At 48.9% G+C, this 72,089-nt stretch overlaps 1 protein-coding gene and 1 pseudogene across 2 annotated transcripts; both read right to left on the bottom strand.

Moving 5' to 3' along the window:
* Window positions 1–29,427: 29,427 nt before the first annotated feature.
* KHSRP (KH-type splicing regulatory protein) lies at window positions 29,428–67,861 on the bottom strand. Of its 2 annotated transcripts, none has more exons than XM_063931054.1 (20): window positions 67,600–67,861; window positions 55,150–55,243; window positions 54,975–55,013; window positions 54,792–54,828; window positions 54,654–54,706; window positions 54,488–54,559; window positions 53,180–53,237; window positions 50,751–50,922; window positions 50,548–50,646; window positions 48,417–48,575; window positions 48,238–48,340; window positions 46,926–47,026; window positions 46,700–46,841; window positions 46,435–46,595; window positions 45,809–45,918; window positions 45,047–45,147; window positions 32,488–32,691; window positions 32,325–32,396; window positions 32,042–32,238; window positions 29,428–30,054 (listed from the first exon to the last, which is right to left on the bottom strand). In XM_063931054.1, exons 1-20 carry the CDS (start codon window positions 67,708–67,710, stop codon window positions 30,046–30,048), a joined length of 2,094 nt encoding a protein of 697 aa, XP_063787124.1. In that variant the 5' UTR covers window positions 67,711–67,861; the 3' UTR covers window positions 29,428–30,045. The 2 variants fall into 2 exon arrangements, with proteins under 2 accessions (XP_063787124.1, XP_063787125.1); XM_063931055.1 differs by having other exon boundaries at window positions 67,636–67,858.
* LOC134938713 (U5 spliceosomal RNA) lies at window positions 38,147–38,254 on the bottom strand (annotated as a pseudogene).
* Window positions 67,862–72,089: the final 4,228 nt, after the last annotated feature.

Here is a 72,089-nt window from a genome sequence, read left to right as displayed (position 1 = left end):
AACAAGGTGCGCATCATACCAGCTCACGCCATAAACATGCCATTCAACTGAACACATGCCAACGGACATGAACTAAATTCATCAACAAGCTGAAGAAACCAAAACACAACCTGTGTGTAACCAGAAATAAACTGCAGATACAGTACGCACTAGGACGGGCGCCCAACATCCTCTACAGACTTATAGAAAAGGATTTACCGGTAGGTATTAAAATCCTGTTTTCTATGACGTCCTTGAGGCTGTTGGGGACACCAAAAGAACCATGTGATTATACCAAAGCTCTATAACGGGCAGATGACTCTGCAGCACCGATTGACCCAACTTTAGGTCTTCATCGGCCAAGGTATCAAACTTGTAAAACTTAGCAAACGTGTTTGACCCCGACCAAGTAGCAGCTCGGCAAAGTTGTAATGCCGAGACACCCCGGGCAGCCACCCAGGATGAGCCCACCTTCCTAGTGGAATGGGCTTTTACCGTTTAAGGTAACGGCAAACTTGCCGTGGAATGAGCCTGCTGAATCGTGTGACATATCCAGCGGGCAATGGTCTGCTTGGAAGCAGGATACCCAAGTTTATTAGGAGCATATAGCACAAACAGAGACTCTGTTTTTCTAACTAGAGCCGTTCTGGCAACGTAAATTTTCAAAGCTCTGACGACATCCAGAGACTTTTCCTCAGCCAAAGTGCCAGTAGCCACTGGCACCTCAATAGGTTGGTTAATATGAAAAGAGGATACCACCTTTGGCAGAAATTGTTGCCGAGTTTTCAATTCTGCCCTATCTTCATGGAAGATCAAATAAGGGCTCTTGTGAGACAAGGCCGCCAATTCAGACACCCGCCTTGCGGATGCCAATGCTAACAAAATGACAACCTTCCAAGTGAGGAATTTCAACTCCACTTTAAAGGTTCAAACCAATGTGATTTTAGGAATGTCAAAACCACATTAAAGGTCCCAAGGTGCCACAAAAGGAGGTTGGATGTGCAGGACCCCTTTTACAAAGGTCTGCACCTCAGGAAGTGAGGTCAATTGTTTCTGAAAGAAAATTGACAAAGCAGAAATCTGCACTTTTATGGAGCTTAATTGGACTCGCACCAGGAAACATATTTCCTCCAAATACGGTGATAGTATTTCGACGTCACACCCTTCCTAGCAAGGATAAGAGAGGGGGATGGACTTCATCGGGAATACCCTTACGGGCTAAAATCTGGCGTTCAAACGCCATGCCGTCAAACGTAGCCGCTATAAGTCTTGATAGACGAACGGCCCTTGCCGCAGCAGATCCTCGCGAAGAGGAAGAGGCCATGGATCTTCGACTAACAACTCCTGAAGATCCGGGTAACAAATTCTCCTTGGCCAGTCCGGAACTACAAGGAGCGCTGGAATCTGATTTTCTTAGGATTCTCAGAACCTTTGGAATGAGAGGAAGCGGAGGGAAAACGTACACCGACGGATACACCCAAGGTGACGTCAGCGCATCCACTGCGGCCGCCTGAGGGTCCCTGGACCGGGAACAACACTTTAGTAGTTTTTTGTTGTGGCGGGACGCCATCATGTCTATGTGGGGAACCCCCCTTAGATTCGTTAGTAGGGAGAAGACCTCCTGATGGAGGCTCCACTCTCCTGGATGTAGATCTTTTCTGCAGAGGAAGTCTGCTTCCCAGTTGTCCACTCCCGGAAGGAAAATTGCCGACAGAGCGCTTACCCGAGTCTCTGCCCAGCGAAGAATCTTTGTGGCTTTTGCCATTGCTGTTCTGCTCTTTGTGCCGCCTTGGCGGTTTATGTACGTTACTGCTGTCACATTGTCCGATTAGATCAGGACAGGCCAGTTTCGAAGAAGATGCTCCGCTTGTAGAAGGCCGTTGTAAATGGCCCTCAACTCCAGCACGTTTATGTTAAGAGTTTCCTGACTTGACCATCTTCCTTGGAAGGTCACCCCTTGTGTGACTGCTCCCCAACCCCGGAGACTTGCATCCGTGGTCACTAGGATCAAGTCTTGGATCCCGAATCTGCATCCTTCTAAGAGGTGAGAGCTGTGTAGCCACCACAGGAGTGATATTCTGGTGTTGGGGGATAGAACTATCCTCCGGTGCATATGAAGGTGGGATCCGGACCACTTGTCCAACAGGTCCCACTGAAACACTCTGGCATGGAACCTCCCGAATTGGAGGGCCTCGTATGCCGCCACCATCTTCCCCAGCAATCGAATGCATTGATGAATGGAGACAGTTGGTGGTTTCAGAATGAGTTTTACCAAACTCTGAATTTCCAGTGCTTTCTCCGGAGGGAGGAACACTCTCAGCTGGACAGTGTCCAGAATCATACCCAAAAATGCCAACCGGGTTGTTGGAATTAAGTGGGATTTCGGCAGGTTCAAGAGCCAGCCGTGCTGTTGTAGAAGCGACAGAGACAGTGCAATGTCCTGTACCAGTCCTTGGACCTCGCCTTTATCAGGAGATCGTCCAAGTACGGGATAATTGTAACTCCTCTTTTTCTGAGAACCATAATTTCTACCATGACTTTTGTGAAAATCCTCGGAGCCGTGGCCCGGCCAAACGGCAACGTCTGAAATTGGTAATGAGTATCCTGGATTGCAAACCGGATATAACTCTGATGATGGGGATAAATGGGAACATGAAGGTAGGCATCCTTTATGTCCAAAGACACCATGAATGCCCCCTCCTCCAGGCTGGAGATCACCACTCGGAGAGACTCCATCTTGAATTTGAAATTTATTCAGGAAAAAATTTAGATATTTTAGGTTGAGGATTGGTCGTACAGAGCCATCCGGCTTTGGCACTACAAATAGGCTTGAATAAAACCCTTCCCCTTGTTGCGCCCGGGGGACCAGGATCACAACCTGATTTTGACATAATTTTTGTATCGCTCCACAGACTAGAGCTCTGTCTGGAAGCGAAACTGGTAAGGGTGATTTGAAAAAATGGGGGAGGGGGGGGGGGGGGGTGAACGTCTTGAAATTCCAGTTTGTATCCTTGGGTCACAATTTGTAACACCCAACTGTCCAGGTCCGAACGAACCCAAACCTGACTGAAAAGCCTTAGACATGCCCCCACCGGTGCGGTCTCCTGTAGGGGAGACCCGGCGTCATGTGGTGAATTTGGCGGAAGCCAGGGAGGACTTCTGCTCTTGTGAACTCGAGGAAGCGGGAGTTCTCTTGCCCCTTCCTCTACCTCTGGTAGCGAGGAAGAAGTTACCTCTGCCTTTTCTATATTTGTTGGGCCGAAAAGACTGTATTTGATAGTGCAGTTTCTTCTGTTGCGCAGGAGCATTAGGTAAATAGTAAGATTTCAAACCTACCGATAAATATTCTTCTCCTAGTCCGTAGAGGATGCTGGGGACTCCGTAAGGACCATGGGGAATAGACAGGCTCCGCAGGAGACATGGGCACTAAAAAGAACTTTAGACATGGGTGTGCACTGGCTCCTCCCTCTATGCCCCTCCTCCAGACGTCAGTTAGAGAAACTGTGCCCAGAGGAGATGGACAGTACGAGGAAAGGATTTTTGTTAATCTAAGGGCAAGATTCATACCAGCCCACACCATCCACACCGTATAACCAGGAATATACGAACCAGTTAACCATATGAAACAAAACAGCATCAGCCTGAGACTGATCAAAACTGTAACATAACCCTTATGTAAGCAAAAACTATATACAAGTCTTGCAGATGTAGTCCACACTGGGACGGGCGCCCAGCATCCTCTATGGACTAGGAGAAAGATTTACCGGTAGGTTTAAAATCTTATTTTCTCTTACGTCTTAGAGGATGCTGGGGACTCCGTAAGGACCATGGGGTTTATACCAAAGCTCCCAATCGGGCGGGAGAGTGCGGATGACTCTGCAGCACAGATTGAGCAAACATGAGGTCCTCATCAGCCAGGGTATCAAACCTGTAGAAATTTGCAAAGGTGTTTGAACCCGACCAAGTAGCAGCTCGGCACAGCTGTAATGCCGAGACCCCTCGGGCAGCCGCCCAAGAAGAGCCCACCTTCCTAGTGGAATGGGCCTTTACAGAATTTGGTAACGGCAATGCAGTTGTAGAATGGGCCTGCTGAATCGTGTTACAGATCCAGCGAGCAATAGTCTGCTTCGAAGCAGGAGCGCCAACCTTGTCGGCTGCGTAAAAGACAAACAGTGCCTCTGTTTTCCTGACCCGAGCCGTTCTGGCCACATAAATTTTCAAAGCCCTGACCACATCAAGGGACTCTGAGTCCTCCAAGGCCCATGTAGCCACAGGCACCACAATAGGTTAGTTCATATGAAAAGATGGAAAATCAGATAGGGGCTTTTGTGAGATAAAGCCGCCAACTCCGACACTCGCCTAGCCGATGCCAAGGCCAACAACATGACCACTTTCCAAGTGAGATACTTTAAGTCCACCGTTTTAAGTGGTTCAAACCAGTGAGACTTAAGGAACCGCAACACCACGTTAAGGTCCCAGGGTGCCACTGGAGGTACAAAAGGAGGCTGGATATGCAGCACTCCCTTCACAAAAGTCTGTACTTCTGGGAGAGAAGCCAATTCCTTTTGAAGAAAATGGATAGGGCCGAAATCTGAACCTTAAGGGAGCCTAATTTTAGGCCCAAATTCACTCCAGTCTGTAGGAAGTGAAGGAAACGGCCCACATGGAATTCTTCCGGAGGAGCATTCCTGGACTCACACCAAGAAACATACTTCCGCCATATGCGGTGATAATGTTTTGCTGTCACGTCCTTCCTAGCCTTTATCAGAATAGGAATGATCTCATCCGGAATGCCCTTTTCCGCTATGATCCGGCGTTCAACCGCCATGCCGTCAAACGCAGCCGCGGTAAGTCTTGGAACAGACAGGGCCCCTGTTGTAACAGGTTCTTTCTGAGAGGAAGAGGCCACGGATCTTCTGTGAGCATTTCCTGCAGATCCGGATACCAGGCCAATCTGGAACAATGAGAATTGTCTGTACTCCTCTTATGATTCTCAATACCTTGGAGATGAGAGGAAGAGGAGGAAACACACAGACCGACTGGAACACCCACGGTGTCACCAGGGCATCCACTGCCACCGCCTGAGGGTCCCTTGACCTGGCGCAATATCTCTGTAGTTTCTTGTTGAGGCGTGACGCCATCATGTCTATCTGAGGCAGTCCCCACTGACTTCCAATCTCCACGAAGATTTCCTGATGAAGTCCCCACTCTCCTGGATGTAGATCGTGTCTGCTGAGGAAGTCTGCTTCCCAGTTGTCCACTCCCAGAATGAAAACTGCTGTCAGAGCGCTTACATGATTTTCCGCCCAGCGAAGCATCCTGGTGGCTTCTGCCATTGCCACTCTGCTCTTTGTTCCGCCTTGGCGGTTTACATGAGCCACTGCGGTGATGTTGTCTGACTGAATCAGAACCGGTAGGTCGCGAAGCAGATTCTCCGCTTGACGAAGGGCGTTGTATATGGCCTTCAACTCCAGGACATTGATGTGAAGACAAGCCTCCTGGCTTGACCAGAGACCTTGGAAGTTTCTTCCCTGTGTGACTGCTCCCCAACCTCGGAGGCTCGCGTCCGTGGTTACCAGAACCCAGTCCTGAATGCCGAACCTGCGACCCTCTAGAAGGTGAGCACTCTACAGCCACCACAGGGGAGATATTCTGGTCCTGGGGGACAGGGTGATCATCTGATGAATCTGTAGATGTGACCCGGACCACTTGTCCAGAAGGTCCCATTGGAAAGTCCTCGCATGGAACCTTCCGAAAGGAATGGCCTCGTAAGACGCCACCATCTTTCCCAGAACTCGAATGCAGTGATGCACTGACACCTTTTTTGGCTTCAATAGATCCCTGACCAGATTCATTCTTGGGCCTTTTCTATCGGAAGATAAACCCTTTTCTGGTCCGTATCCAGAATCATGCCTAAGAAAGGCAAACGAGTTGCTGGAACCAACTTTGACTTCGGGGTATTGAGAATCCAGCCGTGCAGTTGCAACACCTTCAGGGAAAGTGATACGCTGTTCAGCAACTGCTCACGTGATATCGCTTTTATTAGGAGATCGTCCAAGTACGGGATAATTGTGGCAACCCGCATGCGCACCATAATTTCCGCCATTACTTTGGTGAAAATCCTCGGGGCCGTGGAAATCCCAAACGGCAACGTCTGAAATTGGTAATGACAATCCTGTACCGCAAAGCTCAGGAACGCCTGATGAGGTGGATATATGGGAACATGAAGGTATGCATCCTTTATGTCCAGGGACACTATATAATCCCCCCCTTCCAGGCTGGCGATGACCGCTCTGAGCGATTTCATCTTGAACTTGAACCTTTTTAAGTATAGGTTTAAGGATTTTAAATTTAAAATGGCTCTGACCGAACAGTCAGGTTTCGGGACTACAAACAGGGTTGAGTAATACCCCATCCCCTGCTGAAGCAGGGGAACTTTGACCACCACTTGTTGAGACACAATTTTTGAATTGCATTTAAAACTATCTCCCTCTCTGGGGGAGAAGCTGGAATGGCCGATTTGAAAAAGCGGCGAGGAGGCACCTCTTCGAATTTCAGCTTGTAACTGTCACACATCGCAGGCAGCGGCGGCCGCGCTTGTCTCTGCGTGTGACTTGGATTACCTGGCGCCTCTCTCCCCCGGCGGTCTCCGGGTTCCGGCGTCGGGTCGGTGTGTCTCCTCTCCGGCTTCCCGGAGCGAGGGCGCCGCCATCATGAGTGTGGTCATGGAGGCGGAGCAGGACTGACGTCACCTGTCCGCTCCGCCAATCAGGCAAGGGCGGGAGATTCAAAGCCAGACGCCGGGCAGAGACCCGGCGCCTGAGTATCATCGATTCTGCCGTCAGAAGCTGTGATCTCCAGAGCTCCCACGTTCCTGCGGTCTCCGTGCCTGCATCCCCGTGCCTCCAAGCACCTCCGTGCCTCCAAGCACCTCCGTGCCTCCAAGCACCTCCGTGCCTCCAAGCGCCCACGCGCCCCCACGTACCTTCGTGCCTCCAATACCTGTGCCTCCAGCACCTCAGTGCCTCCAGCACCTCTGTGCCTCAGCACTCAGCATCGCTGTTCCTCCGGCACCTCCGTGCCTCCAGCACCTCAGTGCCTCCAGTACCTCTGTGCCTCAGCATTCAGTATCTTTACAAGTCTTGTCTTTCAGGAGACCTTCAAGTATTCCTCCGTGCCTCTTGCCTGCCGTCTTAATCCTGCATGAGGAAGACCTACATCCGGCCATCTCTACTGCGACCCAGTAGCGGTTCCTCTTCCCGGTCACCGGAAGAAGCCCCGAGTTCACAACACTCCCAAACCAGGTCAGTGATAGTAACCCTGGGAAACAATTTCTATTGCCCAGGGATCCACCTGTGAGTGAACCCAGATGTGGCTGAAAAGTCGAAGACGTGCCCCCACTGGGGCGGACTCCCTCAGCGGAGCACCAGCGTCATGCGGTGGATTTTGTAGAGGCCGGGGAGGACTTCTGCTCCTGGGAACTAGCTGTGGTTGGCAGCTTTTTCCCCCTGCCCTTACCTCTGGCAAGAAAGGACGATCCCCGTACTCTTGGGTTTATGCGACCGAAAGGACTGCCTCTGATAATGTGGCGTTTTCTTAGGCTGTGAGGAAACATAAGGTAAAAAAGCCGATTTACCTGCCGTAGCTGTGGAAACTAGGGGGGTAATTCCAAGTTGATCGCAGCAGGATTTTTGTTAGCAATTGGGCAAAACCATGTGCACTGCAGGGGAGGCAGATATAACATGTGCAGAGAGAGTTAGATTTGGGTGTGGTGTGTTCAATCTGCAATCTAATTTGCAGTGTAAAAATAAAGCAGCCAGTATTTACCCTGCACAGAAACAAAATAACCCACCCAAATCTTACTCTCTCTACACATGTTATATCTGCCTCCCCTGCAGTGCACATGGTTTTGCCCAATTGCTAGGTTCGAGAGACCTTCCCCAAACAATTCCTCACCCTTGTAAGGTAAAACCTCCATATGCCTCTTCGAGTCGGCATCACCCGTCCATTGTCGGGTCCATAGGACTCGTATAGCCGAAATCGCCATAGCGTTGACTCTGGAACCCAGTAGGCCAATGTCTTTCTGAGCATCTCTCATATATAGGACAGCATCTTTAATATGACCCAGGGTCAATAAAATGGTTTCCTTATCCAGTGTATCTATATCCGCAGATAAGGTATCCGTCCACGCTGCTACAGCGCTACAAACCCAAGCCGACGCTATAGCCGGTCTGAGTAAGGTACCAGAATGTGTGCAAATTGACTTCAAGGTAGTCTCCTGCTTGCGATCAGCAGGATCCTTGAGGGTTGCCGTATCTTGAGATGGCAGCGCTACCTTTTTGGATAAGCGTGTCAATGCTTTGTCCACCCTTGGGGAGGATTCCCACCGTATCTTGTCCTTAGCCGGGAAAGGGTACGCCATAAGAATCCTTTTGGGAATCTGCACTTTTTTGTCTGGAGATTCCCAAGCCTTTTCAAATAACTCGTTCAGCTCATGAGATGGGGGAATAATCATATGCTGCCAGTTTTGGCTGCAACTTTGCATCATTGTAGTCGACACTGGAGTCAGAATCCGTGTCTACTATTTGGGATAGTGGGCGCTTTTGAGACCCAGAAGGCCCCTGCGACATAGTGACAGGCAGGTTTTGACTCCCTGTACACTCCCTGGACTCCGCTTTGTCCAACCTTTTGTGCGATAAATTCACATTTGCATTTAAAACATTCCACACATCCAGTCAGGTGTCGGCGTTGCAGACGGAGACACCACACTCATTTGCTCCACCTCCTCCCTAGAAGAGCCTTCCGCTTCAGACATGCCGACACACGCGTACCGACACACCACACTCAGGGAATTCTCTTATCTGGAGACAGTTCCCCCACAAGGCCCTTTGGAGAGGGAGAGTATGCCAGCACACACCCAGCGCCAATGACCCAGGGAAAAGTTACCCAGATAGCGCTTTTAATACATATATAACACTGCGCCAAATTATGTGCCCCCCTCCTTCTTTCAAACCCTCTGTCACCGTGTTAAGCAGGGGAGAGTTCAGACTCCCTCTGGAGCTAATGTTGTCCAGTAGCCTAAGAAGCAGAGCCTAGCATTTAAGTAGGCCTGCTTCTCTCCCCTCATTCCCTCGATGCAGGGAGCCTGTTGCCAGCAGGCTCCCTGAAAATAAAAAACCTAACAAAATTTCTTTCAGGAAACTCAGGAGCTCCCTGTAATGCACCCAGTCTCCTGTGGGCACAGGATCAAACTGAGGTCTGGAGGAGGGGCATAGAGGGAGGAGCCAGTGCACACCCATGTCTAAAGTTCTTTTTAGTGCCCATGTCTCCTGCAGAGCCCGTCTATTCCCCATGGTCCTTACGGAGTCCCCAGCATCCTCTAGGACGTAAGAGAAAAGTAGACTTACCCGCAGTGGCCGCTGATACTAAATCAGTAAGGCCGTCACCAAACAGTTCCCCACCCTTAAAGGGAAGGGACTCCATGTTTTTCTTGGAATCCGCGTCAGCATTCCATTGATGAGCCCATAGTGCACGCCTAGCCGCACGCTGACGCAATAAGCAGTCTAAGCTGCGTTCCCGTGGTAGTAAATATAGCTTTTAAAGTAGCCTCCTGCTTACGATCAGCCGGCTCCTTAAGAGTCGTTGACTGAGCTGCAGGGAGCGCTACCTGTTTTGACAAGCGTGCTAGGGCTTTGTCTACTGTGGGTGGTGTTTCCCACTTATCCCTATCAGCTGCAGGAAAGAAGTATGCCACCTTGATCCTATTAGGGATGAGAAATTTCTTATCAGGTGTATTCCAAATGCCATCAAAAGGTCATTTAGTTCAAAACAAGGAGGAAAAGAAACAGAGCGTCTCTTTTCCTTGTAAATAAGGACCCTCGTTTCTGGTGTAAAGGGGTCCTCATCAATATGTAATATGTCTTTGACAGCTACAATCATATATTGAATACTCTTAGCCAATTTAGGATCTAATCTAGAATCAGCATAATCGGCACCGGTATCAGGAGTCCGTGTCGGTATCCGTCATCTAATTGGTCAACACCACGTTTCAGTGACCCTTGTAATAAAGCATCATCTACTGATTTCTTCCAAATCTGCAGTTGAGAGTCGGATTCAGTAAACTTTTGATTTAACAGTGTAACATTAGCATTTAAAGCAGTTAACCAATCAGCCGTCGGCGGTGCAGACAGGATCCCCAAAACATTTGGTGTCCAATAAATTATCCCCGAGAGGAAAATTCTGCCTCAGACATGTCTCCCTAACAGCACCCAAAGAAAAGCCTGTGAGGGAACAAAAGGAAAGGAGCCAGCTCACACCCCAGCGCCAAAGTGCAGGTCTAAAAACACCCTCAAGTGTCAGCTGCAGAGCTATATATCTGTATAGAAATAATCTGCCCCCCCCCCTCGTTTTTATAGCCCCTGGTACTTGTCTGCTGTGAGGAAGGAACAGCGCTGCTGCTTGGAGGAGGAAATGGCGCCAAGTGAGCCTGGAGGAAGAAGCCCCGCCCCCAACATGGCGTGCTTCTTCCCATTTTTTTTTTTTACATGTTTATCCTGGCAGGGTTTGCGGGCAGTGCCAGGGCACTTTACAGATATGCCAGCCTTATTTATGAGGTATTTTTAGCTCCCCAGGGCATATAGAGGTACCGCGCAGCATGATTTGCTCAGTGCGTGCCAGGCTCCCGGACTGTACACACCGCTGGGTGTAGGGCGCGCCCCCCCCCCCTACACCCAGCGGTGTGTACAGTCCGGGAGCCTGGCACGCACTGAGCAAATCATGCTGCGAGGTACCTCTATATGCCGTCTTTGTTTAAGAGATGTCTTTTCCTCGGGTGGTCTTCAGTATGCCGACTGACGGCATCCCGACACTTATTCTCCCTCGTGGGGGTCCACGACCCCCCTGGAGGGAGAATAAAATAGCGGCCACCGTGCCCGTAGCGTGGCGAGCCCGCAAGGGGCTCATTTGCGCTCGCCACACTGTCGGTAAGCCGGCGGTCAGGCTCCCGGCGCCGGTATGCTGGTCGCCGGGAGCCCGACCGCCGGCATATCGTAGTGAACCCCTTTTCCTCACATACTCACCTGTCATCTGACTTGAAGAGGGGGGGGGCGGCAAGCTGTGGGATCGAGCATCCAGGAGAGCCCGGCGTTCATTTCCCCTCAGGAGCTGAAGGCATCCTGTCAGCAGCAGCAGAGCCCTGAAACTCATTAGAAGTGGGTCTAGACTGCTCTCCCCTCTTTCCCACGAAGCAGGGAGTCTGTTGCCAGCAGATCTCCCCAAAATAAAAAACCTAACATTAAGTATTTTCAGAGAAACTGTAAAAGCTCCCCCGAGTGCCTCCATCTCGCAGGGCACATTTTCTAAACTGAGTCTGGGGAGGGATATAGAGGAAGGAGCCAGGTCACGCCCCCTTTGAAAGTCTTAAAGTGCCCATGTCTCCTGCGGATCCATCTATATCCCACGGTTCTTTTGGTGTCCCCAACATCCTCAAGGACATCATAGAAAATAAGATTTTACTTACCGGTAAATCTATTTCTCGTAGTCCGTAGTGGATGCTGGGGACTCCGTAAGGACCATGGGGATAGACGGGCTCCGCAGGAGACATGGGCACTTTAAGAAGAATTTAAGTTCTGGTGTGCACTGGCTCCTCCCTCTATGCCCCTCCTCCAGACCTCAGAGAAACTGAGCCCTGAAGAGCTGACCGTACAAGGAAAGGATTTCGGTAATCCAGGGCAAGATTCATACCAGCCACACCAATCACACCGTATAACCTGTGATAACAACCAGTTAACAGTATGACAAATAACAGAGCATCAGGTCAAACCCTGATGCAACCATAACTTAACCCTTATTGAAGCAATAACTATATACAAGTATTGCAGAAGAAGTCTGAACTTGGAACGGGCGCCCAGCATCCACTACGGACTACGAGAAATAGATTTACCGGTAAGTAAAATCTTATTTTCTCTAACGTCCTAGTGGATGCTGGGGACTCCGTAAGGACCATGGGGATTATACCAAAGCTCCCAAACGGGCGGGAGAGTGCGGATGACTCTGCAGCACCGATTGAGCTAACACAAGGTCCTCCTCAGCCAGGGTATCAAACTTGTAGAACTTTGCAAAAGTGTTTGAACCTGACCAAGTAGCCGCTCGGCAAAGCTGTAATGCCGAGACCCCTCGGGCAGCCGCCCAAGAAGAGCCCACCTTCCTAGTGGAATGGGCCTTAACTGATTTTGGCAGCGGCAATCCAGACGCAAAATGAGCCTGCTGAATAGTCTTACAGATCCAGCAAGCAATAGTTTGCTTTGAAGCAGGAGCACCAAGCTTGTTGGAAGCATACAGGATAAGCATACATAAACCTTCAAAGCCTTGACCACATCAAGTAACTCGGAATCCTCCAAGTCAGTAGTAACCACAGGCACCACAATAGGTTGGTTTATATGAAAGAATGAAACCACTTTCAGCAGAAATTGTGGACGGGTCCGCAATTCTGTTCTATCCGCATGGAAAACCAGATAGGGGCTTTTATGTGACAAAGCCGCCAACTCTGACACACGCCTAGCCGAAGCCAAGGCGAATAGCATGACCACCTTCCACGTGAGATATTTCAACTCCACCGTTTTGAGTGGTTCAAACCAGTGGGATTACAGGAAACTCAACACCACGTTAAGATCCCAAGGTGCCACTGGAGGCACAAAAGGGGGCTGAATATGCAGCACTCCCTTTACAAACGTCTGAACTTCAGGTAGAGAAGCCAACTCTTTTTGAAAACAAATGGATAGGGCCGAAATCTGGACCTTAATGGAACCCAATTTTAGGCCCAAATTCACTCCGGACTGTAGGAAGTGAAGGAAACGGCCCAGCTGGAATTCCTCCGTAGGAGCATTCCTGGCCTCACACCAAGCAACATATTTTCGCCATATACGGTGATAATGTTGAGCTGTCACATCCTTCCTAGCCTTTATCAGCGTAGGAATGACCTCATCCGGAATGCCTTTCTCTGCTAGGATCCGGCGTTCAACCGCCATGCCGTCAAACGCAGCCGCGGTAAGTCTTGGAACAGACAGGGCCCCTGTTGCAACAAGTCCTGTCTTAGAGGCAGAGGCTACGGGTCCTCTGTGAGCATTTCTTGCAGATCTGGATACCAAGTCCTTCGTGGCCAATCTGGAACAATGAGTATTGTTCTCACTCCTCTTTTTCCTATTATCCTCAGCACCTTGGGTATGAGAGGAAAAGGAGGAAATACATAGACCGACTGGAACACCCACGGTGTCACCAGGGCGTCTACAGCTATCGCCTGAGGGTCTCTTGACCTGGCGCAATACCTCTGTAGCTTTTTGTTGAGGCGGGATGCCATCATGTCCACCTGTGGCAGTTCCCACCGACTTGTAATCTGTGCGAAGACTTCCTGATGAAGTCCCCACTCTCCCGGGTGGAGGTCGTGTCTGCTGAGGAAGTCTGCTTCCCAGTTGTCCACTCCCGGGATGAACACTGCTGACAGTGCGCTTACGTGATTCTCCGCCCAGCGAAGAATTCTGGTGGCTTCCGCCATCGCCACTCTGCTCCTTGTGCCGCCTTGGCGGTTTACATGAGCCACTGCGATGATGTTGTCTAACTGAATCAGAACCGGTTGGTCGCGAAGCAGGGTCTCCGCTTGACGTAGGGCGTTGTATTTGGCCCTTAGTTCCAGGATGTTGATGTGAAGGCAAGTCTCTTGACTTGACCACAGACCTTGGAAATTTCTTCCCTGTGTGACTGCACCACAACCTCGGAGGCTTGCGTCCGTGGTCACCAGGACCCAGTCCTGAATGCCGAATCTGTGGCCCTCGAGAAGGTGAGCGCCCTGCAGCCACCACAGGAGTGACACCCTGGCCCTGGGGGATAGGGTGATTAACCGATGCATCTGAAGATGTGATCCGGACCACTTGTCCAGTAAGTCCCATTGAAAAGTCCTCGCATGGAACCTGCCGAAGGGAATGGCCTCGTATGATGCCACCATCTTTCCCAGGACACGAGTGCAGTGATGCACTGACACCTGTTTTGGTTTTAATAGGTTCCTGACCAGTGTCATGAGTTCCTGAGCTTTCTCCATCGGGAGATAAACCCTTTTCTGGTCTGTGTCTAGAATCATGCCCAGGAAAGGCAGACGAGTCGTAGGAACCAACTACGACTTTGGAATATTTAGAATCCAGCCGTGTTGCCGTAACACTTCCAGAGAAAATGCTACGCTGATTAGCAACTGCTCTCTTGATCTCGCTTTTATGAGATCGTCCAAGCATGGGATAATTGTGACTCCTTGCTTCCGCAGGAGTACCATCATTTCCGCCATTACCTTGGTAAATATTCTCGGTGCCGTGGAGAGACCAAACGGCAACGTCTGAAATTGGTAATGACAATCCTGTACCACAAATCTGAGGTACGCCTGATGAGGTGGATAAATGGGGACATGAAGGTATGCATCCTTTATGTCCAGAGACACCATAAAATCCCCCCCTTCTAGGCTTGCGATGACCGCTCTCAGCGATTCCATCTTGAACCTTTTCAGGTATATGTTCAGGGATTTTAAATTCAATATGGGTCTGACCGAACCGTCCGGTTTCGGGACTACAAACATGGTCGAATAATAACCCCTTCCTTGTTGAAGGAGGGGATCCTTGACCACCACCTGTTGAAGATACAATTTGTGAATTGCAGTTAACACTATTTCCCTCTCGTGGGGGGAAGCTGGCAGGGCCGATTTGAGGTATCGGTGAGGGGGCATCTCCTCGAATTCCAGCTTGTATCCCTGAGACACAATATTTATTGCCCAGGGATCCAACTGGGAGTGAACCCACTTGTGGCTGAAATTTCGAAGACATGCCCCCACCGAGCCTAGCTCCGCCTGTGGAGCCCCAGCGTCATGCGGTGGATTTTGTAGAGGCCGGGGAGGACTTCTGTTTCTGGGAACTAGCTGTGTTGTGCAGCTTCTTTCCTCTGCCCCTGCCTCTGGCAAGAAAGGACGCACCTCGGACTTTCTTGTTTTTCTGTGATCGAAAGGACTGCATTTGATAATACGGTGCTCTCTTAGGCTGAGAGGAAACATATGGCAAAAAATTTGACTTTCCAGCAGTAGCTGTGGAGACCAGGTCCGAGAGACCCTCCCCAAACAATTCCTCACCCTTGTAAGGTAAAACCTCCATATGCCTTTTTGAGTCGGCATCACCTGTCCATTGCCGAGTCCACAGGACCCTTCTGGCAGAAAGTGACATAGCATTTATTCTAGAACCCAGCAGACTAATGTCTCTTTAAGCATCTCTCATATATAGGACAGCGTCTTTAATATGCCCCAAGGTCAACAATATAGTATCCTTGTCTAAGGTATCAATTTCCTCAGAAATTGTATCCGTCCATGCTGCTCCAGCACTACACACCCAGGCCGACGCGATCGCCAGCCTCAGTAAGGTACCGGAATGTGTATAAATGGACTTCAGGGTAACCTCCTGTTTGCGATCCGCAGCATCTTTGAGGATAACCGTATCCTGTGACGGCAGGGCTACCTTCTTGGATAAGCGTGTTAAAGCTTTGTCCACCTTAGGGGAGGATTCCCAGCGTAACCTGTCTGTTGGCGGGAAAGGATATGCCATAAGAATCCTTTTGAAAATCTGCAGTTTTTTTTATCTGGAGATTCCCAAGCCTTTTCACGTAACTCATTTAGCTCGTGTGAGGGGGGAAAGGTTACCTCCGGCTTCTTTTCCCCATACATATGTACCCTCTTGTCAGGAACTGGGATTTCCTCTGTGATGTGCAACACATCCTTAATTGCTATAATCATATAACGGATGGATTTAGCCAATTTTGGCTATAACTTTGCTTCATCGCAATCGACACTGGAGTCAGAAACCATGTCGGTATCTGTGTCAACAATTTGGGATAGTGGGCGCTTCTGAGTCCCTGACGGCCTCTGCGACATAGGATCAGGCACGGGTTGGGACCCTGACTGTCCTGAGGCTTCAGCTTTTTCTAACCTTTTATGCAAGGAATTAACATTATCATTTAAAACCTTCCACATATCCATCCAATCAGGTGTCGGCGCCGTCGGCAGAAACACCACATTCATTTGCTCCCGCTCTGCTTCCACATAGCCTTCCTCATCAGACAAGTCAACACAAGCGTACAGACACCACACACACAGGGAATGCCCTTTTTAAAGACAGTTCCCCCACAAGGCCCTTAGGAGAGACAGAGAGAGAGTATGCCAGCAGACACCCCAGCGCTATAAACCCAGGAATAACACAGTAACCTAATGTTAACCCAGTAGCTGCTGTTTATATATTGTTTTTTGCACCTAATTATGTGCCCCCCCTCTCTTTTTACCCTCTTCTACCGTGTATCTGCAGGGGAGAGCCTGGGGAGCTTCCTCTCAGCGGAGCTGTGGAGAAAAAATGGCGCTGGTGAGTGCTGAGGAAGAAGCTCCGCCCCCTCGGCGGCAGGCTTCTGTCCCGCTTAAATATGCAATTTTTGGCGGAGGCTCATACATATATACAGTGCCCAGCTGTATATATGTTTAACTTTTGCCAAAAGAGGTCCCAAATGCTGCCCAGGGCGCTGCACCCTGCACCCTTACAGTGACCGGAGTATGTGAGGTGTGTGGGAGCAATGGCGCACAGCTGCAGTGCTGTGCGTTACCTCAGTGAAGGACGGAGTCTTCTGCCGCCTGTGAAGTCTTCTTTGCTTCTCATACTCACCCAGCTTCTGTCTTCCGGCTCTGCGAGGGGGACGGCGGCGCAGCTCTGGGATCGGACGGCGAGGGTGAGATCCTGCGTACGATCCCTCTGGAGCTAATGGTGTCCAGTAGCCTAAGAAGCAGGACTTAGCTTCAGAGAGTAGGGCTGCTTCTCTCCCCTCAGTCCCACTATGCAGGGAGTCTGTTGTCAGCAGAGCTCCCTGAAGATAAAAAAACCTAACAAAATACTTTCTCTCAGCAAACTCAGGAGAGCTCACTGAAAAGCACCCAGCTCGTCTGGGCACAGTATCAAACTGAGGTCTGGAGGAGGAGCATAGAGGGAGGAGCCAGTGCACACCAGAACCTAAATTCTTTCTTAAAGTGCCCATGTCTCCTGTGGAGCCAGTCTATCCCCATGGTCCTTACGGAGTCCCCAGCATCCACTAGGACGTTAGAGAAAAGGATTTACCGGTAGCTATTAAAGTCCTATTTTTTTCTCCATGTACTGAGAATTGGACATATTGTACTTTGAGAAAGATGGACCTCTAGTGAGATGCAGGGAAGGAGCACTTCTAATCTGACCCCCTGCAAGTAAAAATAGGATTTTGGTACTTACCAGGTAAATCCTTTTCTTTGAATCCATAGGGGGCACTGGAGTACTCTTGGGATATGGATTGGGCGTAGCCGGGAATGGCACATTTAAATATTTAAATTAGCAACTGGTTACCCCCTCCATACTCCCATAGAGACTTCAGTATTTTTACTGAGCTGAACAGGAGCGATAGAGAGGATGAACCATAGAGAATTACATATAACATTATATGAACCCTAGAGAATTACATCTAACATTATAATATAATGGTCAACACTAAAGTTGACACAACGTAACGGATATCTATTATGGTGTCATCTGATAGTTATCACCCTAACATCGTGACCATTGGCGATACTGTGTTACCTTAAGATTAGAGATGAGCGGATTCGGTTTTACTCGGTTCTCAAAACCGAATCTTATTGGCTATCCAAAACACGTGACATCCGTGAGCCAATAAGATTCGTTTTTGAGAACCGAGTAAAACCGAATCCGCTCATCTCTACTTAAGATCCCCTGAACTTACCACAAACAGGTAAAACTGCTCTGGGTGGGCGTCCAGTGCCCCCTATGGATTAAAAAAAAAAAAAAAAAAAAAGATTTACCTGGTAAGTACCAAAATCCTATTCTTTTTCATCCACTAGGGGTCACTGGAGTACTCTTGGGACGTACCAAAGCTTCCCCCATGGGCGGGAGAGCTGTTTAGCACCTGTAACACTATACGGCCAAAGCTAGATTGCCGATGTCGTAAACGTATCCAACTTGGAAAAGTGCACCAAAAAGCGTACTGATGGTCATGCACAGATGACCATGTCGCAGCTCGTTTAAGATGCATCGTAGACGCTCCATGACCTGCTGCCCCTGACATTCCCAAAGAATGTCGTAGGCGGTTGTAGCCTGACCATGACGTTCCTAAGAACGTGTGAAATGGTCTGACCCTGATGTAGGCGGCTGTAGTCTGCCTATGACGTTACGAAGAACTTAGCCTATGATGAAGCCAAATCTGACGTATCGCATAAGGTCTGCTTGGAAGCTGGCCAAGCCATCTTACTACATAATAGAGACCAAACCATGCGTCTGTTTTACGTACACTTGAGGTTTGGCCTACATCAACGCGTATTGCGCGTACCACATCTAAAGTAACTGAAATTCCTGAACCGTCTGGTAACACAGGAACTACGATTGATTTAGTGATGTGTAACATCTTTGGTCAGAACAACGGAATTCGTACGAAGTTCGGCTCTATGATGATAAAACACCAGATACGGTGGGTTGGATGACAAAGCACCCAATGTTAAAAACACGTCTTGCTGATGCCATGGCTAAGACAACCTGTTTTCCAAATGACTTATCCTCCACTTGATGCAAGGGTTCAAAATATGAACATTGTACCAAATCTAACTCAAAGGCCGTCCTCTGAAGACACCTTGCAGGAAGGTGTGTACAATCGGCAAAAGAGCGAAACGCCTTTAAAGGTAATTGACAAAGCAAAGACCTGCACTTTGGCTTTTAGTCCTCCACCTAACCCAGTCTGTAAAAAAATATTAAAAACAAAAATACTGTTAACCTGAAAGATTATGTCGGAACTTTCCGAGCTTCACACCAAGCTATATAGACACGCTACTGAGCTGCCGTAACTGGCTTCTTAGCCCGTAACATGGTTGGTAGAACAAATTACAGAACGTTCTCTCTGCTGAAGAGGACGGTTATAAGAACTACCCCATCAAACGCAGCCACGTTAAATCGGGGTAAAAGAACAAACCTTGTTGTAACAGGTATTCACGTGGTGGAAGTGGTCAAAGCTCGACTGCAAGTAGGTTGCGGAGATCCGAGAACCATGCTCTTCCAGGCAAATGCGGCACCACTAGTCTGACCCTCGTGGACTCTTGTGTGGTCTGCTTTAGCAACCGTGGAAACAGCAGAAACGGTGGAAACAGATGCACAAAACTGTACGGCCACACCATTGTGAGAGCATCCACTGCCACAGCCTCTGGAGCTCTTGTTGTGGCCACAAACTGGAATGTTTGATGACTGTTGGCGACATGCCATTAGATCCCTGGGTAATTCCACTGCTGGACCATCATCTGGAACGCTTGAAAAGCCAAATCCCAGTAGCCTGGATGAACATTTTGACAGCCAGGTAAGCTGCCTTCCAGTTGTCCCTCCAGAACAAACACTGGCGACAATATCACCTGGTGACGGTTGACCCAATTGAGGATTCGAGCCACCTCCCGCATGGCCATGCAACCTCGAATTTCTCCTTGTCTGAGATCGGAGCATATGCACCGCTTGGTGCAGTGCGTTCGAAATTGGCCTGAGTACTAGGTCAGTTAATTGACAGCAATCTTCCGTGATCTGACCAGAGACTCTGAAGTTGTCCAGTTTGGACCACAGGTCCCCCAACCTTTGAGACTCGCGTCCGTTGCAAGAATTATCCAATTGCAGACGCCGAACTTACTCCGTGCGGTGAGATTGTGTACTTGTAGCCACCAGGGTAGTGATACTCTGGCCCTTGGAGACAACTGCACTTCCTGATGAATGTGTATGCGACCGCCGTCGCGTTGTCTGACTGCACTTGGCAGTAGATGCGTGCAATGACATCCAGGTGAAAATGACCTGAGTGACTCCTGCGAACTGGAGTGCGTGGAAAACTGCCACTCTCCTTCAAAAAGTGGAATGGCACAAATGCACCGAGTCAGTCCGTGCAATTGCGTACTAACCGTACATAACGAACACTTTGTGTTATGTTTAGTCAGGGAAAACCGTGTATCCCGGAATCATTCCTATGCAAAAATCCTTGTGATGGAATGAGGGTTAATCTCCTGAGGTTGACAATTCAACCGCGCTAACCAACGCCATTGTACGTTAGTAAGGCACGTTGCAAGAATAAGCATTGAGACGGAGCTCTGAGAAGAACTATCATAACAGCCTTTACTTGTGACTACCCGAGGCGCCGATAAGAAGTCAAACTGTAGCGTTTGAAAGCAAGAAAGTTTTTACAGCAAACCATAAGTAGGCCTGATTCGTCTAAATACGAGATCCATCGTAATCCGGTACTACTGCGGATCCAACCTGTAGTCACCGACTGCAAGTATTCCATGACTCCTCTCTAGCAAACGACGCACTGTCTGCAGGGTCAGTATCGGACTGACAGTCATCCATTTTTAGAACTACCCCAAACCGAAATATAACCGCGACTTGGGTGTACTACTGAGACTACTAGAGCCTGTGTCCTCTGCAGGACTGCCGACTTGTCTTGCCAATGGCAATAAAGGGAAACTGTTGACTGGATTTTACCAATCTGTGAATCCAACTCTGCGGATCCACCCAACTGTGGATGTCCACAGCTGACGATTGGAGAAGCTGGAACCCCATTATGGCACTGTCTTGTCAGTGACCTAGGTGTAAAAGCCACTGAAAACCTGGTTAGAGAGATCTGGAAGTAGGTGGCAGTACCATAACCGTAGTCCACCACATCTTCTGTGTATGGCTGCTCCTGTAGCAGGGCGCCGAATGAACGGAGGCGTAAAGACAATATCCTGAGTAGTTCCCTTCAGGAATTGCGTATACAATGATAGGAAAACAGATTATCCTCTGCTAAAAGCAAGTGTCTAAGACAGGACCAAACCCCTAGCCGGCGCAAGGTAAAGCCTCTATTCTCGTTTGAAATCCGACTCCGCCTGTTAAAAACGTAGCCAAAGTGAACGTCGTGCCACAACTAGTGAAGCTGAAAAGCGAGTAAAAAAAAACGGCCGACGTCCACAGAAGCTGTAATCAGCGATAAGTGTAAGGTGTTCTTCTTTGTAGGGCAACGTGAACCTGAGTGCCATGCCACTACAGTCTTGTTAACCCAAACTCCCCCCCCCCCGCCCCCCCAAAGCAAAGCGCAACCACACCCCTACTGCTGTATACTGTAAGGTATGCTCCGACGGGTAATAAAATGTCGTAGGCTGAAACTGACAAGGGATAACCGTTTGAGAACCTGACGTACTCTGGCCTATTGGGCTGGCGGTGAATTGACCACAACTAATCTAGCTGAAACAGTCAATTTATCAGACAAATAAGCACACTATGTCCCCTCAGGCAGTACATGCGCCCGCATTCCTCCAAAGAGGATCGGCAAAGGTCCACCCGTGCCCGAATTTGTCCGACATACAGTTTGACCAACTTTGCAGCGAAGCTGCTTGTTTGACTTTGCATTAGACTGACTGATTATGTACACCGAGCAGCAAGTACAGAAGGAGAGACCCGTACCGGGACTTAGTACCACGTAAGTAAAGTGTGTATAAATCTGCATCACAGTGCACGTATGCTTGTACAAAACAATTAAAATTCCTAACACCTCGGCTCCTCCAGAGGCTGAGTGTAGTAGGGCAGCAACTGCCTGGGAAGAACCAGGAAGTAATGTTTAAAATGGTGTCCAGCCATGTGCTTGCTTATTGCAAGAATAGTAAAGTTATCTGATACACCACACTCGATATACACATACATGTACAGTATATCACACAAACAGACCTCTGAAAATATATATTTCTCTTACGTTCTAGAGGATGCTGGGAACTCCGTAAGGACCATGGGGTATAGACGGGCTCCGCAGGAGATAGGGCACCTAAAAAGAACTTTGACTATGGGTGTGCACTGGCTCCTCCCTCTATGCCCCTCCTCCAGACCTCAGTTAGATCTTGTGCCCAGAGGAGAATGGGTGCACTGCAGAGAGCTCTCCAGAGTTTTCTGTTAAAGAAGAATTTTGTTAGGTTTTTTATTTTCAGGGAGTCCTGTTGGCAACAGGCTCCCTGCATCGTGGGACCAAGGAGAGAGAAGCAGAGCTGGCTTGTGAAGTTGGGCACTGCTTCTAAGGCTACTGGACACCATTAGCTCCAGAGGGAGTCGGAACACAGGTCTCACCTGGGGTTCGTCGCGGAGCCGCGCTGCCGTCCTCCTCACAGAGAAGCCGGATAGAGAAGGCAGAAGACATCAGATCTTCATGAAGTTCTGGCACCATTGCTCCCAGTCACACACACACAGAGCAGCACTGAAGGGTGCAGGGCGCATGGGGGGGCGCCCAGCGCAGCAATAAACCTCACATTTGGGCAATACAGTTTGATTAGGCTGCGGAGGCAGTAAATCTATGTTCCCCCGCCATTGTTATTGAAAAATCACTGGGACCAAAGCCCGCCGTCGGGTGGGCAGGGCTTGATCCTCAGCACTAACCAGCGCCATTTTCTCCACAGAAGCTGCATGAGGAAAACGCTGGCTCCCTGGTCTCTCCCCTGCTGAACTTCACAGGCTGGAAAAAAGAGGAGGGGGGCACATTAGCGACGCAGTGAGTGGGAATTGGCATATTATACATAGAAAAGCGCTATCTGGACATATTTTTCCAGTGTTTTTAAGCGCTGGTGTGTGCTGGCATACTCTCTCCGTCTCGCCTTAGGGCCTGGTTGGGTTTTTGTCCCCCTATAGGTTAATCCCTCTGTGTGTGGGGTGTCGGTACGTGTGTGTCGACATGTCTGAGGAGGAAGGCTTCTCCAAGGAGGAGGTGGAGCAAATGAGTGGCGTGTCCCCGTCGGTTGTGCAGACTCCAGATTGGATGGACTTGTGGCATATGTTGAATGCAATTGTGACATCTTTACATAAAGGGCTTGATAAGGCTGAATTAGGGGGGACATCAGGGGGTCAATCCTCGGATTGGACCGACTCACAGGGCCCGTCGGGGTCTCAAAAGCGTCCCTTAACACAAGACACTACCACCGACACAGATTCTGATTCCAGTGTCAACTATGACGAAGTAAAATTGCACCCTAGGGTGACTAAAACCATTCAGTATGATTGTGGCAATAAGGGATGTGTTGCATATTGTGGATGAACCCTCGGTCTCCGACACAAGGGTACACATGTTTAAGGAAAAGAAATAGATTATTAACTTTCCCACATCTCATGAATTAAATGAATTCTTTTGAAAAGCTTGGGAAACTCCGGATAAGAGACCGCAGATCCCCAAAAGAATTTATATGACATACCCCTTCCCTAAGCAGGACAGGGAGATTTGGAAATCACCCCCCACTGTGGACAAGGCCCTGACGCGCTTGTCCAAGAAAGTGGCGCTACCGTCTCCTGACACAGCGGCCCTTAAGGACCCTGCAGATCACAGGCAAGCAACTACCTTAAAGGGTATTTATTCTCACACGGGTGCTGTGCTAAGACCGACAATTGCGTCTGCATGGGTGTGTAGCACAATTGCAGCTTGGACAGATGAGCTGACAGATCAATTTGATGATAAGGATACTATATTCCTAACTCTAGCCCATATTAAAGACAGTCTTATTTATGAGGGATGCTCAAAGGGACATTGGATTGCTAGCTTCTAGGGCCAATGCCATGTCTATCTCAGCAAGAAGATCTTTGGACTCGCCAATGGACGGGTGATGCAGATTCCAAAAAACATATGGAAGTACTACCCTATAAGGGTGATGTATTGTTTGGGGATGGGCTGACGGACCTGGTTTCCACAGCTACAGCAGGTAAATCTAATTTTTTACCATATATTCCCCAACAGCAAAAGAAAGTAACACCCTATCAGATGCAGTCCTTTCGGTCACACAAGTCCAAAAGAGGTCAGGGATCCTCTTTCCTTGCCAGAGGTAAGGGCAGAGGCAAGAGAGCACCTGCTTCAGCAGGTGCCCAGGAACAAAAGTCCTCCCCGGTTGCTCCAAAACCCACAGCATGACGCTGGGGCTCCCCTGAGGGAGTCCGCACCGGTGGGGGCACGTCTTCGACTTTTCAGTCAGGCCTGGGTCAGTTCGGACCTGAACCCCCGGGTGTTGGAAATAGTTTCCCAGGATTACAAATTGGAATTCGAGGAGGTGCCCCCGCGCCGATTTTTCAAATCGGCCCTACCAGCTTCCACATCGGAAAGGGATATAGTGTTAGCTGCAATTCAAACGCTGTGTATACAGCAAGTGATAATCAAGGTTCCCCTGCACCAGCAGGGAAGAGGTTACTACTCAACCCTATTTGTGGTCCCGAAACCGGACGGTTCGGTCAGACCTATTTTAAATCGGAAATCCCTAAACCTGTACATAAAAAGATTCAAATTCAATATGGAATCTCTCAGAGCGATAATAGCCAACATGGAGGAGGGGGAGTTTATGGTGTCTCTGGACATAAAGGATGCGTACCTTCATGTCCCCATATATGCCCCCCATAAGGAATACCCGAGATTCGCTGTACAGGATTGCCATTACCAATTTCAGACGTTGCCGTTTGGACTCTCCACGGCCATGAGGATTTTCACCAAGATAATGGCGGAAATGATGGTGGTCCTGCGCAAGCAGGGTGTCACAATTATCCCATACTTGGACGATCTCCTGATAAAAGCGAGATCAAGGGAGAAATTGCTGAGCAGTGTGGCGCTCTCTCTGAGAGTGCTCCAGCAACACGGTTGGATTCTAAATCTACCGAAGTCACAGTTGATTCCGACAACTCGACTACCGTTCCTAGGTATGATACTGGATACGGAACAAATGAAGGTCTTCCTCCCAATAGAGAAAGCCCAAGACATCCAGAACATGGTCAGAGACCTGCTAAAACCAAAAAGGGTGTCAGTTCACCAATGCACTCGAGTTCTGGGGAAAATGGTGGCGGCCTACGAGGCCATTCCCTTCGGAAGGTTCCATGCAAGGACTTTTCAATGGGACCTTCTGGACAAGTGTTCCGGGTCCCACCTGCACTTACATCGGAAAATAACTGTCCCCAGGGACCAGAGTGTCCCTCCTGTGGTGGTTGCAAAGTGCTCACCTCCTGGAGGGTCGCAGGTTCGGAATTCAGGATTGGATCCTGGTTACCACGGACGCGAGCCTCCGAGGTTGGGGAGCGGTCACACAGAAAATAAATACATTTTCAGGGTCTTTGGTCAGACCAGGAGTCCTGTCTACACATCAATGTGTTGGAACTCAGGGCCATTTACAACAGCCTTCGACAAGCGGAGAGTTTTCTTCGAAACGTACCGGTTCTGATTCAATCAGACAATGTCACAGCAGTGGCTCATGTGAACCGCCAAGGCGGGACAAGACGCAGTCGCGATGGCAGAAGCCACAAGGATCCTTCGCTGGGCGGAAAATCATGTAAGCGCTCTGTCGGCTGTCTTAATTCCGGGAGTGGACAACTGGGAAGCAGACTTCCTCAGCAGACACGATCTCCATCCAGGAGAGTGGTGACTTCATCAAGAAGTCTTTGCAGATGTAACACGTCTTTGGGGAACTCCTCAAATAGACATGATGGCGTCACGCCTCAACAAAAAACTTTGGAGGTATTGCGCCAGGTCTCGGGACCCTCAAGCAGTAGCAGTAGACGCTCTGGTAACACCGTGGGTGTTCAAATCGGGCTACGTGTTTCCTCCTCTTCCTCTCATCACAAAAGTGTTGAGGATCATAAGACGAAGAGGAGTACGGACGATACTTGTTGTCCCAGACTGGCCTCGAAGGGCCTGGTACTCTGATCTACAAGAGATGCTCACAGGAGATCCCTGGCCTCTTCCTCTGAGGGAAGACCTGTTGCAGCAGGGGCCCTGTGTATTTCAAGACTTACCGCAGTTACGTTTGACGGCATGGCGGTTGAACACCGAATAATAGCGAAAAAGGGGATTCCAGAAGAGGTCATCCCTACTTTAATAAAGGCTAGGAAGGAGGCGACGATAAAACATTATCACCGTATCTGGCGAAAGTATGTGTCTTGGTGTGAGACCAAGAATGCACCTACGGAAGATTTTCATCTGGGTCGTCTTCTCCACTTTCTACAGACAGGAGTGGATATGGGCCTGAAATTAGGCTCTGTTAAGGTACAGATTTCGGCCCTCTCGATTTTCTTTCAGAAGGAATTGGCTTCTCTTCCAGAAGTCCAGATGTTTGTAAAGGGAGTGCTGCACATCCAGCCCCCTTTTGTGCCTCCAGTGGCACCATGGGACCTGAACGTGGTGTTGCAGTTCCTAAAATCACACTGGTTTGAACCACTTAACAAGGCTGAGTTGAAATTTCTTACCTGGAAGGTGGTCATGTTGTTAGCCTTAGCATCAGCAAGGCAAGTGTCAGAATTGGCGGCTTTGTCACACAAGAGCCCCTACTTGATTTTTCATGTGGATCGAGCTGAATTGATGACACGTCCGCAATTTATGCCTAAAGTGGTTTCTTCGTTCCATATGAATCAACCTATTGTGGTGCCTGTGGCTACAAGTGACCTGGAGGATTCCAGATCCCTGGACGTATTCAGGGCCTTAAAAATTTATGTAGCCAGGACAGCTAGAATTAGGAAAACAGAGGCTCTGTTTGTCCTGTATGCAGCCAATAAGATTGGCGCTCCTGCTTCGAAGCAGACTATTGCTCGCTGGATCTGTAATACAATTCAGCAGGCTCACTCTACGGTTGGATTGCCGGTACCAAATTCGGTTAAGGCCCATTCCACTAGGAAGGTGGGCTCTTCCTGGGCGGCTGCCCGAGGCGTCTCAGCTTTACAACTTTGCAGAGCGGCGACTTGGTCGGGGTAAAACACTTGCTAAATTCTACAAGTTTGATACCCTGGCTGATGAGGACCTAGCGTTTGCTCAGTCGGTGCTGCAGTCATACGCACTCTCCCACCCGATTGGATGCTTTGGTATAAACCCCATGGTCCTTACGGAGTCCCCAGCATCCTCTAGGACGTAAGAAAATAAGATTTTAAACCTGCCGGTAAATCTATTTCCCATAGTCCGTAGAGGATGCTGGGCGCCCGTCCCAGTGCGGAAACTCTGCAAGACTTGTATATAGTTGTTGCTTACATAAGGGTTATGTTACAGTTGACATTGGTCTTGGACCGTTACTGTTGTTTTGTTCACACTGTTAACTGGTTATGTATGTTCCAGGTTACATGGTATGACTGGTGTGGGCTGGTATGAATCTTGCCCTTGGATTGCTAAATCCTGCCTTGTATTGTCCATCTCCTCTGGGCACAGTTCTCCAACTGATGTCTGGAGGAGGGGCATAGAGGGAGGAGCCAGTGCACACCCATAGTCAAAGTTCTTTTTAGGTGCCCTATCTCCTGCGGAGCCAGTCTATACCCCATGGTTCTTACGGAGTCCCCAGCATCCTCTACGGACTAGGAGAAATAGATTTACCGGTAGGTTTAAAATCTTATTATTCATATATGTACCCACATACACACTACCAGATAGAGAGAGATATAGATAGGATATATTTATAATTGTGGCTCCCTCACAGGCTTAATAGCCTGAGCCGTTTGCTGCCTAAATGCAGCTTAGTTACTGGGGCCTCCCTGCGGGCATTCCTCCCCCCCTTCCTCCTGCAGCGTTGGACCACGACAGCTATGAGAGCTGTCCGTGGTCATCGCAGACTTACCCCCTCCCTGCTGCCTCCCCTTGAGCTCCGTGTATGGAGTGGACAGGAGCCGGGGAGCGGCGGGACTGGAGCGGCTGGTGGCCGGAGTGGATCTGCCGGAGTTTGGGGAGCTGAGTAATGAGCGGGCCGCGGCAGTAGCTATCCGCGGTCAACTCGTCCGCTCTCCCTCCCGAGCTGCTGTGAATCCGGAAGTGAGGACGGCATCGGAGATGCGGGGAGCAGCGAGCGTCCCTGCGGTAGTGTCGGGGATTGCCCGCTGGCTCCCCCTGCAAGTGCCCAGCGGTACTGGCTCTCCCCTCCCGTGATATTACCACAGTGCTGGCGGCTGTGACCGGAGAGCTCAGTGCGTATCTGGTCACTTGCCCACTACCTCCCTGCTATCCAATAAAGAAAGGAGGCTCTACTTTGGTTGTGGGGAGAGTGTGGCAGGCAGCACAGTTATAAACACATTAATAAATAGTCACTTATAATAAATAAATGAGTGAGCGGCTGCCTACCGCTCAATACCTGCACCACCCGTGGAGGTACTGACGGGGCTTCTTTGCTAAGCACCGTCCTGCTTCCATGTGTCGGAGGCTGCAGTCAGCTTTTTGAAAAAATAAAAATTCTGCAGGTAGTCCGCACGTGGCTGAGGGGGTGCTCTTTTTAGAGAGGACCGACACGCCAGTAGCTGCGTATAGCAGCTTCCACTATCCTGGACCCACCCTTTTTTGGAAGTATGGAGGGGGTAACCAGTTGCTAATTTAAATATTTAAATGTGCCATTCCCGGCTACGCCCAGTCCATATCCCAAGAGTACTCCAGTGACCCCTAGTGGATGAAAAAGAAAATGTGTAAGTCTTTTTCTGAAGTTACACAAGCTGCCATTCACACATGTATACCAATCATAATATAACTAAAATCTCTGTAGTCATCCGCAGATCCACTCTGTCAGTCCCTCCATTGGTTACCAGTTTTCTACTGTATTCCATACAAAAAAAAAAAAACTAAAAAAAAAAAAAAAAAAAAAAAAAAAAAACAAACATTTTACTAACCCACAAGGCTATTAACCCAGCTGCACCAACATACATCTCTTTACTCAGCTCAAATTTTCTCCCAATCCGACCTCTGCACAAGATCCACATCTCTCATCCACACATTACTTGCTCCCACTCAACTTTACAGGACTTTATCCAGGCTGCATGCACTCTGTTGAATGCCCTCCCACACACAATAAGACTCACCTCTTGTCTCCAAACCTTGAAGCGTTCCCTGAAAAATCACCTCTTCAGACAAGCCTATCAAATTCCAGGCCCACCCACGTAACCATCAATTCCTCCCTACCTAATTATATCCCCTCTGTACAGTTCACACAACCTCATTGCCCGTTCTCCTAAACCTTCCATCGCCATCCATGAAAACTACATACTCTCCTCCCCACTTCTACCTGGTGTCTGGCTTTTATTTTGCATCCTGAAACACAAGCGTTTCTGCCCCTCCCCAGGTAAACCCCATCAGTCATCACCATTATCTCTGGGCTCCAGCACAGCAGGATGCTGCAATGCCACACATGTACAGTATACAGTATGCAAAACAAGACTACTTTGTTTTCTTTCACAGATTTATTGCGACTCCCTAAAGTGTTCCAAACACAGCATAGATTTCATCACAAGAAACGTATAACAGGCATCTCGCACAGGAAAAAAAATAGAAACAGCGGACCAGACGTTCAGAACCAGAACAAGAGGACGAAAGAGAGAGAAGGAAGACAATGAAGGAACAGAGGAGAGAAAGTAGTCGGGAGAGTTTTGTCATTGTTTATTGTGAAGTTAAAAACAGGCAATAAAAAGTAAAAACTCAGCGTACATTTTCCATGTCTCTGAACAGACAAAACACATCACGACCCCCCCCTCCTGAGTGCGGGGAGGGACCGACGCACTTCACAAGACCCCAGCTGCGGATGTGGGAACCGGCAAACAGCGTAGGGGTGTCACCAGGGAATGTTCGACCAACTAAAAGCACAGGGACACGAGGCAGGGGGGTAATCTCTTTACATTTTAAAAAATAAAAATAAAATAAATTACTCACAGGTTGTTCCAGTGAATAAAACAGTGTTTGTTTTACTGGTGGGAGGTGAAACGTAGTGGACGGGAGGCCCTCAGATTAGTCCTAATTTCTACACCTGCCCTTCATTGAATAGATTCCATGGGCAAGAGGAAACTTTATGTTTTGTAAATAAGAAGCTGGGATAGGACGAGGGGACAAAAAGGGAGAAAGTCCTAAAAATAAAAAAAAATAAAAATGTAAAAATAAAAATACAACTAGGGGACTTTACAAACGGCTTCTCCCCCTCACTGAGGTCAGCAACAGAGGCTTCCGGCTCCGGACTGGTAATGAGCGTCAGGAAACAAACATTCATTGGGCCTAAAAGGGAACACATTACAGCATTAGCACAGGTTAGAGCACAGCAGAGACACAAGGGGTTTAGTCAGATCACAGCACAGGATGAAGGCACTAAGCAGGTTTTATTTCCGTTATGACAGCCCAGATGGTGTTACTCATTACCCATGCCACTTCAAGGCTTCCCCAAAGAAACAAAGGACATATGCCCTTACAGATATGACCTACACTGTGGCCCAAGTCGTGCTAAACAGCCTATCTTTTGGTGCGCCTGGTCCCATGCAACTCAGCTGCATGAGCGTCTCACTCACAGGTGTCACTGCAAATAGCCACGAAGTGGGAGAGCTGCTGCTGGAACGCCAGCAACAGCACTACAAAACATCCCCCTGCAGCATTTGTACATCTGTGTGCAATGGAGTCTGAAACTATGTAAAATGTGCTTTGATATGGAAGCCTAGCTTTTCCTTACACAGAGTTCCACTGTGCTTCATATGAAACTTTGTACATGTTACAATACCAATTCCTGTGCAGTTAGTCACAGCCTAGCGTCTCCGGTACACTGAGCGGCTTTTTGCTGTGTCGCGACTAAAACGGTACACTATACATCTCAGCCATTCTGGGTGTCTTGTGATGTATGGCTCAAAGACACTCCGTGTGCATGACAACTCATTTTAAGTCCATAATTGGGCACTGATCAAGTTGAGAATATAATAGGTGAAACTTTAAATCTAAGACACTTGTCTGTTCCCCACACCTGCAAGGAGCACATCTGTTCTATTTAAACAAGACCCACAGGAGAGGAGAGGAGAGGGAGAGAGAGAGAAGCAAGAACATGACATGCCAGAACCCAGTGTCCCACAACAGATTCAGGAGATTTAACTTAAGTACTAAACTTTCATTAAACTCCCGTTAGAGGGTCACTGGAACAAACGCTGACGACTTATAAAAGCCGCTTCCAAGAGGGGGCACCTCCATAACTGGCATCCCTACCTGCAAACACCTGAAACATGTACAATCAGGTGAACATATGAACAGACTGCCTCTGGCTCACCCCTACACAGCTGCTCAGTTGTAGCTCTGTGCTGCCTAGGAGACTCCATCAATTTTCACTCTGCTCTGTCCCACCCTAAGCCTGACTAATGGTGGCAGTAATCCACCTACATATGGACTGCTTGCTAAAAAAAACCAACCCCTTTTCTGACCATCAAGGGATCAGCTACCCTGCAATCAACACCTTAACGCAATTACAAGGAGCCCTAACCATTAAGAATGTCCAAAAGCAGATCTATAATATCCTGGAACTGGGATACCAGTAATGCCATTGAATCCTACACGTCTCAGTGAGGCTGCTGTAAAGAATTCAAAGATTCCATATTGACCTCAAAAGCAAAGTAGACGGGCTCCCACTACTGGAGGTTCTAACTGGAACTGTGGTCAGTCATGCTGACTGCCTTTAAGGCATCTTGGAAGGACAAGAAGCTGTACAAGCCAGTGGGCTCTCCTGCTAACCCCTAGGTAGGATGTAGGATTGACAAGAACCATATGACCTCTTGCACAAAAGTCCCAAAAAAAACTGGCTGCCATGGGTCCAAGAGTATTAACTGGCATGAACAAACAGCGTCCCACCTGCAGAGGTACCACTATGGAACCGCCAGCCCCATCCCCTACACTTAGCCATACCAAGCAGCACTTCACTGAAGCACGTTATGAGCCAAAGCAAGATCCATATAAAAAAACAAAGCTAAACATAAAAACGGAACCAAACACTATTGCTGCGGGAGCACCGAAACTAAACTATCATAGGAGAAATGCAGAGAGATTAAGGGCTCACACTCCGCCAGCACCCACTATAGCCTGAAGGTGTAGGGAGAAATCCTTAGTGCATATAAGCAATCAGTAGAAGATTTGAGATTGCAGATGGCATCTATTAAGATAAATACTGACTAGCGCCACCTAGAGTCCAAAGACATAGGGACAGACTCACGTTTCAGGACTAACACAGGGGACTCACCTGTGGCCCCGGCTGTGCCGGAGGGGGCTGTGCAGGTGGAACTCCTGGGGTCTGTCCGTAGTATGCTGCTTGTTGTCTGTAATACTCCGCCCATGCTGCACTATAGTCCGGCTGCGCTGTGGGCGGTACAGTTGCTGCTGCTGCCGCCGTGGCGGCGACAGCTGCTGCAGGTGCGCCTGGAACTGCTGCCACTTGGGCTGGAATAAAGTGATGCAAAAGGTCAGGTATGAGCCTCCACATCCATCCAGGAAATCAGACACCACTCACAGCACAAGCTCTGTACCTTGTTTCTTGTAATATTCTTCCCATGCCTTTGTATAGTCTGGTTGTCCTGATGGCTGAGGCGTCTGCTGACCTGTAGGGGGGAGACCGCATGACTGTCAGAGGGAAGACTGCACAAGAGGTCACAACCAAGAAGAACACCCAGGTCATCGTTCACCACTTACCCATCTTCTTGTAGTATTCCTCCCATGCCTTGGTGTAGTCGGGCTGGTTGGCAGGTGGAACCTGCTGCTCTTGGGGCTGTCCTTGAGGTGGTGGTACAGGGACAGCAGGAGGCTGCCCAGGGACAGGAGCAGGCGGCTGTTGGTAATAGTGTGAGTAATAAGCAGCCCAGGCAGCGCTGGGATCTGTGGGGGCTGGAGGTTTTGCTGGAAGGATGACAGAAGGTTCATTTAAGTTACTTACAAAAAAAAAATAAGAATTTACTTACCGATAATTCTATTTCTCATAGTCCGTAGTGGATGCTGGGACTCCGTCAGGACCATGGGGAATAGCGGGCTCCGCAGGAGACAGGGCACATCTAAAAAAGCTTTTAGGTCACATGGTGCGTACTGGCTCCTCCCCCTATGACCCTCCTCCAAGCCTCAGTTAGGTACTGTGCCCGGACGAGCGTACACAATAAGGAAGGATCTTGAATCCCGGGTAAGACTCATACCAGCCACACCAATCACACCGTACAACTTGTGATCTGAACCCAGTTAACAGCATGATAACACAAACGAAGTAGCCTCTGAACAGATGGCTCACAACAACAGTAATAACCCGATTTTTGTAACAATAACTATGTACAAGCATTGCAGACAATCCGCACTTGGGATGGGCGCCCAGCATCCACTACGGACTATGAGAAATAGAATTATCGGTAAGTAAATTCTTATTTTCTCTAACGTCCTAGTGGATGCTGGGACTCCGTCAGGACCATGGGGATTATACCAAAGCTCCCAAACGGGCGGGAGAGTGCGGATGACTCTGCAGCACCGAATGAGAGAACTCCAGGTCCTCTTTAGCCAGAGTATCAAATTTGTAAAATTTTACAAACTTGTTCTCCCCTGACCACGTAGCTGCTCGGCAAAGTTGTAATGCCGAGACTCCTCGGGCAGCCGCCCAGGATGAGCCCACTTTCCTTGTGGAATGGGCCTTTACAGATTTAGGCTGTGGCAGGCCTGCCACAGAATGTGCAAGTTGGATTGTACTACATATCCAACGTGCAATCGTCTGTTTAGACGCAGGAGCACCCAACTTGTTGGGTGCATACAATGTAAACAACGAGTCAGATTTTCTGACTCCAGCTGTCCTTGAAATATATATTTTTAATGCTCTGACAACGTCCAGTAACTTGGAGTCCTCCAAGTCGCTAGTAGCCGCAGGCACCACAATAGGCTGGTTCAAGTGAAATGCCGAAACCACCTTAGGGAGAAATTGAGGACGTGTCCTCAATTCTGCCCTGTCCGAATGGAATATCAGATATGGGCTTTTGTATGACAAAGCTGCCAACTCCGAAACTCTCCTGGCTGAAGCCAGGGCCAACAGCATGGTTACCTTCCATGTAAGGTATTTTAAATCTACCGATTTTAAAGGCTCAAACCAATGAGATTTGAGAAAATTTAGAACCACGTTCAAATCCCACGGTGCCACTGGAGGCACTATTGGGGGTTGTATATGTAGTACACCTTTGACAAAAGTTTGTACTTCAGGCACTGACGCCAATTCCTTCTGGAAGAAAATTGATAAGGCCGAAATTTGAACTTTAATGGACCCCAATTTGAGGCCCATAGACAATCCTGCTTGCAGGAAATGTAAGAATCGACCCAATTGAAATTCTTCCGTTGGAGCCTTCTTGGCCTCACACCACGCAACATATTTTCTCCAAATGCGGTGATAATGTTGTGCGGTCACTTCTTTCCTGGCTTTAATTAAAGTAGGAATAACTTCCTCAGGAATGCCCTTCTCTTTTAGAATCCGGCGTTCAACCGCCATGCCGTCAAACGCAGCCGCGGTAAGTCTTGGAACATACAAGGTCCCTGCTGAAGCAGATCCCTTCTTAGAGGTAGAGGCCACGGATCCTCCGTGAGCATCTCTTGAAGTTCCGGATACCAAGTTCTTCTTGGCCAGTCCGGAGCTACCAGTATTGTTCTTACTCCTCTTTTCCGTATAATTCTCAGTACCTTTGGTATGAGAGGCAGAGGAGGGAACACATACACTGACTGGTACACCCACGGTGTTACCAGAGCGTCCACAGCTATTGCCTGAGGGTCTCTTGACCTGGCGCAATACCTGTCCAATTTTTTGTTGAGGCGAGACGCCATCATGTCCACCTTTGGTTTTTCCCAACGGTTCACAATCATGTGGAAAACTTCTGGATGAAGTCCCCACTCTCCCGGGTGAAGGTCGTGTCTGCTGAGGAAATCTGCTTCCCAGTTGTCCACTCCCGGGATGAACACTGCTGACAGTGCTACGACATGATTCTCCGCCCAGCGCAGAATCCTTGCAGCTTCTGCCATTGCACTCCTGCTTCTCGTGCCGCCTTGTCGGTTTACGTGGGCGACTGCCGTGATGTTGTCGGACTGGATCAACACCGGCTGACCCTGAAGCAGCGATTTTGCCAGGCTTAGAGCATTGTAGATCGCTCTTAGCTCCAGTATATTTATGTGAAGAGACGTCTCCAGGTTTGACCACACGCCCTGGAAGTTTCTTCCCTTTGTGACTGCTCCCCAACCTCGTAGGCTGGCATCCGTAGTCACCAGGACCCAGTCCTGTATGCCGAATCTGCGGCCCACTAACAGATGGGCAGTCTGCAACCACCACAGGAGAGACAACCTTGTTCTCGGTGACAGTGTTATCCGCTGATGCATGTGCAGATGCGATCCGGACCATTTGTCCAGCAGATCCCACTGAAATGTTCGTGCATGGAATCTGCCGAATGGAATCGCTTCGTACGAAGCCACCATCTTTCCCAGGACTCTTGTGCATTGATGTACTGACACAGTTCCTGGTTTTAGGAGGTTCTTGACAAGTTCGGATAACTCCCTTGCTTTCTCTTCCGGGAGAAATACCTTTTTCTGAACCGTGTCCAGAATCATGCCCAGGAACAGCAGATGTGTTGTCGGGGTCAATTGAGATTTTGGAAGATTTAGAATCCACCCGTGTTGCTGAAGCACTACTTGTGTTAGCGCTACACCGACTTCCAGCTGTTCTCTGGACTTTGCCCTTATCAGGAGATCGTCCAAGTAAGGGATAATTAATACGCCTTTTCTTCGTAGAAGAACCATCATTTCGGTCATTACCTTGGTAAAGACCCGAGGGGCCGTGGACAACCCAAACGGCAGCGTTTGAAACTGATAATGACAGTCTTGTATCACGAACCTGAGATACCCTTGGTGTGAGGGGTAAATCGGGACATGTAGATAAGCATCTTTTATGTCCAAGGACACCATGAAGTCTCCTTCTTCCAGATTCGCCATCACTGCTCTGAGTGACTCCATCTTGAACTTGAATTTCTTTATGTACAGGTTCAAGGATTTCAGATTTAGAATAGGCCTTACCGAACCGTCCGGTTTCGGTACCACAATTAGTGTGGAATAATAGGATTTTGGTACTTACCAGGTAAATCCTTTTCTTTGAATCCATAGGGGGCACTGGAGTACTCTTGGGATATGGACGGGCGTAGCCGAACAAAGGCACTGAATATTTAAATTTAGGACTCTCCCCCCCTCCATATCCCCAAGTACCTCAGTGTACTTTGCCAGTGTTTTTTACTGAGCGAACAGGATATAGAGAGATTGACAATGGAGAATCCCTATAACAGACAACCACAAAGTTGACCTGTAACCTTATTGTCAACTAAACAGTTGACACCTTAACCGATAGAACTTTATAATTTGAGCCAATCGGTGAAAATGTGTTACCATAAGCTCCTTTGAGCTTAACACCACCTTATTGTCAACTAAACAGTTGACACCTTAACCGATAGAACTTTATAATTTGAGCCAATCGGTGAAAATGTGTTACCATAAGCTTCTTTGAGCTTAATACCACACAAGTAAAATTTGTTCAGTAAGCTCCCTTGAGCTTAAAACAACCCAGGTAAAACTGCTCTGGGTGGGCGTCCAGTGCCCCCTATGGATTCAAAGAAAAGGATTTACCTGGTAAGTACCAAAATCCTATTTTCTTTATCATCCACTAGGGGTCACTGGAGTACTCTTGGGACGTACCAAAGCTTCCCTCGTGGGCGGGAGAGCTGTTTGATACTTGTAACAGTAGGCAGCCAAAGCTATATGCTGACGGCGCCACCATTCATAACGTGTAAAAGTGCACAAACGTGGTGCACTGAAGGCTATGTAGCCGCGTCGTAGACGCTCCACGACCCGCTGGGTCTGACATTCCCACAGAACCTGTGGGATGAACTATTACTGACGTAGGCGATTGTAACTTAGCCTTAAAGTAAGCCTGACTTGTAGTCATTATTATCCAACTGGATAATGTCTGCTGAGAAACTGGCTAACTCCAGTTTGCAGTATCATATAGAACAAACAACGTATTCATATCACGTACTGTAGTCGTTCGGTACATATATAAACGCGTAACGCGTGTACCACATTCAGAATTTTAGAATGTGGTGTCCACACAGGAACCACTATTGGTATATTGATGTGAAGAATACGAAAGCGGATTTCGTCCGAAGATCTGCTTTGTCATGAGAAAACTCAAATACGGTGGCTTGTAATACAAGGCAACCAAATCTGAAAACAAACCCCTTGTCGAAGCACTATTGCCGAAGCCAAGGCTAGAAGAAAAATGTTTTCCAAAGTGAGAAACTTAATCCCCATTTTTTGAAAGGGTTCCAAAATATGAAAACTTAATTCCCTTTTGTTGAAAAGGTTCCAAAATATGAAAACTGTCATAAATCTGAACCCAACCTCAAATCGCCTAGCGCTGTAGGTGGGATAAATAGAGTCTGAACTTTGGTGACACCTTGTAGAAAGATGTTTACAGACGCAAATAGAGCAAACGCTTTGAAAATAAGTTTACCACACAGATACCTGCACTCTTAGTGCAGATGACCGCAGTTTTCCATCCCATTCCGTTTAACAGAATACGGTTACTTGAAGGATGATGTTGGAAACTTCCGAGGTTTACAACCTATGTAAGCACACGAAATCTTTTTAATAATGAGCTGCCTTAAGCGGCTTACTATTTCGTAACATGGTTGGTATAACCGATACAGTAACGCTCTATTTTTTTTTAAGAGGGCGGTCTGAACCCTCACCCTGTCAACCGCAGCTGCGGTACATAGATAATAGGTACATAGGTAACTATGGGTAAAAGAACGTTTCCTGATGTAACAGGTTGGACGTATTATGAGCGGGCCCAGATCGTGTGCAAGTATTCCTTGAAAATTCGAGAAGCAACTTCTCTGAAACCCATGAGATCCCACCAGTATGACTGTGACGAACTGTCTTCTGATCCGTTTTGGCAACGAAGAGAGAAGCGGAAAATGGTGTAGCTAGACACACGATGCTGAATGACCCCATGAATGTGATGTACACATACTGATATACTTGAGGGTAACCTCCTTGTGTGGACTCACATACGAAACACCTGTGGATTTAATGTCCAGTTTTCAAGATCCAAACCCTGACGGGTGAGATCGTGTGTCTAACAGATGTCCACTCACGGATTGATGTCTTGACATTTTCACATAATGGCGTTCTGAGCCATTGAAGATTTGAGTTACCTGCCGCATTGTCATGCGGCTTCTTGGTTCTCACTGGTTGTTGAGTATGCAACTGCCGTTGCTTTGTTTGACTGCTTAAGGGCAGCGTGAGCCAGGCCTGAAAAACAAAATTACATGAAACTCACGGTTGTTTCTCTCCACAGAAATCTTTAGTAAAAAGCGAAAGATTTATTCGTTCTGAAGAGAAACCAGAGTCTCTCTGGTTCGACTGAAAGCGAATCATTTAATGCATTGTAAAATGCACAGAGTTCTAGGACATTTATCTATTGCATTGTAAAATGCACAGAGTTCTAGTACATTTATCGACAGCAATGTGTCGTGTTTTAGAACCTTTGCGTTGAATTTAAATACAAATCCTGACTCTCTGTGACTGTTGTCCAGATTATACGCATCCTTGCATTCCAGAGTATACGCACCCTTGTCCCTTTGTGGGAAACGCGAGTGAAGGGTGGCGAACTAACTGAAAACACATCTTTATTCTTAATAAGTGAATACAGCAATATACCGCTAGTGTGCGTGTACTTTTGTTGTTGCTGGTGTAGTAGGTAAAAGTATTTGATTTACCGTATTTATAATCTTACTTCGGAATTGATATCGTTTAGACAGACTTAGATGTGATTGTTTTCGAACTTAATCTGCTACCGCAGTATATCTTAGTAGCGCAAGATAGAGGACTTTGTTGATACATAGTTCTTATGTGAGATGAGCTATCATTGCAACATCACTTTGGTAAATACCGGAAGCGATAAGCAACGGTAGAATGGAAATGGGTAATGGTTGTGGCGATTTGCAAACGCTATAACCTGTGATGAAGAAACCGGACTGGGTAAATACGCATTGTGAAGATCAAATGCAATTATACAATTTTGTGGCTCGAAAAAGCAAAAAACTCACTGCAGAAAAGCCATTTTCTAACTGTAGTAAATGACTTGCTGATTGATATTGCAACGGAGCTGTTTGATTTTGCTCAAACAGAGGGAAATAAGTAACTTTGACTCTGTTGGCGTACTATTGCCTGGTTTATAAACCAGCAAAGACTAAATGACAACCTGCCAAACCGTTCGACAGAAGCAGTTTTGTACTCCAAGCTGTAAATAGCTGAGACATATATGAGTTGAAGTCATGAAACCTCGCAAAGGTAACATGAAAAGACGCACTTCCACAATTGTAAAAGAGGTCATCAAACCACTGGCTTGTTGACTGTAACGTCTTGTCGTTACAAGGCGTGACTGTTTCTTATACAGGAATAAAACGCCGTTACAAGTATACTGTATGCGCTAATGTCAGAATATCCTAAAAGGGATAAAATGCCGTTACAAGTATATTTAGGAGCAAACAAGCTCTGGCCTTTTAGCGCTTAACTAACGACAATGAAAATAACCGGCGTTAGCAGAAGCTTTACAGATATACTGTGCAGCTTATTTAACCGTGATCGACATGGTTTCATACATAGAATCTAGGGGTTTTTATAATGTTTGACAGAAACGCATATACCAATGGCGGATCGCGTCTGTATGGTTGTCCAAAACCCCGCACTATCTGAGTGCTGGACTAATGTACCCTTCTCACTCGTAGTTATCGGTGTGAGATTTGACATAGAATCGTGCATTAAATTATAAGACCAGTGAAATAAACCCTCTGGTACCCAAAGGAAAATTGTCCCTTTGGAAAGATTGTCTTTTGTTAGCGCTGGCGGAGTTATTCCGAGACTCCGATTACCGCTGTTTTAATTTGAATTGCCAATGTTAACATTTTTAGTCTGCACTAGAGCCTTATTCGCTATGTAGACAGACATCTTAATAGGCAACAGACAGACACTTGCACGACTTAATAAATTTATTATATGGTATATATATCTATATATATATATATATATGTTATTGCTGAACAGCATATTTATTAGGAACTAAAGTGTTCCTTATGTGAAAAGCATTTCACATGGGCATGAAACCCGAACCAAATTCCTACTAACACCCCTGCGCCTTCTGGTGGCTTAAAGATGTAGGGCAGGAATGTTCTAGAATTATCCTAAACTAAAAATTCCCACTAACACCCCTGCGCCTCCTTGTGGAGTAGAGGTGTATTGCCGGAATGTTCTGGAATTATAACTGGAAAAACAGCAATGATTAAAATGGCCGTCATGCCATGTTTTCACATAAAATCACAGTACAGGTTACCTGCTGCATTTTTAATATAGACTTAATAGCCTATTATACAGATTATACAGTGATAACACAGGTGTAGGATACAGTAAAATACATGTATTTAGTTAGCCTTCATTAATATGAACACTGCCTGCAGTGAATGTCTTATAGAAATTAACAGAAAACATGGTTAAACCTGCAATAGATTATGCCACTGATAGCCTATTGCCAACCAAAGCCTCATATATATATTATATATATAAACTGCTTAACATATAATCACAGTTTCATACTGATATTAGACACAGTCTGGCAGCAACAAGCTTCATTATATATTAGATATATAAAATGTGCTGAACATATAATCACAGTTCCCACTGATCTTATATCTACAGTTTTATACTGATAATATAGCTTCTGATTCTGTTTAAAACGCTGCGCTGCTTATTTTAAACCCATGCAGCCTTTGCTGCTGCTATGGGCATTACTCCCCCTCCCCCCCCCCCGTCTCCCCATGGTACCTGCAGCGTACGGGGTTCGAGGTGCAGGGAGAGCAGGAGAGCGATAGCAGAAGAGCGCTGTATATAGCGCCGGGGAGCCGTCCGGACGAGCGGGCGGCGTAGTACACAGTCTTCTGTGTCCGGCCAGCAGCGTGCAGTGTGTCATTGAAAGAGCGGCCGGCGGCCGTGAGTGACGTGCGGCCGCTCTTTAGCATACAGGAAAGTCTCGGCAGTGTTAAAGTCTCGGCAGTCTCTGTGCGGCGTGTAGTGGTGCCGGGCATTAGCGCAGTGAGAGCGGCCGGCGTCTGAGTGACGTGCGGCCGCTCTGCGCGTATTCAGCACACGGAGTCTCTCCGGTCATCAGCACAGTGAGAGCGGCCGGCGTCTGAGTGACGTGCGGCCGCTCTGTGCATAGTTTAGCAGGACCCCTTCAGCGGTGCTTAGCGGCGGGTACAGTTAACACTTTCACACACAGCAGGGCGGCAGCGTGAGCTGACCGCCCTGACACCCCTACCTTGTGCCGTTTTCATCCTGGCTGTGATCTGTGTAAACTCCGTTACAGCCTCCAGCTTCTCATCTGTGACGGGGCTTCTGGTGTAAGCTCCTTGCAGATGTAGTTTCTTCCAGCTCTTTGTCTCATCCTGGCTGTGACTGAGCTTCTTCCTGTAAGCTCCGTTCAGTTTGCAGGAGACAGTGGCTGCCTGTGGCTGTGAGGGTGCTCTTTGTGAGGACCGACACGCCATGCGCTGCCTTGTAGCGCCTGTGGCTGTGAGGGTGCTCTTTGTGAGGACCGACACGCCATACGCTGCCTTGCAGCGGCACCATCCCGGACCCAAGTTTTTCCAGAAACTGGGACGGGAAGTGTAAAAATTAAAAATAAAAATCTTCTGAAAAGTGGCCATTGCCACAAGCCGATGTTCATCTGTGAGCACCGAAAAAACACTGGCAAAGTACACTGAGGTACTTGGGGATATGGAGGGGGGGAGAGTCCTAAATTTAAATATTCAGTGCCTTTGTTCGGCTACGCCCGTCCATATCCCAAGAGTACTCCAGTGACCCCTAGTGGATGATAAAGAAAATACCCCTTTCCCTGTTGTAGGAGGGGTACCTTGACTATCACCTGCTGAGAATACAGCTTGTGAATGGCTTCCAAAACCGACGTCCTTTCTGAGGGAGACGTTGGTAAAGCAGACTTTAGGAACCGGCGAGGGGGAGACCTTTCGAACTCCAGCATGTAACCCTGAGATACTATCTGCAGGACCCACGGGTCCACTTGTGAGTGAACCCATTGATTGCTGAAAATCTTGAGTCGACCCCCCACCGTTCCTGAGTCCGCTTGTAAAGCCCCAGCGTCATGCTGATGGCTTTGTAGAAGCCGGGGCGGGCTTCTGTTCCTGGGCAGGGGCTGCTTGCTGCCCTTTCTTACCCTTTTCCTCTGCCTCGCGGCAGATAAGACTGTCCTTTTGGTCGCTTTTTATAGGAGCGAAAGGACTGCGGCTGAAAAGACGGTGTCTTTTTCTGTTGGGAGGGGGTCTGAGGTAAAAAAGTGGATTTGCCGGCAGTTGCCGTGGCCACCAGGTCCGAAAGACCGACCCCACACAATTCCTCTCCTTTATATGGCAATACTTCCATATGCCTCTTGGAATCTGCATCACCTGACCACTGTCGCGTCCATAAACTTCTTCTGGCAGATATGGACATCGCGCTTACTCTTGATGCTAGAGTACAAACATCCCTCTGAGCATCTCGCATATAAAGGAAAGCATCCTTTAATTGCTCTAGAGTCAATAAAATACTGTCCCTATCCAGGGTATCAATATTTTCAGTCAGAGAATCCAACCACACTACCCCAGCACTGCACATCCAGGCTGAGGCTATTGCCGGTCGCAGTATAACACCAGTATGTGTGTATATACTCTTCAGTGTAGTTTCCAGCCTCCTATCTGCTGGATCCTTGAGGGCGGCCGTATCAGGAGACGGCAACGCCACTTGCTTTGATAAACGTGTGAGCGCCTTATCCACCCTAGGGGGTGTTTCCCAGCGCGCCCTAACCTCTGGTGGGAAAGGGTATAATGCCAATAACTTCTTGGAAATTAGCAGTTTTCTATCGGGGTTAACCCACGCTTCATCACACACGTCATTCAATTCCTCTGATTCTGGAAAAAATACAGGTAGTTTTTTCACCCCCCACATAATACCCCTTTTTGAGGTACCAGCAGTATCAGAGATCTGCAAAGCCTCCTTCATTGCCGTGATCATATAACGTGTGGCCCTATTGGAAAATACGTTTGTTTCTTCACCGTCGACACTAGATTCATCTGTGTCGGTACCCGTGTCGACTGACTGAGGTAAAGGACGTTTTACAGCCCCTGACGGTGTCTGAGACGCCTGAACCGGTACTAACTGGTTTGCCGGGCGTCTTATTTCGTCAACTGACTTTTGTAATGTGCTGACATTATCACGTAATTCCATAACTAAAGCCATCCATTCCGGTGTCGACTCCCTAGGGGGTGACATTACCATCATCGGCAATTGCTCTGCCTCCACACCAACATCGTCCTCATACATGTCGACACACACGTACCGACACAGCAGCCACACAGGGAATGCTCTAATCGAAGACAGGACCCCCTAGCCCTTTGGGGAGACAGAGGGAGAGTTTGCCAGCACACACCAAAAGCGCTATAAATGTATATAAACAACCCTAGAAGGTGTTGTTTACTATATATGCGCTCTTAATATATAAATATCGCCAATTTATGCCCCCCTTCTCTTTGTTACCCTGTTTCTGTAGTGCAGTGCAGGGGAGAGACCTGGGAGCCTTCCTCACCAGCGGAGCTGAGCAGGAAAATGGCGCTGAGTGCTGAGGAGAATAAGCTCCGCCCCTTTTTCGGCGGGCTTTTCCCCGGTTTTTAAGAAACTGGCCTGGGTTAAAATACATACATATAGCCTTAATGGCTATATGTGATGTATTTATTTTGCCACTAAAGGTAATTATATTGCTGCCCAGGGCGCCCCCAGCAGCGCCCTGCACCCTCCGTGACTGAGTCAGTGAGCCGTGTGACAACAATGGCGCACAGCTGCCGTGCGCTACCTTCAAGAAGACTGAGGAGTCTTCTGCCGCCTGCTTTCCGGACCTCCGGTCTGCCGTCTCTTCAGCGTCTGTAAGGGGGATCGGCGGCGCGGCTCCGGGACGAACCCCAGGCTGACCTGTGTTCCGACTCCCTCTGGAGCTAAGTGTCCAGTAGCCTAAGACTCCAATCCATCCTGCACGCAGGTGAGTTGGAAATCTCTCCCCTAAGTCCCTCGATGCAGTGATCCTGTTGCCAGCAGGAATCACTGAGATTGAAACCTAAAAAAAAACTTTTCTAAACAGCTCTTTAGGAGAGCCACCTAGATTGCACCCTCTCGGACGGGCACAAAAACCTAACTGAGGCTTGGAGGAGGGTCATAGGGGGAGGAGCCAGTACGCACCATGTGACCTAAAAGCTTTTTTAGATGTGCCCTGTCTCCTGCGGAGCCCGCTATTCCCCATGGTCCTGACGGAGTCCCAGCATCCACTAGGACGTTAGAGAAATAATAATAATAAAATGGTAAGTAGATTAAGCAGTTCACATGCTTAATCTATTTACCATTTTAATATTCTAGAATTACCTCTTCGTAACGGCTTAGTTATTTGGGGGTTCTAAAAATCAAAGAGATTCCTAAAGTCTTTCCTGCAAAATCTTTTTCGGACCCATTTTCCTTGGGAGTCCGACTTCAGACAGCAATTGACAAAATGTAGTGTGAACAATTTCACTTAAATGGTCATAAGGAAAAAAAAAAAAAAAGCCAAGTTGGCGTAGTGGTTAGCACTGCAGCATTGAGATCCTTGCTTTGATTCCCACCAAGGCTGTAATGGTGTTGAGTTGGTTTGCCCAGTGCTTGCATGGGTTTCATACAGGTGCTCAGATTCATTCCCACAAGCCAAAACATACAGCAGTGGTAGGTTAACTAGACTCTAACCCTAGACTGTATGTGGAATGGAACAGATTGTAAGATCCACTGGGGCAGATACGGATATGAATAGCCTAATATTCTTGGTGCAGCACTGCGGAAGGTGTGCTGTATTAATAACTAGTAATGAATCTATACACAAGTTAATATCTCCTTTAAAACGCTCACCTGAAGCTACACATCTCAGCAGGACAGCATTAGGTTATCAATGCAGGCTGTAATAAACCCACAAGGAATGGCCTCTGCCGCTGTATATGGCAGCACTGTTTTATACAGTATATGTAACAGCTTGTAGCAATACAACATAAGGGACAAAGCGCTTCCAGATTAATTTACCACCACCACTTACTGGGGTCATGAGGAGCTGGCTGCTGCCCCCACTGGGGATACGTGCCGCCCCATCCTTGTGGTGGGTACTGGTGTGGGGGAGGGGGAGGTGGAGGACCCGGACTGTAAGAGAAAGACAAGAGTTAGGAGATCTGGAACAAAATCACAAGATCCGGTTACAAGTCACAGTGAGTAACACCTGGTCATACACGGGGAGTTCTAGGATGGTGGTATTGCACGGCTTGGCGATATAACAGCACATTACGTAGATTATACAGCAACAGTAGTTTCGGGTTACATATGTTATACCAGGGGACGGGATGCCAGCTGTAAATATCCCAACCGCAGCAAGGGGAGCGCTAAGAGTCCCGCTGCGGCCTCGGGGGCTGGCCATGCTGGGAACAGCCTTGATGAGCCAGGATGTCGGCTGCAGGTACGGTCGGCTGTTCGGATCTCTCTGTCTGTAACCTGAATGCCAGGATCCTGACAGCCAGCATTTTAACTGCATCCCTTAGTTTCACATGCAGACAGCAGAACAGGGAGTGCCAGATGAAGGTCAGGGCTGTATTTAAAGGCAGGATGTATGCTAACAAAAGGACTGAGAGGTTCCACTACCAACAGAGGTAGCAGTCCTTACCACGCATCTGCTGTATAGGCTTGCACTGCATCAAGCCTAGGCCAACATACATCTATGCTGGAGATTTGTCAGTCACCACCATCTGTGCACTCAACCATAACTATTGGTGAATTAAAGGATGGCAAGGACCATATGCAAAATACATACTGTGCCTGAGCTCCTGGAGGTCCAGATGGGTAAGGACCTGGGTTGAAAGGTCCCATGGGGCCAGCAGGACCAGGGCCAGGTGGACCAGGACCAATCGGACAGAGAGGACCCTGGGAAAATGAAGGACGTGTCATACAAACACTTAAACATAACAGGCTGACCAGCTACAACATATTACTAGGATACAAACGTGTTATTCATCGTAGTTTAAACAGATCAGTTTACAGTCTCAAGTTCAACCGGCATTACTCTAGAGTGCACCCATCACCTACATGGATGTAGGCCAAGGACTCCAGACACAACAGATACCACAGTTCACCTCGTGCCTGATCCAGGTCTAGTGAAGTAAAAGGCTAAGCTGGGCCTGGCCAACCTGTGGCTCTACAGATGTTGTGAGACTACAAGTCCCAGCATGCCCTCCAACACTTTTGCCATTATGAAATGCCAACACTGTGGCAGAGCATGCTGGGATATGTAGTTTCACAACAGCTGGAGAGCCACATGTTGGCCAGGCTTGGGCTGAGTGGTTTATCCCCCCAAAAATCAGCTGTCCCTACCATGAAGACAGATTACAGAGATCATTTCCCCCAACAGCAATGACGAATGTTTCCCATCCTCGTACACACCTCAATTTTCTCTTCGATAAGCTGTTTGGCGTGGTCAATCTGCTGCGGTGAGCCTCGTATAATAAACATTTTGAAGTTGGGGTCGCCGTTGGGTGGCGGCTGCCGGGATATCTCCACAAATGCTCCAGTCTGTTGGTTAATTGCTTTTACGTTCTCTCCACCTGCAGAGAGCAGACAGGTGTTACAGTGAGGAGATCTGGGCAGGAAAGCCTGACGGAAACCAGGCACACTCTCAGTGAGGTTCTCTCACCCAGCATAAACTCACCTCTGCCAATAACCAGGCCACATTTATGTGTGGGGATGGAGAAAGTCATTTCCGCACCAGGACCACCCCAGGGTCCTTGTCCACGGCCCCTTCCTCTACCACCTTGCTGCATGCCAGGGCCTTGAGGACCAGGTGGCCCAGTCTATTGTAAGAAAGGAAAAAAGAAAAGCAGTGAGCACGCATAATAGTATTCTCTATTACCAACCAACCTCTCCACGTTTCTCACCCGCAAACTTTGCAACAAGTCACCGATGATCCTGGCAGCGTGGTCACACCTGTCCGGGGGACCCATAATGTGTGCAATCTTGTCAGGACCTGACCCATCATCTGTAGGTGAAACAGACACATTGACGGACTGCGAACCTTTAAATTCACTCGTCTGAACGCAACTCTCGCAACTACAGATTTAGTAACTAAATTAACGATCAAGCAAAATGTTTCTCAGTGCTACAATACTGTGTAATGTTGGGTCTACGAGTTCCAGGATTATGACCAAGTTTTATTTTAAGATTCCCGAAGATAAGTCACCCACCAGGATGCAGCTGTGTGACCGACGGTTTCGCATTACCTCCCCCTACATCCCGCCCACTGAGAAAGCCGACCAGAAGGGACTATTCTCACCAGTCGCCACCAAGCCCGCAGCGTTGTAAGAGTCTTGCTACGCTAGCCCCTCCCCCCCGCAAGGGTCTTGCTACGCTAGCCCCTCCGCCATTCTACTTCCAGGATCCCGGTGTCATCCTGACCACTGGAATCCTGAACACCGGCATACAGATACACACCCCACCCACCATTTAGATCTCATCACTGGATGTAATGTGCTTACTGATAGGGCCAACCCCAGGCGGCTTGTGATGGGATGTTGATAAGTGTAAAACGCTACTCACAGCATTTTACACACCCACCGGCAGGAAAGTAAGAAATTATGAATTATCGTCATGTGTACAGTTGTACTGCCAGCACAAGATGACTACTGGTAGAAGCATTTTACATTTACAGACACTGTGGCGCCTGCCTTGCGGGGTCCACATACTGCTCGTCGACCAGCCATAACCACTGAGGGGTGAGGGGCACTTGCCTAACTTTACAGGAAGAACAGAATAGATTTGTAAAGACCTTTTGGGGGCGATTAAACAGTTTCTCCCCACAGCCGGCACTAGATTGCGCCCAACTGAGCAATTCAATTGTTGCCCAATTTGGGCGCAATGAGCCGCAGAGTTACACAATTCAGCTGGCAGACCCCCATGCTGACAATCTGAAATTTGCTAAAAAAGACACGCTTGGGCGTCCCAACTGCACGGCCTGCCTTGGAGCGATCAGCTGAATAAATAGGAAAAATGTAATATCCTGCCCCCAATCCCTCATCACAATAAATTGAATCGCCACCTTTAAGGCCAAAGTGTTAACATTCAGTCTGGCGAGTAGATACCAAAGCACTGCTTTATCAGTAATCATTCTGGGGACTAAGGCTATCCTCCTCGTCCATCTCCAGGACTGCTGTATTCTATACCTGATTAAGTGTAATGTAATGTTTTCCTCACCTTGTTTAAACTGTATTCTGACACCAGCATCGTTCTGAATCTTCTTAATCATCTCCCCACTCCTCCCGATCACCACCCCCACAGAGTGCCGGGGAACAGGTACCTACAAGAGGAGCAGTGTTATTGCACAGACGTGGCTATGGCTGCTGTTCAACATACGTCATGTCTGCGATACTTACATCTATGCCGCCACCACCGCCACCTCCTCCTCCGCCGCCACCACCTCCTCCTCCGCCACCACCTCCTCCTCCGCCACCTCGGTTACCATACTCATTCCGGTCACCAAAGTTACCCTGATCTCGCTCGCGCAGGAGATCCATTACCATCTCACAGGCTTGCTGCAGAAGACAAACAGATTAACATGAAGAGGAGCACTGTCTGGAGGAGACCGTATCATAATGGCCATACAGACTGCAAAGACTCTAGTATCTTACATCACCAGTACCATACTACAGCTTACATGCGTAATTTACTGCATTTCATGTATTGTACATTTCAAGTGGTCAGGTTTTTTAAATGCACATTAGGTTTATCAAAATAACAGCCCTGATGTCCTTGACGGACATATCCCCTGAAACATCAGTAGTGCTACAGAAAAATGGAAAGCCTCGTTAGCATGGGACATTAATAGGCCGATATAAGAGGCCTATCCGTGAAGTAGCGGATTAAATCCACAGATAACATGGGACGCTGGGAAAGTTTCATAAAGGTTTTTTCTTGGCCTCTTCCACCACAACCTTTATTAAAACATGTTCAGTAACCCTTAGCCACAATTCTTGGGTCCAGAAAGGTTCCGAATATTTTCATATAATGAGATATCTTGGGGGATGAGACCCAATTCTAAACACAACATTCATTCACGTTTCATACAGACAATTTTACACAATTGTGTGCATGAAAGAGTATACATTGGGGGTCATTCAGACCAGATTGCATGCTAGCTTTTTTGCAGCGGTGCGATCGGGTTTGAACCGCGCATAGAGTGAACAGCACGCCTCCGCAATGCGCAGGTGCGTCAGTCGCCGGGGATCACAGACAGCAACGGATTTAACGAAGAAAGATCACAAGAAGGAAGAGGCAGTTTGTGGGTCTCAACTGACCGTTTCTAGGGAGTGCCTGGAAAAACGCAGGCGTGGCCAGCCGTTTGGTGGAAGGATTCCTGACGTCAGCTCCTGGCCAGATCATCGCAGCGGCTAAGTTCTGAGCTGTGCAGACAATGCACAAACCCAGCTCTCTGCACAAGCGATTGCACCCCTGCACAGCGATTACCCCCTCTCCCCTTGTTGGCGGCAACTGCCTGACTGCAGCACTGCAAAAAACCACCTGTGTGCGATCATGTCTGAATCACCTTCATTGTACAATCAGAAAGCACTCGGCAAGTTCTGGATCCTGTAGCATTTCGGATTAGGGATGCACAACCAGTACTTAATCTACATAGTAATCGCTTATGGACTCTGCTGTGAAAACATTTGCAAAAAAAAATAAAAATCGTACAACTATCTACACTTATTTCCCTGTATGGACCATAATCAAGTTTGAGGTCAAGTTTATCCATAACTTCAACAAGAGGCTATTTGCTACAAGAAAACCGTTACACACACTGCATCGTAGAATGCACGGACCACTGCAAACTAACGCTGGTAACAACGCCAGAACGCACTATGAACACACACAATCTGCAGACCACATAAGACAAGTTTGGGCATAGATACCAAACTTACAGAACTTAAAGGTGCGTACACACTAGACGATGTGCTCCATGAACGACATCGCCTAGTGTCCCCTCCCAGGCCGCTGAACTCACATCATGCCATGGCCGGTCCAAACATGCATGCACAGCTGACAGAGGGAGATCTTTAAAGACCCCCGTGACCATGCATTAGCTGTCTGTAGCACACACAATGGGCGATATAGTAGGATCGCTCAGAAGGGTAAATATTAGCAATAGCTCTTACAATACCACCCAGCGTGTATGGGCCTCAAATACGGCAGGACAGGGCTATTAAATACAGACATGAAACCCCAGTTCTGGGCTGAATCTGAAGACTAAACAGTTACAGCAAGTGCTATAAAGACGCATTGTGTAATTTGCTACATGATCAGGCAGTGAAACCTAAAGCCATCAACAAAGTCGTTAAAACCAGACCAAAAACAAAACGAAAAAAAAAAAACACCCCACAATCAATGAGACTACTACAGGTAACCTATTCATTGCAAATCCTAGATTATACACATGACCGGGGCAACCAACAGATTAGGCCCATTATTAAGTATAAAACCCCAGACCTCACTGGTAAAGAGAATACATACCTGCACTTTGAAGGGCTCTCCCACAATACGAAGAGGTTTGTCAACGTTGCTGCCCTGTGAGCCATCTTGTATCAGGATCATTTTAACCCCGGCACGTTCCTATAGCGACAGTGGAAGAACATAAGGCTGGGGTTCTCTTGGCCAAACATGTGCAGCTGTAACCAATGTCAGACTTCCTGCGGTCTACCACCCACTTCCCTCACCTGCAGCTGTTTGATTGTCTCGCCCCCCTTCCCAATAATGAGCCCGGCTTTGCCAGCGGGGATCATGATCTCCTGTAAGGAACCGTTCTGCCCGTTGGAGTTGTCATGAAACTGGCTGGGGGGCCCGCCGCGGCCCCGTGCAACGATTTCATCCAGCATCATCTTTGCTTGCCTACAAAAAAAAGACAAAAAAAAGGAAAAGAGGTCAGAAGGGAGCCAGGACAGGTGTGGTATGGAAGGTAGATAGTAACAAGGTCGACAGGGTCAAAAGGTCGACATGAGTTTGTTTTTGGTGTCGTTTTCTTCGTAGAGTAACCGCGAACCCCAATTAGTGCACCGTGACTCCTCGCATGGCTCGCCATGCTTCGGGCAATATGCCTCGCTCCGCTACCGCTCGGCACAGATTACTGTCCCAATCATAGTCCACGTGAATCGTTAAGTATGAAAAAGCTCAAAAAGAAAAAAATTGTGAAAAACTCATCGACCTTTTGACCTAGAACATGTTGACCTAGTTACTGTCGACCTATAGTCCGGATCCCAGCCAGGACACAGATCTGATAGCGCACAACTATCTTGGTAGCTGCAGTTATAGCACCAGCTTATATCGTAGCGCTTCTCTGAAGTAAAATAGCAGAAACATGGCTAACTACATCTGTCACCATTCTCAAACCATTATATACAGATGTGTCCTCATATGCTGAGGCTTCAGTCGCGCCAAACAGCCTCTCAGCGAGCCAGGTCCAACACGACAGGCGTGCAGAATTAAAATGTGCATCGTTTACACAAATAAAACCGGAAGCTACAAAACTACATTGCTAGATTACACTGATCAATGTGATACGTCTACATCTGTGCGTGAATCAGTACAGGAAGCGCTACAACGCAGAGGCTGCGATTCTATCACGCCAGGTTCCGTTCTGCTTTATCTGCAACTTCGTACATGTCTAAATGCAATTCCTGCGTGGCTAAAATCGCAGCACAGCATCTCTAGTACACAAAGTGGCTTTTTTCACTGCGTCTGCAAATAAAATACAAAATTTAAAGGGGGGGGTCTATACTACAGAGCTCAGTGCAGCGCACACACGCCCGGTGTCTCCTTGCGTATAGACGCTAGGTGTGAGGACACATCTGTAGGTACATCTATAGCAGGGGTGGGGAACCTCCGGCCCGCTTGTGTCAGTGAGACACGCTGCCGCTCAGTCCGGCGGCAGCGTGTCTCAGCTGTCAGAACAGGGAGGAGAGCACGGCTGTCAGGTGGGAGCGGCGGCGTGTAGTACTTCAAACCAGCCGCCGGTCCATGAGCCAATCAGGGCTCGCGGACCGGCAGCCAATCAGGAGCCGCGGCTACCGGTCCGCGAGCTCTGATTGGCTCTCGAACTGGCGGCTGGTTTGAAGTACTACACGCCGCCGCTCCCACCCGACAGCCGCGCTCTCCTCAGTGTCCCACGGTAAGCAGCACGGAGGGGAGGGTATTTGTATACCTGGCACTGTGAGGGGCATCTGTATACCCGGCACTGTGAGGGGCATCTGTATACCTGGCACTGTGAGGGGCATCTGTATACCTGGCACTGTGAGGGGCATCTGTATACCTGGCACTGTGAGGGGCATCTGTATACCTGGCACTGTGAGGGGCATCTGTATACCTGGCACTGTGAGGGGCATCTGTATACCTGGCACCGCACTATTGGGGGCATGTGTATCACGTCCCATTTTAACTGGCCACACCCATTTTTTTGGGCACGCGTGCCTCCGGCGCACACACACAGTACCTCTAAGGGGCAGACCTACTGGGGGGGCAGGGTAATTTTTTAAGTTGAGAATTTTTGTATGGCCCCCGAAGGATTTTATAAATATCCAAATGGCCCTAGGTAGAAAAAAAAGGTTCCCCACCCCTGATCTATAGTAACATACTAGTCCATTATAACCACCGACCAGAAAAAAAACCTACATATGGTAGAAGTCTCTTTGTAATGGATGGTTGCCTGGATATAGACATTAGAAGACTTACAATTCTGGCAAATTCACCACTCTTTACAAGGCTCGATACACCCCCCCCACCTAAATGCATTACAACCTAAGATCACTCTTTGACTTTGTATAAGATATCGATCAACTAGGACAAAAGCAATCCAGAAAAACAGCAATTACAATTATTGCAGCTCTACCTCATGGGAACCAGCGAGCCAACTCAAAACCAAAAAAAGGGCCGTGACGGAGGACCAACCAGGGGCTACGGTTTCTGACTGAACCACCCCTAGCAGTCTATTTGCCAGTTACATTGTAAAAAAGCTGATAAACAACCAAGGAGAATTCAGAGGACCTTCCGGCACTCACAGATCACAATTCCCATACATATCAGTGTATACAGTCAGCAACTGATTGTACAATAGCTCCAGCAGGCCAAGGCATGACAGATTGCCATTACTTACTGCACAGCGTCCTGAGAACCAGTGAGTGACACAATCCTTTCTGGCATGCCGCCACTGTCTGAAACACAGAGGAATGAATATTAGCAGTTACATTTACTTCAGAGACCCTTATACCCCAAAATCACGGGTCAGACCCGGGACTCCCCCCATTACACTGCAGCGCCGATCCGGGATATTCCCAGATCGGCATAGTTTACACTGCACCCAGGTGCAGTGTCTTGTGGGCCGGCGCTTAGAGATGTCATCTCCAAGCGCCGGGAAACACTGCAGACTGGTGGCCTGGAGCGTCTCACCGGGGGAAAGCCCAGCAATCTGGAAGCTGCTGTGCTGCCCCCAGCGCTTCCAGGCATGGTGCTGCAGTCTGCATAGACAAAATGTGCCGTGTCCCCAGCCGCAGCATGTCAACCAGCACGGCACACGCTGTCTGCAGACAGCATGCACCGTGACCCCCAGCCTCCCAACCGCCCAGACACTGCGGTACAGGAGGTTTGCCATGCTGTAAATGGGTGCCAGTCGGCTGACCCGGCTTACCAATTTACACCAATTCCTACCTGCGTCTTACCCGTGTCCAACCCTGCGTACAAGCCGGGTTGGGTTCCCAGGAAAGTGGACCCGGTGTTTAGGAGAAGGACCCTTTTACACTACCTGCAGTCCTCGGGATTTTGCGCACTCCAGTTCAAAATCCTGGGATATTTCGGGTGGTGTAAAAGGGGTATTTAATCTACTCTGTTACAAAGGCATTGAGGTCTTTCAGCCTGCTCGTTTTGTAAGCTGCAACAAGCAGAAATTCCTGGAACTGTGAGCCATGGTACAAGCAAGCTAGTGGGAGAACTAATGGAAGCGCCATCATTCTCTGAGGTGTGATGGGAACACAAAGTTGTCTGATGGTGAAGTTGGGCTTTAAATCCAGGGCACAGCTTCTCCCGATGGAAAGATTTAGGGGGTCGATTCAATCCTCAGACAGTTGAATAGCGCCGGGAATTAGCACCCGTCACTATTCAATACAGCACCAAGTGACACCCAATTGTCGGGAATTCTTCTCACCCCGCGGGATGAGAGAGGAAATACGTCAAAAGGGCTGCCGCACGGCTGATTCTGTCGAGAATCAGCATCGCACCGGGAGTTAAGTCGGAGAATGCCTGTTCTCCGCACCGGGAGTTAAGTCGGAGAATGCCTGTTCTCCTGAACAATCAACCTGTTAAGTCCGGGAGAACAGGCATTCACCGACTAAACTTGAGCTGTATTAATTCCCGGCGCTATTCAACTGTCTGGTAATTGAATCGACCCCTTAGTGACATGAAGACTCACCTGGGGAAATCTGAACTTTACATCCAGAATCTTGCTGGATCTTGTTGATCTGCTCTCCTCCACGTCCAATGACTACAGAGATAATTGGAAGAGTTTGCATCACCTTCTGACTTCGCTGCATGGAAAGAATTCAGTAAGGGGAGGCAGGGAGGGGTTGGGTACTCACCAAGTCCTACCATGCCATCAGGTACACGGTACTCCTCAGTCACTGACGACGACCTGCAGGAACAAAGGACAATTGATTTTTAAAAGAAGGAAGGACACGAGTGACAGAATCTACAAGTAGAACAGACTGGATACTTACCGAGTGGGGTGGACTGGAGCGAGTGGAGGTGCAATTGCTAAAATAAAAGTAAATGAAGCAAATTATAAAAATATATATACAAATACAGAATTGTTGTATCTTCCCAGGTGGTTAAGCGAGCTAGAACCAGCGCACGGTAATGACATTCGGGTGCAGACAGGCTACTACAGAACCATCACTTACATTCACTTTGTGTGGCCAGTTTCTTGCACTCTGGTTGGTCTGCAAATGAATAAATACGTGAATTAGGGTAATTATGTGGTAGCAGAGAGAAAACACATACACATATTCAGCATATAACTGTATAATCCTTTCTACTGGTTGCCGAGGCCCAATAATACCAATGCCAGATGCTCACCTCCATCCTCCAGCTGCCTTTTTTGTCCGCCAAAATTAAATTCCGGGGTGTTGTTGACTCCGCCAGTAGTTTCTCCACCAATTTTTGCTGCAATCTGTGAGACATCAGAGGGGGGGGGGGGGGGGGGGTGTTAGATCTGAGTGCGGATATGGGTGTACCTTGTTCGGTATAATCTCTGCTTCAGCGTTTTATAGTGCAGACATAACCATTTGTTAGGCACACAGCCAAGACTACAACTATTCTACCCAAGGTTGGGTGATCAATGTACAGGTGCTGATGAAAAGTCAGTGCTGGAAAGTTAACCACCAGCAGAAGTATACATTCCCCCCCAAATCAGCCGCGAAGAAAACTTGTAGTGTGAATTTCAACAACTTTATAATAAGAATTTACTTACCGATAATTCTATTTCTCATAGTCCGTAGTGGATGCTGGGGACTCCGAAAGGACCATGGGGAATAGCGGCTCCGCAGGAGACTGGGCACAAAAGTAAAAAGCTTTAGGACTACCTGGTGTGCACTGGCTCCTCCCCCCATGACCCTCCTCCAAGCCTCAGTTAGGATACTGTGCCCGGACGAGCGTACACAATAAGGAAGGATTTTGAATCCCGGGTAAGACTCATACCAGCCACACCAATCACACCGTACAACTTGTGATCTGAACCCAGTTAACAGCATGATAACAGAAGGAGCCTCTGAAAAGATGGCTCACAACAACAATAACCCGATTTTTGTAACAATAACTATGTACAAGTAATGCAGACAATCCGCACTTGGGATGGGCGCCCAGCATCCACTACGGACTATGAGAAATAGAATTATCGGTAAGTAAATTCTTATTTTCTCTAACGTCCTAGTGGATGCTGGGGACTCCGTAAGGACCATGGGGATTATACCAAAGCTCCCAAACGGGCGGGAGAGTGCGGATGACTCTGCAGCACCGAATGAGAGAACTCCAGGTCCTCCTCAGCCAGGGTATCAAATTTGTAGAATTTGGCAAACGTGTTTGCCCCTGACCAAGTAGCTGCTCGGCAAAGTTGTAAAGCCGAGACCCCTCGGGCAGCCGCCCAAGATGAGCCCACTTTCCGTGTGGAATGGGCTTTTACAGATTTTGGCTGTGGCAGGCCTGCCACAGAATGTGCAAGCTGAATTGTACTACAAATCCAACGAGCAATCGTCTGCTTAGAAGCAGGAGCACCCAGCTTGTTGGGTGCATACAGGATAAACAGCGAATCAGATTTTCTGACTCCAGCCGTCCTGGAAGCATATATTTTCAGGGCCCTGACTACGTCTAGCAACTTGGAATCCTCCAAGTCCCTAGTAGCCGCAGGCACCACAATAGGCTGGTTTAAGTGAAAAGCTGAAACCACCTTAGGGAGAAATTGAGGAAGAGTCCTCAATTCTGCCCTGTCCGTATGAAAAATTAGGTAAGGGCTTTTATAGGATAAAGCCGCCAATTCTGAGACACGCCTGGCTGGAGCCAGGGCTAACAGCATTACCACTTTCCATGTGAGATATTTTAAGTCCACAGTGGTGAGTGGTTCAAACCAATGTGATTTTAGGAATCCCAAAACTACATTGAGATCCCAAGGTGCCACTGGAGGCACAAAAGGAGGCTGTATATGCAGTACTCCCTTGACAAACGTCTGAACTTCAGGAACAGAAGCCAGTTCTTTTTGGAAGAATAGTGACAGGGCCGAAATTTGAACCTTAATGGACCCCAATTTGAGGCCCATAGACCGTCCTGTTTGCAGGAAATGCAGGAAACGACCCAGTTGAAATTCCTCTGTAGGGGCCTTCCTGGCCTCGCACCACGCAACATATTTACGCGAAATACGGTGATAATGTTGTACAGTTACATCCTTCCTGGCTTTGATCAGGGTAGGGATGACTTCATCCGGAATGCCTTTTTCCTTCAGGATCCGGCGTTCAACCGCCATGCCGTCAAACGCAGCCGCGGTAAGTCTTGGAACAGACATGGTCCCTGCTGGAGCAGGTCCTTTCTTAGAGGTAGAGGCCACGGGTCTTCCGTGAGAATCTCTTGAATTTCCGGGTACCAAGTCCTTCTTGGCCAATCCGGAGCCACGAGTATAGTCTTTACTCCTCTCCTTCTTATGATTCTCAGTACTTTTGGTATGAGGGGAAGAGGGGGGAACACATACACTGACTGGTACACCCACGGTGTTACCAGAGCGTCCACAGCTATTGCCTGAGGGTCCCTTGACCTGGCGCAATATCTGTCCAGTTTTTTGTTGAGGCGGGACGCCATCATGTCCACCTTTGGTTTTTCCCAACGGTTCACAATCATGTGGAAGACTTCTGGGTGAAGTCCCCACTCCCCCGGGTGAAGATCGTGTCTGCTGAGGAAGTCTGCTTCCCAGTTGTCCACTCCCGGAATGAACACTGCTGACAGTGCTATCACATGATTCTCCGCCCAGCGAAGAATCCTTGCCACTTCCATCATTGCCCTCCTGCTTCTTGTGCCGCCCTGTCTGTTTACGTGGGCGACTGCCGTGATGTTGTCCGACTGGATCAACACCGGCTGACCCTGAAGCAGAGGTCTTGCCTGACTTAGGGCATTGTAAATGGCCCTTAGTTCCAGGATATTTATGTGAAGTGACGTTTCCATGCTTGACCACAAGCCCTGGAAATTTCTTCCCTGTGTGACTGCTCCCCAGCCTCTCAGGCTGGCATCCGTGGTCACCAGGACCCAATCCTGAATGCCGAATCTGCGGCCCTCTAGGAGATGAGCACTCTGTAACCACCACAGGAGAGACACCCTTGTCCTTGGAGACAGGGTTATCCGCTGATGCATTTGAAGATGCGATCCGGACCATTTGTCCAGCAGATCCCACTGAAAAGTTCTTGCGTGGAATCTGCCGAATGGAATCGCTTCGTAAGAAGCCACCATCTTTCCCAGGACCCTTGTGCATTGATGTACTGACACTTGGCCTGGTCTTAGGAGGTTCCTGACTAGGTCGGATAACTCCTTGGCCTTCTCCTCCGGGAGAAACACCTTTTTCTGTACTGTGTCCAGAATCATCCCTAGGAACAGCAGACGTGTCGTCGGAATCAGCTGCGATTTTGGAATATTTAGAATCCATCCGTGCTGTCGTAGTACTACTTGAGATAGTGCTACTCCGGTCTCTAACTGTTCTCTGGACCTTGCCCTTATCAGGAGATCGTCCAAGTAAGGGATAATTAAGACGCCTTTTCTTCGAAGAAGAATCATCATTTCGGCCATTACCTTGGTAATGACCCGGGGTGCCGTGGACAATCCAAACGGCAGCGTCTGAAACTGATAGTGACAGTTCTGTACCACAAACCTGAGGTACCCTTGGTGAGAAGGGCAAATTGGGACATGGAGGTAAGCATCCTTGATGTCCAGAGACACCATATAGTCCCCTTCTTCCAGGTTCGCTATCACTGCTCTGAGTGACTCCATCTTGAACTTGAACCTTTTTATGTAAGTGTTCAAGGATTTCAGATTTAAAATGGGTCTCACCGAGCCGTCCGGCTTCGGTACCACAAACAGCGTGGAATAATACCCCTTTCCCTGTTGTAGGAGGGGTACCTTGATTATCACCTGCTGGGAATACAGCTTGTGAATGGCTTCCAATACCGCCTCCCTGTCGGGGGGAGACGTTGGTAAAGCAGACTTCAGGAACCGGCGAGGGGGAGACGTCTCGAATTCCAATTTGTACCCCTGAGATACTACCTGCAGGATCTAGGGGTCCACTTGCGAGTGAGCCCACTGCGCGCTGAAATTCTTGAGACGGGCCCCCACCGTGCCCGAGTCCGCTTGAAAGGCCCCAGCGTCATGCTGAGGACTTGGCAGAAGCGGGGGAGGGCTTCTGTTCGTGGGAAGAGGCTGTCTGCTGCAGTCTTTTTCCCCTTCCTCTGCCCCGGGGCAGATATGAGTGGCCTTTTGCCCGCTTGCCCTTATGGGGACGAAAGGACTGAGCCAGAAAAGACGGTATCTTTTTCTGCTGCGAGGTGACTTGGGGTAAAAAGGTGGATTTTCCAGCCGTTGCCGTGGCCACCAGGTCCGATAGACCGACCCCAAATAACTCCTCCCCTTTATACGGCAATACTTCCATATGCCGTTTGGAATCCGCATCCCCTGACCACTGTCGCGTCCATAATCCTCTTCTGGCAGAAATGGACATCGCACTTACTCTTGATGCCAGAGTGCAAATATCCCTCTGTGCATCTCGCATATATAGAAATGCATCCTTTAAATGCTCTATAGTCAATAATATATTGTCCCTGTCCAGGGTATCAATATTTTCAGTCAGGGAATCCGACCAAGCCACCCCAGCACTGCACATCCAGGCTGAGGCGATTGCTGGTCGCAGTATAATACCAGTATGTGTGTATATACTTTTAAGGATATTTTTCAGCTTTCTATCAGCTGGTTCCTTGAGGGCGGCCGTATCAGGGGACGGTAACGCCACTTGTTTTGATAAGCGTGTGAGCGCCTTATCTACGCTAGGGGGTGTTTCCCATCGCGCCCTAACCTCTGGCGGGAAAGGGTATAATGCCAATAACTTTTTAGAAATTAGCAGTTTTTTATCGGGGGAAACCCACGCTTCATCACACACCTCATTTAATTCATCTGATTCGGGAAAAACTACAGGTAGTTTTTTCACACCCCACATAATACCCTTTTTTGTGGTACTTGTAGTATCAGAAATGTTCAAAACCTCCTTCATTGCCGTGATCATGTAACGTGTGGCCCTACTGGAAAATACGTTTGTTTCCTCACCGTCGACACTGGAGTCAGTGTCCGTGTCTGTATCGACCTGAGGTAACGGGCGCTTTAGAGCCCCTGACGGTGTTTGAGACGCCTGTACAGGTATTAACTGATTTGCCGGCTGTCTCATGTCGTCAACAGTCTTTTGTAAAGTGCTGACACTATCACGTAATTCTTTCCATAAGACCATCCAGTCAGGTGTCGACTCCCTAGGGGGTGACATCACTAACACAGGCAATTGCTCCGCCTCCACACCATTTTCCTCCTCATACATGTCGACACAACGTACCGACACACAGCACACACAGGGAATGCTCTGATAAAGGACAGGACCCCACTAGCCCTTTGGGGAGACAGAGGGAGAGTTTGCCAGCACACACCAGAGCGCTAGCTAGATATAGATAGAGATAGATATAGATATAGATATAGATATATATATATATATATATACACATATACACACACATATATATATACATACAGGGATAACCTTATATAAGTGTTTTTCCCTAATATAGCTGCTGTAAATATTTATATGCCAATTTAGTGCCCCCCCTCTCGTTTTACCCTGTTTCTGTAGTGCAGGACTGCAGGGGAGAGTCAGGGAGCCTTCCTCCAACGGAGCTGTGAGGAAAAAATGGCGCCAGTGTGCTGAGGAGATAGGCTCCGCCCCTTTTTCGGCAGCCTTTCTCCCGCTTTTTTATGTAAAAATAGGCAGGGGTTAAATACATCCATATAGCCCAGGAGCTATATGTGATGTATTTTTTTGCCAAAAAGGTGTTTTTATTGCGTCTCAGGGCGCTCCCCCCCAGCGCCCTGCACCCTCAGTGACCGGAGTGTGAAGTGTGCTGAGAGCAATGACGCACAGCTGCGGTGCTGTGCGCTACCTTAGTGAAGAAAGGACGTCTTCTGCCGCCGATTTTCCGGACCTCTTCAGTCTTCTGGCTCTGTAAGGGGGACGGCGGCGCGGCTCCGGGACCCATCCATGGCTGGGCCTGTGATCGTCCCTCTGGAGCTAATGTCCAGTAGCCTAAGAAGCCCAATCCACTCTGCACGCAGATGAGTTCGCTTCTTCTCCCCTTAGTCCCTCGATGCAGTGAGCCTGTTGCCAGCAGGTCTCACTGAAAATAAAAAAACCTATTTAAACTTTTACTCTAAGCAGCTCAGGAGAGCCACCTAGATTGCACCCTTCTCGTTCGGGCACAAAATCTTAACTGAGGCTTGGAGGAGGGTCATGGGGGGAGGAGCCAGTGCACACCAGGTAGTCCTAAAGCTTTTTACTTTTGTGCCCAGTCTCCTGCGGAGCCGCTGTTCCCCATGGTCCTTTCGGAGTCCCCAGCATCCACTAGGACGTTAGAGAAATATTGTTACACAGTACACTATTTGATAAACCTATTAAACAGTCTATGCATAGAGACCTAGTAATGTGTAATAAACAGTAGACACCAACGAGTCATACAAGAGGAGATGGAACACAGCCTAAGGGCAAGAAACGTAAAGCCTTCATCATAAAGTGTGTCATCCTACAAAAGTCAACACAGAAACCTGAAGGACCTGAATACAGACTTCTAGGGCTCATCCAGACAGCGGCATTTGCGTTTGTTACTGCAAGCTGCGCACATATCCTACATGTAGGAAATGCAACCGGCTTAGCGATCATTGCACAGACGCATTGTATTTAGAGGTTTAGACAACTTTATCCCAGTGCCTTTATAGGGATCTTTACAGCACATTCAGGTTGTCTTTTGTGGTGAACTATGACACCCTATAAAAAAGGACAAACAGGTAATGGAGAGAACCCTGGAGGTAGAAGTTCCTGGCCTACATCAGTTTTTCAACCACTGTGCCGTGTCACACTAGTGTGCCCTGAGCAGTCTCCAGGTGTGCCGCCATAGAAGCAGAGCCAAACCAGTGTTTCGCCGCTACTGAGGCCCTGGAGCGATAAATACTGGTGGGTTTAGAGGTTGCAGAACCAGTTCTTATTTTGGACCCGGGCAGTGTTGGGCTCTTCTGGCTTTCTCAGATGTGGCTCAGGCATTACCTATGGAGAAGCTGCGACATGACATCCTAGGACACGCAACTGCACCGTGTATCACCATTAAATTTGAGTGTGCCTTGGCAATATTTAAATATTGTTCAGTGTGCCGCGAGATGCAAGAGGTTGAAAATCTCTGCCCTACATGGTCTGTGGCTACTGATGAGAATAGTTTAGAATAAAAGTCACAGGTGTCTACAAAAGACAATGGGGTCAATCCAATTGGCCGCGATATTATCGCAGCTGCGAATCTACTTGGCCGCACTTTACGGCGGCTCGAACAAAACTGCTCGCCACCCCATAGAGGTCTGGGCAATTTTGTGCGAATTGGGGCTTAAAGGCCGCAAAGGGTGTAAGATCGGGAGCCGGTGCAGACGTTGTTGCAATGGCAGTTGGCACCCTTCAAAGCCAATTGGATTGACCCCCATGACTACAACAGGCTGACAAGACTTCGTATGAACATGCCAAGTTGTGTATCCAACCGATATTGGCATAAGCCTACAGAATGTCTGTGGCCTACACCCCGAGCACACCAAGTAACGCTTCCATGTGCAGCTATAACTCTGCTCCCTGGAAGCCTTCTTCATCCACTTGCCCCAGCTTAAACGTATGCGGTTCGACCGCAGCCAGGAGTGCGTTACCTGGCCAGGTCATGTCACATACATCTGTGCTGCCCGGCTGTGTCCTTATTCGTTCTGCATAAGTCCAGAACAAGTTTCCTCCTCCTGCTGCCATGCATGTTTAACATTCTGCCCTTCAAAATTAAAATATGTCCCCTCACTGATCTGCATACAGCACATGGAGTGATCACTATAGCAGAAACATTGCTGCTACCAATAAGGGATCTTTTGTCAAACGTTCTAAGATGGGAAATCAACCACACACACACACAATAGAACAGCACTTGTAATAAGAAGTTGCACTATCACCTTGTTGCCATTTGCCCCAATCACTGAACAAAGATGGGATGGAGGAAGGGGGTGGGGGGATAAACTATTGGCAATGGACTCTGCCAAATTAAGTCACCCCCATAAACTAAGCTGTGCTGGGGTGGAGACTGGTGTGAACGCCAAATATTCCCTGCAAGAGAATAGAGTAGGTACTGTAATACCTGGATAACATCCCTACCCACAGAGAGAGAGAGAGTGAGTGAGTGAGTGAGTGAGTGAGTGAGTGAGTGAGTGAGTGAGTGAGTGATTTTTTCTTAATGGTTCTTGGTAAAGCTATTGCCGGCACACCCCAGCAGGGGACCAGTATGATTTGCCGATGGACGGGATGCAGACGTTCAGTATACCAACAGTGGCATCCCGCCCATCAAAATCCTGACAGACCCCTGGAAATCCTCACCTTTACCCTACAATAACCCTCCCTTGTGGGTGCCTAAACCCAACTGCTTGATGCCTAACCCTAACCCCCCCCCCCCCCCCACTGCCTAACCCTAACCTCCTCTGCTAAGTGCTGAACCCTCCGTCCCCGGTACATAGCACTAACCTATTCGGCGCTGCAGCCAACACACCCCCCCCCCCCCCTTTTGCTGCCTAAAACTAACATCCATCAACACCCCCCTCCCCCCATAAGGACACCAGTGCATCCCGCTGTCAGGACAATTGGAATGCCAGATGTTGGTATTTAGACGCCGGCATCCCATTCAGTGTCTGTGTAATGACACCGGGTTTCTGTTCTGGCATCTGTATATTGACGTCCGGGATCCTGTTCCTCAGGAAGCTATCTGTTTCCCCCCTGCGGTGCATCTACAGTTCAGTGTGTATGGAGGGGATGGAAGACGGTGCATGGGCATCAGCACGGCTTACAGCTCACAGCCACCCTGCCGGAAGGAGGATTCCGGCTGTTACCTCCACTCTGGCCCAATAGTACTGTAAGGGCTGAAACACACTACCCGGCTTTTGCCGGACGGGAAAAAGCCGGACAGCTTTTTCCCGTGCCGGCATTGTAGTTAACAGTGTGAGGGCTAGGGTCCCTTCACACTGCACGGCCCCGGCCCGGCTGCCGGGTTGCAGTCGGGTCTCACCACTGGAAGGTCCGGCGGCCGGGCCGTCTTTGGAGCCAGTAAACCGTGTGTGTGAAGGGGAGCTTTCACACACAACGGTTTTTTCTGAAGCCGTGTCTGATGCTGCACATGCGCACAGCATCACACACGGCTCAAAGCCGTCCTGTGTGAGACACTGCCGGTTTCTCCCGGATGGCAAAAAGCCGGACAAAGTTTGTCCGGCTTTTTGCCATCCGGGAAAAACCAGAGTGTGTTACAGCCCTAAGGAAGATTCCATGCTGTACATGCCCCTCCCCTCCAATTTGGTGCACACGCCCATGAGACACTCCCCTCCACCCCCCAGTTCACATGCGTTCTTCTCAGAGACAGCGCCCACATACCCCCCACCCACAGACAAAAGTCAGCACATCTGAGGGTAGTAATGGTCTGGAATTGCCTCCATTTGTACACAATCTGAGCATCAACAACTCTTCGGGGGGAATTCAAATGTTTGAGAAGTCGGTTTGGTGTCTGTATTTTCCTATCTAATAGACAGGAATAAACAGACACCCAACTGACTTTTCAAACAATTGAATACCCCCCTTCATCTGAAATCCTCCGAAATCTCCCTTCTTGGCATGATAAACTTCCACAAACATGTGTTGTGAACACCAGACTTTGATAGATGCCTGTTCTTTTAAAAAGACAGGTTGTCCACTCACACCCGATTGTCATCCCATAGCTTGAAGATACCCAACACTAATTTCACCTTCAAAATATCTACTAAGCCTAAAGGGTCACATACTGTTACCACTCACAGATGTGCGATATTGGATCATTTTCCTCAAAATAAAAATGAGCATATCTAATTTCTAGTCTCAGTTTGATCTGGTTCTCTATCTACTTTCAGGACATGCGTGAAAATCTGATGTAGTTTTAAGCTAAATTCAGCAGAAATATAGAAAATCCTGAAGGGTTCACAAACTTTCACGTGCACACAAACCCCTAGTGACAGAGCCTAGTGGGTATCCGGTCTATAGATCTACACTAAAAAGGTCTACAGTCAATAGGTCGACATGCATTAGTTCAACGGGGTCAAAAGGTCAACATCAAAAGGTCGACACAAGTTCAGTTTTTCATACTTTACAATCCACATGGACTACAATTGGGAATAGTAACCTGTGCCAAGCGCAGCGCTAGCGGACTAAGGAACCTTGCCCAAAGCATGGCGAACCATGCGAGGGGATGTAGTACAACAGAGCTTTTTTGTGGCAGAAAAGTGACAAAACACCCCAAAAAATAAAGTGTCTACCTTTTGTGTGTCTACCATCTCCATGTCAATCTTTTGACCCTGCCTATTGACTGTAGACATTTTTTTGTGTAGCTCTAATGATCCACAGCCCCCTAGTGACACCATACATGCAATAGTAACAGCTCTTGAATGATGCACCATGCACACACTAGTGATACACCATACATACTCTGTACACAAAAAAAGGGCAGATGTATTAAGCCTGGAGAAGGCATAAAGTAGTGATAAAGCAGTGATAAGTGCAAGGTGATAATGCACCAGTCAATTTACATATTTGAGCCGATTGGTTGGTGCGTTATCGCCTTGCACTTATCACTTCTTTATGCCTTCTTCAGGCTTAATACACCTGCAAGACTCGTGACACCATACACACACTAGTAACACAGCCCCTAGCGTTACTCCATGAACACATTAACAGTACTTTGTGATGCACCATACATACACTAGTAATACACAGGCCTTCGTGATACATCATGCCAGTGACATGAGACACGGCAAGAGCCTTTCCTGTAACATATATGCCAGAGAGTTGACTATATAAAGCATACAATTAGAAATATTTTCTTTGCATTATAGTCCAAACTCTGGAGTAAAAAGTCTATGGTAGGTAAGGCATTGCCCCTCCCCCCTGCCTACCTTACCTGCACATCTCTGAACAAAACTCACCAATTTGTTGCAGTATATAGTGCTGCACCTGTGTATAATGCCCACATGTACCCTTTGGCTAATACAGAAGGTCTCAAACGCGATGCTCAAGGCACCCCAACAGTCCAAGTTTTAGGTATATCCATGGCTCAGCACAGACGGTTCAATCAAATTGACTGAGGGGCTAATTAAGCCACCTGTGGCCAAGCATGGATAACCTTAAATCCAGGACCCTTGGGATGCCTTGAGGACTGCGTTTGAGAACCTGCTACAGTTTTAGCATGGCCAAATAGCAAAACTGTAGCAGGGCATGCTGGGATGTGTTCAACAACAGCTGAAGTACCAAAGGATAGAGATACATCCACTAACATGCCATACATCCACTAGTAACGGGATCCGGTCTGAAGATCGACAGTGTCTAGGTCGACAATGTTTAGGTCGACCACTATAGGTCGACAGTCACTAGGTCGACATGGATGGAAGGTCGACGGGGTTTCTAGGTCGACATGTGCTAGGTCGACAGGTCTAAAGTTCGACATGAGTTTCACATTTATTTTTTGGGGGGGATTTTTTCATACTTAACGATCCACGTGGACTACGATTGGAACGGTAAGGTGTGCCGAGCGAAGCGGTAGCGGAGCGAAGGCACCATGCCCAAAGCATGGCGAGGGGACGCGGTGCACTAATTTGGGATCCTGGTCACTCTACGAAGAAAACACACACAAAAAAAATCCTCATGTCGACCTTTAGACCTGTCGACCTAGAAACCCTGTCAACCTTCCATCCATGTCGACCTAGCGACTGTCGACCTATAGTGGTCGACCTAAACATTGTCGACCTAGACACGGTCGATTTGATGAACCACACCCACTAGTAACACGCACAGACCCTAGTAACACCATATATCCACTAGAAACAGGTGGCACGTAGTCTCCCTGCTGTCGGGATCCCAGCAACTATTTTCCCACTTGGGGTGTCCACAACATCCCTGAAGGGAGAACCACCGTACCCGCAGGGGGCACTTTTGCGCTCACTCCGCTGCCGGCATACTGGGCGCTGGAATCCCAAGCGCCAGTTAATCATAGTACACCCACAGACCCTAGTGATACTCCATGCCCACACAATAGTAACAGCCCTTAGCAATACACACACTAGTGATACACCACACATACTCAGCACACAGACTTTAGTGATACACCATACAGCCACTAGTAACACACAGACCTTAGTGATACGCCATGCACACAATAGTAACACTGCCCTTAGTGATGTACCCATGCACACACTAGTGACACCATACATACACTAGTAACAGACCCTAGTGACACCATGCACACAATAGGAACACAGGCCTTAGCAATGCACACGCTAGTGATACACCATACACACTCAGCACACAGACTTTAGCGATACACCACACATCCACTAGGAACACACACAGACCTTAGTGATACGCCATGCACACTCTAGGGATACACCATACATAAGTTAGTAGCACACAGACCCTAGTGACACCATACATACACTAGTAACACAGCCTTTAGTGATGCGCACACACTAGTGACACACCATGCATCCACAGCAGTTACACACAGACACAATAGAACACAATAGGACACAGCCCCGTACAGCCAGCCCTCCTCCAGCAGCCGGGACGGGTCCCATGCATCTCCGGCCCCGGCTCTCCCCCGCACAGCACGCCGGCCGCTGTCTCCTCACCAGCCAGGCGCCTCCCGTCCTCTCCCCGCCCCTCACCTGTCGGGCCCTCTGTACGGCGTCGGCGAAGGCGTCCTTGCGGTTCCCGGTCTGGGCTCCGGGGTAGTCGGACATGGCGGCGGAAGCTCCTCCGCGGCTGAAGGCGCGAACAAGGCCGCGGCGCGCAGAGCACACTGGGAAATGAGGCGTCAGACCGGACCGCAGAAGGACGTACAGCTCGGCCAATGGCGCCCCGGCGTCTGATCACGGGCCGCCAATGGCGGGAGAGGGTTTGACCTTTCCTCGATGATGGACAGGCGCTGCGAGCCAATGGGAAGAGCAGCACCTGCGCCGATAGGGACAAAGACAAGTGGGAGGGACTGAAGTGATTGCTGCCCGCCTCATCCAATGAGAGGAAAACACGCTGGTAACCGACAGGAAATGTGACCAATCACCAGCAAATATTTACAGGATGGCGGGTGTAACACTGGTTTTATTCACTGGATTGGCTCAACAAGCAGTGAAGGACAGGAGCAGGAACCAATCAGAGGCTGTCCTGAATGAAATCCAATATGTTTTCATTACTATCACATGAGGTATATTGCAATATAATGGCACAGTGTAGGCTGGGCAGTGAGTATGATGCAGGACTTCTTCAGTAGTGTAGCTTTATTGTATCATAAACTTACCTACATTTAAGTTATTATTATCTATATACCATCACTAAAGTACGCAGCGCTGTAAAGAAAACATATGCCACCCGTTTAGTTCTCTGCGCCATAGGAGCTTACAGTCTAAATGGGTGTGTTATGAATTGTCGACAGTCATCAGGTCAATATGAGAATGTCGGCACACTTATCATGTCGACAGTGACCGTATCGACGTTTATAATGTCTACCCATTGGATTATATGTCGTCATGAACTGTCGACAAAACCATCCCTTGTGGCCTAGTGGCTTATTACCTCCCCGAATGCGCAACAGTCTCGGTTTCCGCATGCTAAGCAGAGACCAGCGACCGGGCGTCGGCTGCGTCGGATTTACAAAACGGTTGCATTTGGCTGCATTTTCCCATCGGAAGACCGTGGATTCCATGCCATCTGATGCAAACAGAGGAGAGCCGCAGTGAAATGGGACAAACACCAGCATCTGGGGGAAAAGCACATTGATGTTTTTATACCATCGATTATCACTGTCCATCTCTAAAGCTGGGTACACACTGGGTGATATAGTTCGCGAGCGGGGCAGCAGGTGCGTACACCCAATATTTCAGTGAACAATGTCATTCAGAGATATATCTCGCGGGCCCTGCCGCACAGCCAATGCCCGATAAATCTGCACGATATATCGGCGCCACCGGCCGTGTGCACGTGAGGCCGACGACCGCCCGTACACTGCCTGCAAGGACTGACGTCAAAGCTGAGCAGGCCTGCCAAACTGTGATGTCAGAACTGACTAGGGTTGGGTAGCGGTGGTTAAAATCCATCAATGGTTACCACTCGATGTCACAAGGTTTTACCATCGATGGTGGCACATCCAATGGTTTGCCACCAAGAGTCTGCCAGCTGTTGGGTTTTTTTAGGCACTGCAGTGCAGAGCTACTGTGTGCACAGTAAGCAGCTATTAGCTCAGCACTACGGCACTTCCTCCGGGCATCTAGCCGAAATGCTATGCATAAGCCTTATTGTATACACATGCAGGGGCGGACTGGCCATAGGGCTCAGCAGGAAGATTCCTGGTAGGCTGACGTGTCTGTGGGGCCTGTTTTGTTTGTTGTCATGTGGCCCCACCCCCCACATGACAGGCAGCCCACCGCACTCATTACACTGCATTGTCCCCATTCATTCTGTTATTCCATCTCTGCAGTACAGCAGCTCTGCCATCCAGTGATGCTGCCATGGCTACACCGCATGTTATACCTCTGGTGCTGCCCTTGTTGGGCCACTTCTACAAGATATTACAGGGCCACTTTTAGTTCCCAATTTGCCCCTGTATGAAACAGCAGTCAGTGAGTGCAGTTCATCAGTTGGAATGCATGGGATCCTGCCGCTGTCTCCCTCGCCCGTCCTCTTCTAGCGCTGCTGTGTGCTGACTTGTTTATAGGTGGGCAAGACGGTTACTCTGCCCCGCCTCCACGGGAGTGATCTCCACCTCCCAGCCGGCAGAGTCCCTCCCACTGTCACTTCTTAGCAGCCCATAATGTAAACATTAACATTGTTTGGGACATGTGTACATCCATGTATAGCTAGTGGTGCCAAGAGAGGGGGGGAGAGGGTACAAATTACCTGGGCCCAGGTCTGATGTAGGGGCCCAGTGGGGGCCCCTAGGCCCCTCCCCCTTACCTGGCAGCAGCAGCTCTTCTTCGCAGCCCAGCACATGCTGCTGTATGCTGGGCTGCAGTGTGGCCAGGGAGGTGCATAAAATACAATCTTTTCAATACTTTTTCTAAGGATGCATGGCCACGCCTCCTGTGGTTAGGCCACACACCCTGAAAAGTACGAAAACCAGAAAGAGAAAAAAGAAGCATTTTTTTGTTGGACGCACTCCACCACTGTTCCTTTTTTAAGAATTAAAATGACGATTATTATCGGCCTGGCTGCAGAGGGAGACGGAGGTGCACCACAGGAGCTCCTGCTAAACGGAGCCCCTAATACATCAAATAGCCCACTACAGGGCCCCAAATTGACACCCAGCACACCTCTTGTCCCTCTTACTACCCCAGCAGCACCCCTAAAGGAGCCGCGGAATCGGGGAGTGGTTCTAACTACTCCCGCGGATTGCGGCCTAGGGGAAGCCCAAAAGCCGGGGCCTCGATTTCCACACCATACCGGAGGAGGCTCCGGAGACCCACAGATCCGTCCGAGAACAGCCCCAGGACGCCGGACACCCACACCACCACTGGCCGCGGCTGAGGATCCCTCCTTACCTCCCACCGCACACCTTCACCACACAGTGCCGCCGAACCTGGCAACGCGGGGAGAGACCGCAGGACGGTCGGAGACGGCCCCGGCCGCGCGCCCACGGCTCCCAGCTGCTACGCTTTCACCGCTCCACTCCTGCTGAGCCCTCTCACCCACCGGAGAGCCATCCCGTCCCCGCTGAGACTCTGCCTGAGCTGCAGCCACTGCCCCTGCTCACCTGACTGAATCACCCCAGGGCCGCGCGCTCTGGAACCTGAGCGGCGGCCATCTTAAGTGCCGGAGACGGGAGGAGATTAGCCCGCTGGCCCGACCGCGGCCCCCCTCTCTCTCTCCCTGTCGGATTACGGCCGCAGGCGCTGGTGCCCCCGAGTGCACCCGAGACCCGGTGCCGGTGTGTCCCCTGAGACAGGAGGAAAATACCGACAGGTAACGGGGTTCCCCCTCCCCTCCCCCCCCCGAACTACTCTTAGACACTGGGAAGCCCAGTAACACCCCTGCTCCTCAGCAGGCTCACCCACGGCTGGATGGATAGAGGGGCTGATACACCTTCCGGCGACCCTCTACCGAACCATACCAGGACCAAGGGCCGAAGGTAGAGGGAGATTGGGACCTGGCGGCTGACCGGAGGCCGGGGCCTCGGTCTCCAGACACCAACGCACCAAAACACCTACAGACACCGCTGATACGCGTCCCCCTGACAGACTCAACACTGAGGGGTCGAGGCCCAACACCAAGGAGGGCCGCGGACTCGGGAAACGATAAAGGCGCTGATTGTGGCCGGACCGGCTAGCGAGGGCCGGGGCATAGATTCCAACCGCCGCTGCGCAGGGCCCTGGGCTCTCCCGACATCACCCGCCTCCCCACCGGATCCTTGGATCCGCCACTGACACACCGCCACAGTAGAACTGGGGACACACACACTACCCCGCTGGGCCGAAAACAAACCTGTGACGACGGCTGTAGCGTCTCTCAGACAACAGCCAAGGGCCTTACAACCCGCCTGACCGAGGGCACTTGACGCCTAGATAACTAAGCCACCACACAAAGACCGAGACCCCGATCTAGTCATAATCACACCGGACACCCGGAGACTCCGCCTCCCCAGGAGGCCGCGGCGAGACCCCCAACACCACCACCGGTTTCTCACCGTTAAGAAACCGCGATCACGGAAGACGATCTACGACGACGGCAACTACATCCCCCTGAAGACGCACAGATACCCTACGCCTCACCTGACCGGTGACACGTGACCTCACAACGGCCGCTGGAAGCGAAGACTGAGACCACTGCAAACCTCACGGTTACCTCTGAAAGCCTCTTCAACCCCTATCGAGGATTTCATACCCCCATCACCCTGCTTTTGGCTTTATAGGGCTAGACACCACATTTGATGGGCACCCCCAACGCACCAAATAATGACCAGCAATAAATAACCGCCTAGCACATGAGACCCGCTACATCATTTACTACTTAAACATCCAGTGTTTTTAGCCGCAACCTCCCCTCCTGGGCAACCCTGCATGGAAAAATTCTTGATACCCTTGCCAGTAATGCCCGTGGGGACGGACCAACAAGCCCGAGAGGATACCCCAGA

This window comes from Pseudophryne corroboree, chromosome 6, assembly GCF_028390025.1.
Source record: "Pseudophryne corroboree isolate aPseCor3 chromosome 6, aPseCor3.hap2, whole genome shotgun sequence".
NCBI classification, from domain to species: Eukaryota; Metazoa; Chordata; class Amphibia; order Anura; family Myobatrachidae; genus Pseudophryne; species Pseudophryne corroboree.
This window is presented reverse-complemented; position numbering and strand designations above follow the sequence as displayed.

What these genes read in the sequence shown, in the direction of transcription:
- KHSRP (XM_063931054.1), bottom strand. Translation starts at nt 67,710, where the DNA reads ATGTCCGACTACCCCGGAGCCCAGACCGGGAACCGCAAGGACGCCTTC. An exon ending in GGTTCTCAGGACGCTGTGCA is followed by an intron (nt 50,923 to 53,179) that starts GTAAGTAATGGC and finishes TTTTTTTTGTAG; the next exon opens with GCAAGCAAAGATGATGCTGG. An exon ending in GAGAGCCCTTCAAAGTGCAG is followed by an intron (nt 48,576 to 50,547) that starts GTATGTATTCTC and finishes TGTCTTCTGCAG; the next exon opens with CAAGCCTGTGAGATGGTAAT.